Source organism: Bos taurus, chromosome 5, assembly GCF_002263795.3.
Source record: "Bos taurus isolate L1 Dominette 01449 registration number 42190680 breed Hereford chromosome 5, ARS-UCD2.0, whole genome shotgun sequence".
Classification (NCBI taxonomy): Eukaryota; Metazoa; Chordata; class Mammalia; order Artiodactyla; family Bovidae; genus Bos; species Bos taurus.
Window position 1 is genome coordinate 93,475,116 of NC_037332.1, and position 72,089 is coordinate 93,547,204.

At 40.1% G+C, this 72,089-nt stretch overlaps 1 protein-coding gene across 2 annotated transcripts; it reads right to left on the reverse strand.

The window, feature by feature from the left end:
* Positions 1 to 21,953: 21,953 nt before the first annotated feature.
* On the reverse strand, positions 21,954 to 45,340 carry MGST1 (microsomal glutathione S-transferase 1). Of its 2 annotated transcripts, XM_005206974.4 has the most exons (4): positions 45,260 to 45,340; positions 37,223 to 37,363; positions 34,318 to 34,412; positions 21,954 to 22,564 (listed from the first exon to the last, which is right to left on the reverse strand). In XM_005206974.4, exons 2-4 carry the CDS (start codon positions 37,346 to 37,348, stop codon positions 22,318 to 22,320), a joined length of 468 nt encoding a protein of 155 aa, XP_005207031.1. In that variant the 5' UTR covers positions 37,349 to 37,363; positions 45,260 to 45,340; the 3' UTR covers positions 21,954 to 22,317.
* Between the last annotated feature and the right edge of the window lie 26,749 nt (positions 45,341 to 72,089).

Here is a 72,089-nt window from a genome sequence, read left to right on the forward strand (position 1 = left end):
AAACAGTTTGTGACAGTGAGTCAGTGGAGAGCTGAAGCTCTAATTTCTGGACCTCTCCTGAACCACGTGACACTGATGTTACTACTCCTTGAGCCAATCTGGTCACTATGGAGCACCCTGTGGGGTGCACTCCTCCCATAGTTCCCTATGAGAAGCAGGGTGTTTTCATTTGATACAGCTGCAGTAGCACATTGTCACAAATGCAGCAGCTTAAAACAATGGTAAATAAATTGATTCTTTTCCAGCTCTAGAGGTCAGAGTCTGAAATCAAGTGGTCAGCAGGGTGGGTTCTGTCTAGAGGCTCTGAAAGAGAATCTGCTCTATGCCTCTCTCCTAGCTCCTGGCAGCTACTGGCAATCTTGTCATTCCTTGGCATTCCTGGACTTCATAACTCCGGTCTCTGCTTCCATCTTCCCATTACCTGCTTCTCTTTCTACGGTAAGTCCCCTATCTATGAACAAGTTCTGTTCTGAGAGTGCATTTGGTAAGTCCATCAAAGTTAGTCTAGGTACCCAACTAACACAATCGACTATACACTATTGTCCTGTAATAGGTTTATAATACTTTTTATGCAAATAATACATAAAAAACAAACACAAAAAATAAAGAAAATATTTTAAATCTCACACTGTAGTGCCTTGGAAAGTACAGTACTACAGTACAACTGCTGGCATATGCGGGCTGACATCAAGTGAACAGACAAGAAGAGACTGGAGGAGGGAGAGGTTATGAGAGATGGTAGAGCTGAAGGATTGTCAGCCGTAGGAGACGGAGTGTAAGCTACAATGTCACTCACACCTGACATTGATGGAATGCATGTTCATATCTTTGAAAGTTTGTAGCATGAAGTTTGTATGTAGAGGAGGTACTGTGTCTGTGTCTCTTTTCCCTTCTCATCTCTGATGAGGTTTTGCCATTGGTTTTAAATCTCATCCTAATCCAGAATAATCTCATTTTGAGATCATTAATTTAATTATACCTGCAACAACCCTTTGTCCACATAAGGTCATATTTATAAGTTCCAGGGGTTAAAACATCTCAAGGTTGTGAGGGCACTATTAAACCAATGACATAGGCCTTCTCATAAAGTCCAGAGGTGTGTAGTCCCCTCAGGGGATCCCAGTAGCACCCCAATCCCACATCCAGTCTCTCTGAACTCCTTCCTTTTTGCACCAGAAGCATTTCTGTCTCCTGCCCCTCTTCCAGGAGGAATTCCCCTGTCAGATCCGCCCTCTTCCTACTTCTGAGCCTCTGCTTTCTAGTAGGTACCTACTTTCTTCTTTCTGGGAGTGATAAAAACTCAGACATACAGTAATGGCAAAAAAAAAAAAGCATGGTTTAAAAGAGAGATTGTATTATTTGTGAACGTATTTCAAAAACATTATCTCCATTGTATATATACAGACATACACAGAGTCTATTACATCAAAACATTGGCCCCACATGGCAACATCTTAACCAAAACTGTAAAGGAGAAATTCCTGGTGGCTCAGATGGTAAAGATTCTGCCTGCAATGTGGGAAAGCTGGATTCAATCCCTGGGAAGATCCCCTGGAGAAGGGAATGGCTACCAACTCAGTATTCTTGCCTAGAGAATTCCATGGACAGCTACACCCCATGGGGTCCCAAGAGTCAGACATGACTGAGCGACTAACACTTTCACTACTCCACACTTGGAAAATAATCTAAAGTTTGGGGACTTCCCTGGTGATCCAGGGATTAAGACTGTGTTTCCAATGCTGAGGACATGGGTTCCAGCTTTCATTGAGGAACTAAAATCCTGCAAGCTGTGCAGCATGACCAAAAAATAAATACATAAAACACACATTAAAATAAATGCAAAATGAAAAGTTTTATTTATAAAAATGATAATCACAAGTACCCACTAATACAATTCAGCTTATATATATTTTCCTCTCTGCTGCTGCGGCTCCTAAATCGCTTCAGTCGTGTCCGACTTTATGCAACCCCATAGACGGCAGCCCACCAGGCTCCCGAGTCCCTGGGATTCTCCAGGCAAGAACACTGGAGTGGGTTGCCATTTCCTTATCCAATGCATGAAAGTGAAAAGTGAAAGTGAAGTCGCTCACTCGTGTCCAACTCTTCGCAACCCCATGGACTGCAGCCTACCAGACTCCTCCGTCCATGGGATTTTCCAGGCAAGAGTACTGGAGTGGGGTGCCATCGCCTTCTCCAATTTTCCTCTCTAGAGGACAAAATATTGTTAAAGTATTAGTTCAACAGGCAACTGCAACTCATTTAGGTTTTGATAAGCCATAGTTCTAGGTCTTAGAAGAATTTGCTCGCTGCTATCCCGTTTACTATTTTATTTTAGTACATTTTAAATATAAATAAAAGCAGAGAAAACAGTATAATAATTCTCTATGTACCTGCCACTCAGCTTCAACAGTCCACAACTCATGACCAAACTTGCTTCCTTGATACTTGATACCTTCGTGTCTCTCTCTAACCCATCCCTGAGTTTTGAAGCTATCACATCATCTTTAAATATTTTTCTAAAAGATGGAGACTCTTTTTTTGTACATTCAATAACATAATAATCCTTCAACTTTCTAAAACAGCTCTTTTATAATTTTTTTATTTTTTTAACACTGGAAACATTTTGTATTGGAGTATAGCTGATAAGCAATGTTGTAATAGTTTCGGGTGAGCAGTGAAGGCACTCAGCCATACACATATATGTATCCATTCTTCCCCAAGCCCCTCTTCCTTCCAGGCTGGCACACAACATTGAGCAGAGTTTATCAAATATTCAACCATGCTTCAATTTCCCCATTTTTTTATATCATTTTCACTTTGTTTTTGAATTAGAATCCAAATGACATCCATACATAGAGAGATGATAAACCTCTCAAGTTTCTTTAAATCTTTAGGTTGTCTCCATATGTCTGTCTGTCTCTCTTTTTCTTTTCTCTCTCTTCAAGGTTTTGTTGAAGAAATGTATGGTTCATCCTATGAGGTTTTCCTCAGTCTAAATTTTTCTGGATTTATCCTCATGGTGATTTTTGTCCTTTATATTTAATGTAAATTTGTTTTCAAAAAGACAATCCCTGGTTGTCTTTGTGTGTGTGTGTGTGTGTGTGTGTGTGTGTGTGTGTGTGTATAATGTTAGCAGTCATTGATAATAGTTACTTAGATCCAGTAATTCTTAATGTGTTAAAAAGATAAATTATTTCTTTAATTCTTAGCTGGTAGGCTTTTAAGAGCTATTTTTCCCTCATAAGCAATTGTTTATGCTGAGGTACAGTTTGCGTAGGAGAGGCAAGATAAGTGCTTGGTTATTTTATATGTATATGTGACCTCCTATGTATATTGTATATGCATGTGCATGCATGTTAAAGCACTTCAGTCGTGTCCAACTCTTTATGACTCTATGGACTGTAGTCTGCCAGGCCTCCATGGGGATTCTCCAGGCAAAAATACTGGGATGGGTTGCCATGACCTCCTCCAGGGGATCTTCCCAACTCAAAGACTGAACCTACGTCTCGTACATCTCCTGCATTGGCAAGCAGATTCTTTACCACTAGCACCACCTGGGAAGACCATACATAGGTACACATCTGTGTGCAAATGTGTATATATGTATTTTATTAGCACGTTAAGAAATCTTTGATGTCTTACAATTTATTGCCATTATTACACTTACTAATACTTAAGTCATCCTCCTTTTGTTAAGGGAGTCAATGCACGTAGGCCCCCAAGTCCTTTAGAGATGATGTTAATAGTCTTGAATAGTATTCTTATTTTCTGATGTGACAAGATTCATTTTGCGTTTCCTACATATGGCTGCTAGTCCTTTTTAGTGGCGAGAGATAGAAAATACCATCTTAGTTTTGTTTCAGATAAAATACATCACAACTTCAAACTAATACTTCCAATTCAAATTTAGGAATACAGGGTTTTTACCTAACCCAGCTGATTTCATATCTATTTCACTCTCTGCCATGCCCCAAACCCTGATTTCAATGACATAAATATAATTATTTCTTTCCTTTATCCATACTATTATATGATGGTCTCAGAATAAAACAAACACTACCACCAATTATATCATTACTGAAGAGAGTCTTTCCTTTTTTTAAACTTATTTTGTCCCACTGGGGATGCACAATTCAACTGTGATGTCTTAAAGTCACCTGGAATAATTTCTCTCTGAAAGGTTGTAACATCAATAGGATACACTTTGAAATTTCTTTTCTTTTTGCTTTCAATATTTAGGAATTCCATTTTGTTTCTAATTTTTTTACTATGTAAAACATTTACATTTCAAAAGATGCATCTTCAAAATAAAGAAAGTTAAAAGATTGAAGGAAATTAAAAGAACAGTTTCTATCCCTCTCTCTTCCATCTATTCCCTCCTCTTCTTATATTTAGCTATTAATATACTTTTTAAACTTTATGCTTTGTCTTTGTCTTTTCGTTGGTTTATAATCACACACACTTTCTTATGTCCTGGAGATTATTCCATAGTAACACTAAATTTTTCTCATTCATTTTATGCCTGCATAATAATCCATTGTGTGCATACATTATAGTTTATTCAACCATTCCTTATTGGTATTTGAATTATTTGCAGTACTTTACCATTACAAATGGTGCTTCAGTGACTAGGTTTGTTCACAAGTACGCTTTTAAGTATTTTTTTGTTGTAAAAAAATGTTTATTATGCTTTTGCTATTTTGTTTATCTTTAATGAGAATACTAGATCTCTTAAATATTTAAACCTTTTGCAGATGATATTTAATTGAGTAGTTTTAATATTAGTTACAGTGCTGTGATGTGGGTATGTGAAATCAGTTAATACCTCAATTTTTTAGAAATGAAAATGTTGATTCTAAACCCAATCAATTTGAATTATTTGCAGTACTTTGCTATTACAAATGGTACTTCAATGAACAGGCTTGTTCACAAGTACTTTTTAAAATATTTATTTACTGATAGATGATTTTTGGCTGCACTGGGCCTTCGTTTCTGTGCATGGGCTTTCTGTAGTTGTGGGGCTTGGGGTCGACGCTTTAGTTGTGGTGAATGGGTTTCTCGTTGTGGGGGCTTCTCTTGCTGCGGAGCACAGGCTCTGGAGCGCACAGGCTTCCACAGTTATGGCTCATGGGCTCAGTGGTTGTGGTGCACAGGCTTATTTGTCCCTCGACATGTGGAATCTTCCCAGATCAGGGACTGAACCCATATGCCCTGCACTGACAGGCAGATTCTTAACCCCTGGACCCCAGAGAAGTCCCATAAGTACTTTTATATTTTTGATCTATGTATCTTTGGAATAGACTCCTAAAAATGGAAATCTGTGTAATTTTTCTCACTCATATTTTGAAACATACTTTAAAATGTTAACTCAGAATTCTAAACATAATGGTCGTTGGTTTTGATAAAGAGTTTGGGGTAATTTTTTAATTAGAAAATTTCACATTTGTGTGGCAGAGCAGTCATGCTTTTCCTAGAGGAGCAGTATACTACTTCTCCATGAAATAGTGATAAATTTAAATCCATCAAAGATACTAGGAGCAATTCTAAAAGCAATAACTGTGACTATGTTATATGTATGCAATATAAAATCACTACCATGAGCATAAATGTCCCAGGAAAAAACAAAGATGTTAAATTAGACCTCATCAACTGTTTCTGAGTTTTCTGTTCAGTTTCATTTGGCCATAGCTTATTCTGCTCTGTTAGTGTAAATTCCTTGGCATTGGGTATGAAATGATGAAACATTAATGATTTTAACTACCATTTTTGAGAAGTGAGTGATGTAATGGAGTTACATTGGAAGCGTCATAATTTCTATATATCTGTGTGCGTTATGCTAAGTCACTTCAGTCATGTCTGACTCTTTGAAGTCCTATAGACTGTAGCCCACCAGGCTCCTCTGTCCACAGGGATTCTCTAGGCCAGAATACTGGAATGGGTTGCCAGGCCCTCCTCTTCAATTTATCTATTCCAAGCAAAAGTAGACTCTTCCAGCCAAAGGGGCTTTAAAACTTCAATATCCATCAGAGTAACATCAAGAACACTGATCTCAGAAGACAAATACCATATGATATCACCTATATGTTATCACTCATTCCACTTATGTGACATCTAAATTACAACACAAAGGAACATATCTACTAAACAAAAACAGACTTACAGACATAGAGAACAAATTTGTGGTTGCCAAGGGGGAGGAGGGAAGGGAGGGAAGGACTGAGATTAACAGAGGGATTAACAGATACAAACTATTATGAAAAGGATGTAGAGACAACAAGGTCCTACTGTATAGCACAGGGAACTATATTCAGTATCCTGTGATAAACCATAATGGAAAAGACTATGAAAAGGAATATAAATAACTGAAGTCAACCCATTCCAGTATGCTTGTCTGGAAAATTCTATGGACAGAGGATCCTGGCAGGCTACAGTCCGTGAGGTTGCAAATATTTGGACAAGACTGAGAGACAGAGCACAACATAACTGAGTCACTTTGCTGTACAGATGAAGTCAAGCACAACCTTGTCTATTACTTCAACAGAATTTTTTTAAAAAGGCTCTTACCTCAGAGAGAAAATTCCACTACCAAGGATAGCACATACAGACTCAAAACATGCTGGTAATAGCTGTTTTTTGGTTGTTGTTTTGTTTTTGGTGTTTAATTTTTATTTTATATTAGAGAATAGTTTATTTACAATGTTGTGTTAGTTTCAGGTGTACAGCAAAGTGATTCAGTTCTACATGTACATATATCCATTCTTCTTCAGATGGAAAAGAATTTATCCCTGGACATCACCAGATGGTCAACACCGAAATCAGATTGATTATATTCTTTGCAGCCAACGATGGAGAAGCTCTATACAGTCAGCAAAAACAAGACTGGGAGCTGGCTGTGGCTCAGATCATGAACTCCTTATTGCCAAATTCAGACTGAAATTGAAGAAAGTAGGGAAAACCACTAGACCATTCAGTTCAGTTCAGTCACTCAGTCATGTCCGATTCCTTGCACCCTATGAATTGCAGCACACCAGGCCTCCCTGTCCATCACCAACTCCCGGAGTTCACTCAAGCTCATGTCCATCGAGTCAGTGATGCCATCCAGCCATCTCATCCTCTGTCGTCCCCTTCTCCTCTTGCCCCCAATCCCTCCCAGCATCAGAGTCTTTTCCAATGAGTCAACACTTCGAATGAGGTAGCCAAAGTATTGGAATTTCAACTTTAGCATCATTCCTTCCACAGAACACTCAGGACTGATCTCCTTTAGAATGGACTGCTTGGATCTCCTTACAGTCCAAGGGACTCTCAAGAGTCTTCTCCAACACCACAGTTCAAAAGCATCAATTCTTCGGCGCACAGCTTTCTTCACAGTCCAACTCTCACATCCATACATGACCACTGGAAAAACCATAGCCTTGACTAGATGAACCTTTGTTGGCAAAGTAATATCTCTGCTTATTAATATGCTATCTAGGTTGGTCATAACTTTCCTTCCAAGGAGTAAACGTCTTTTAATTTCATGGCTACAATCACTATTTGCAGTGATTTTGCAGCTCAGAAAAATAAAGTCTGACACTGTTTCCCCATCTATTTCCCATGAAGTGATGGGACCAGATGCCATGATCTTTGTTTTCTGAATGTTGAGCTTTAAGCCAACTTTTTTCACTCTCTTCTTTCACTTTCATCAAGAGGATTTTTAGTTCCTCTTCACTTTCTGCCATAAGGGTGGTGTCATCTGCATATCTGAGCTTATTGATATTTCTCCTGGAAATCTTGATTCCAGCTTGTACTTCTTCCAGAACAGTGTTTCTCATGATGTACTCTGCATAGAAGTTAGATAAGCAGGGTGACAATATACAGCCTTGACGTACTCCTTTTCCTATTTGGAACCAGTCTGTTGTTCCATGTCCAATTCTAACTGTTGATTCCTGACGTGCATACAGGTTTCTCAAGGGGTAGGTCAGGTTGTCTGGTATTCCCATCTCTTTCAGAATTTTCCACAGTTTATTGTGATCCACACAGTCAAAGGCTTTGGCATAGTCAATACAGCAGAAATAGATGTTTTTCTGAAATTCTCTTCCTTTTTCCATGATGCAGCAGATGTTGGCAATTTGATCTCTGGTTCCTCTGCCTTTTCTAAAACCAGCTTGAACATCTGGAAGGTCACGGTTCACGTATTGCTGAAGCCTCGCTTGGAGAATTTTGAGCATTACTTTACTAGCGTGTGAGATGAGTGCAATTGTGCAGTAGTTTGAGCATTCTTTGGCATTGCCTTTCTTTGGGATTGGAATGAAAACTGACCTTTTCCAGTCTTGTGGCCACTGCTGAGTTTTCTAGATTTGCTGGCATATTGAATGCAGCACTTTCACAGCAGCATCTTTCAGGATTTGAAATAGCTCAACTGGAATTCCATCACCTCCACTAGCTTTGTTTGTAGTGATGCTTTCTAAGGCCCACTTGACTTCACATTCCAGGATGTCTGGCTCTAGGTGAGTGATCACACCATCATGATTATCTGGGTCGTGAAGATCTTTTTTGTACAGTTCTTCTGTGTATTCTTGCCACCTCTTCTTAATATCTTCTGCTTCTCTTAGGTCCATACCATTTCTATCCTTTATCGAGCCCATCTTTGCATGACCATTCAGGTATGACCTAAATCAAATCCCTTATCACTATACAGTAGAAGTGACAAATAGATTTAAGGGACTAGATCTGATAGTGTGCCTGATGTACTATGGATGGAGGTTTGTGACATTGTACTGGAGACAGGAATCAAGACCATCCCCAAGAAAAAGAAATGCAAAATAGCAAAATGGCTGTCTGAGGAGGCCTTACAAATAGCTGTGAAAAGAATGGGAAGCTAAAAGCAAAGGAGAAAAGGAAAGATATTCCTATCTGAATGCAGAGTTCTGAAGAATAGCAAGGAGAGATAAGAAAGCCTTTGTCAGTGATCAATGCAAAAAAATAGCGGAAAGCAATAGAATGGGAAAGACTAGAGATCTCTTCAGGAAAATTAGAGATACCAAGGGAGCATTTCATGCAAAGATGGGCTCAATAAAGGAGAGAAATGGTAGGGACCTAACAGAAGCAGAAGATATTAAGAAGAGGTGGCAAGAATACACAGAAGAACTGTACAAAAAAGATCTTCACGACCCAGATAATCACAATGGTGTGATCACTCACCTAGAGCCAGACATCCTGGAATGTGAAGTCAAGTAGGCCTTAGGAAGCATCACTATGAACAAAGCTAGTGGAGGTGATGGAATTCCAGTTGAGCTATTCCAAATCCTGAAAGATGATGCTGTGAAAGTGCTGCACTCAATATGCCAGCAAATCTGGAAAACTCAGCAGTGGCCACAGGACTGGAAAAGGTCAGTTTTCATTCCAATCCCAAAGAAAGGCAATGCCAAAGAATGCTCAAACTACTGCACAATTGCACTCATCTCACATGCTAGTAAAGTAATGCTTAAAATTCTCCAAGTGAGGCTTCAGCAATATGTGAAGCATGAACTTCCAGATGGTCATGCTGGTTTTAGAAAAGGCAGAGGAACCAGCAATCAAATTACCAACATCTGCTGGATCATGGAAAAAGGAAGAGAGTTCTAGAAAAACATCTATTTCTGCTGTATTGACTATGCCAAAGCTTTTGACTGTGTGGATCACAATAAACTGTGGAAAATTCTGAAAGAGATGGGAATACCAGACCACCTGGTCTGCCTCTTGAGAAATTTGTATGCAGGTCAGGAAGCAACAGTTAGAACTGGACGGGGAACAACAGACTGGTTCCAAATAGGAAAAGGAGTATGTCAAGGCTGTATATTGTCACCTGCTTATTTAACTTATATGCAGAGTACATCATGAGAAACACTGGGCTGGAGGAAGCACAAGCTGGAATCAAGATTTCTGGGGGAAATATCAATAAGCTCAGATATGCAGATGACACCACCCTTATGGCAGAAAGTGAAGAACTAAAGAGCCGCTTGATGAAAGTGAAAGAGGAGAGTGAAAAAGTTGGCTTAAAGCTCAACATTCAGAAAATGAAGATCATGGCATCTGGTCCAATCACTTCATGGGAAATAGATGGGGAAACAGTGGAAACAGGGTCAGACTTTATTTTTCTGAGCTCCAAAATCACTGCAAATGATGATTGCAGCCATGAAATTAAAAGACTCCTGGGAAGGAAAGTTATGACCAACCTAGACAGCATATAAAAAAGCAGAGACATTACTTTACCAACAAAGGTCCGTCTAGTCAAGGCTATGGTTTTTCCAGTGATCATTTGTGGATGTGAGAGTTGGACTATAAAGAAACTGAGCACCAAAGAATTGATGCTTTTGAACTGTGGTGTTGGAGAAGACTCTTGAGAGTCCCTTGGACTGCAAGGAGATCCAACCAGTCCATCCTAAAGGAGATCAGTCCTGGGTGTTCACTGGAAGGACTGATGTTGAAGCTGAAACTCCAGTATTTTGGCCACTGATACGAAGAGCTGACTCATTGGAAAAGACTCTGATGCTGGGAAAGATTGAGGGCAGGAGGAGAAGCGGACGACAGAGGATGAAATGGTTAAATAGCATCATCGACTCAATGGACGTGAGTTTGGGTGGACTCCGGGAGTTGATGGACAGGGAGGCCTGGTGTGCTGCATTTCATGGGGTCACAATTTATCCCTTCCCCTACCTTTCCCCTTTGGCAACCACAAGGTTGTTTTCAAAGTAGATGAATCTGTTTCTGTTTTATAAATAAGTTCATTTGTATCATTTTTTTAGATACCACATGTAAGTGATATCAGATGACATCTGTTTTTTCTCTGATATACTTCACTTAGTATGATAATCTCTAGGTCTGTCCATGTTGCTACAAATGGCATTATTTCATTCTTTTTTGTTACTGAGTAATATTCCTTTATATGTATGTATCACATCTTCCTTATTCATTTCTCTGTTGGTGGACATTTAGGTTGCTTCTATATCTTGGCTATTGTAAATAGTGCTGCAATGAAAACTGGAGTACATGTATCTTTTCAAATTGTGGTTTTCTTCAGATATATGCCCAGGAGTGAGATTGCTGGATCATATATTTTCAATTTTTTAAAGAACTGTTCTCCACAGTGACTGTACACTTTTCATTTCCACCAATGATGTGGGAGGTTTCTGTTTCCCCATACCTTCTGCAGCATTTACCATTTGTAGACTTTTTGGTGATGGCCATTCCAACTGGTGTGAGATGATACCTCATTGTAGTTTTGATTTGCATGTCTCTAATAATTAGCAATGTTGTGCATCTTTTCATGTGCTTTTTGGTAATCTATATGTCTTCTTTTCATACTATTCATGGGGTTCTCGGTCCCATAACTTCATGGGAAATAGATGGGGAAACAGTGGAAACAGGGTCAGACTTTATTTTTCTGGGCTCCAAAATCACTACAGATGGTGACTCCAGCCATGAAATTAAAAGACGCTTACTCCTGGGAAGGAAAGTTATGACCAACCTAGATAGCATATTCAAAAGCAGAGACATTACTTTGCCAACAAAGGTTCGTCTAGTCAAGGCTATGGTTTTTCCTGTGGTCATGTATGGATGTGAGAGTTGGACTGTGAAGAAGGCTGAGTGCCAAAGAATTGATGCTTTTGAACCGTGGTGTTGGAGAAGACTCTTGGGAGTCCCTTGGACTGCAAGGAGATCCAACCAGTCCATTCTGAAGGAGATCAGCTCTGGGATTTCTTTGGAAGGAATGATGCTAAAGCTGAAACTCCAGTACTTTGGCCACCTCATGCGAAGAGTTGACTCATTGGAAAAGACTTGGATGCTGGGAGGGATTGGGGGCAAGAGGAGAAGGGGATGACAGAGGATGAGATGGCTGGATGGCATCACTGACTCGATGGACGTGAGTCTGAGTGAACTCCGGGAGTTGGTGATGGACAGGGAGGCCTGGCGTGCTGTGATTCATGGGGTTGCAAAGAGTTGGACACAACTGAATGACTGATCTGATCTGATCTGATGGGGTTTTCAAGGCAAGAATATAGGAGTGGTTTGCCATTCCCTATTCACTGGAAGGACTGATGCTGAAGCTGAAGCTCCAATACTTTGGTCACTTGATGCAAAGAGCTGACTCACTGGAAATGACCCTGATGCTGGGAAAGATCGAGGGTGGAGGAGAAGGGGATGACAGAGGATGAGATGTGTGGATAGCATCCCTGATTCAGTGGACATGAGTTTGAACAAACTCCAGGAGATACTGAAGGACAGGGAAGATTGGTGTGCTGTAGTCCATGGGGTTGCAAAGAGTTAGATAACAACTTAGCGACTGAACAACAACAACAAATGTCTTCTTTGAAGAAATGTCTATTTAGATCTGCCCATCAGAGAAGGCAATGGCACCCCACTCCAGTACTCTTACCTGGAGAATCCCAGGGATAGGGGAGCCTGCCTGGCTTCCATCTATGGGATCGCACAGAGTCAGACATGACTGAAGCAACTTAGCAGCAGCATTTTTTGATTGGTTTGATTTTAGTATTGAGCTATATGAGATGTTCTTTATTTTGGAGATTAATCCCTTGTCAGTCACTTCATTTATACATATTTTCTGCTGTTCTGTGGGTTGTCTTTTTGTTTGTTTGTTTGTTTTTTAATAGATTAAAGACCTAAATGTAAGAATAGATACTATAAAACTCTTAGAAGGAAATGTAGGCAGAACACTCTTTGACATAAATCACAGCAGTATCTTTTTGGATCCACCTCCTAGAGTAATGAAGATTAAAGGAAAAATAAACAAGTGGGACTGAAACTTAAAAGCTTTGGACAGCAAAGGAAACCATATACCAAATGAAAAGCTTCGTTTTCACAGAGGTCAATTAACAATATCTCAATCCTTTAACAAATGAGAAAACAATTGCTTATAACATTACCAAATACTCCAGCATGTACCATACCATATAAGACATAATAATTTGAACAAAGATAGATAATAATTTAAATATAAAATAATGCTGAAATAAAGTTTTTAAGTTGTTTTGATTAAATTCAGTTATTTAGTGAAAGAGAACTAGAAAAATTCCTGTATCCATTTATATTCTTTGTATTCAATTGTATAGATCAGGCATTGAGAAACTTTTTCTGTAAAAGGCCAGATAGTAAATACTAGACTTTCTGAGCTAAAAGGCAAAATCAATCATGCTATGTAGGAACTTAGGAACTTATATAACAAATAAGAAAATAAATTTCCACATCTTTTATTCAAAAAATAAAAATGAAGTTAAAAAAATAATGATAAAGAACAACTTTGTTTTTGTAATTCAGATTTACTAGTGAGAAGGAAATTTTATTCAGAGGATAACATTTTGCCAAAGTGGAATTCAAGGTTAATGTTCCCTATCATCAGATTTATTGCAAATGTTCATTAGGAAAAAAAAAAAATTTAGCTCGGAAGCCAAAAAAAACAAGTAGAAGATCAGATTGGGCCCACAGGCCCTAGTGGACTACCACTGGCATAGAAAATTCTTATGATAATATGGGTTCAATCAGTTCAACAAATCCTTTTGCTTTCTTTACAATCCCTAAATTAAAGACTTCCCACTAGAAGGCAAACTGTGTGTCTATTCACCGATGCATAGCAAATGCCTAGAACAGAACCTGGCACATAGGAGGCCCTCAGTATAGATTTCTTTCACAAAAAAATTAAGTAATATACATAAAATATCTATTTTGCATATAAATATTTGGACTAAGTAGAAAGTAACTCTTAGAGTCAAGATTCTGGGAGCCTAGGGTGAAAAAGACCAAGGAACTCTACTTCACTTTCTTCTTGCATTCTATTTGTTTGTTCACTAGTAATAGTGACTGATCTACTTAAGTGATAGCACATTCAATGTCTGAAGAAAACTTAATGGAAGGAAATCTTAAAGAAAGGATGTGTGTGTATGTGTGTTAGTCTCTCAGCATGTCCAACTCTTTGCGAGCCCAAAGACTGTAGCCCACCAGGCTCCTCTGTCCATGGGATTCTCAAGGCAAAAATATTGGAGTGGGTTGCCATTTCCTTCTCCAGGGGATCTTCCTGACCCAGAGATTGAAGCCAGGTCTCCCACATTGCAGTCAGATTCTTTACCATCTGAGCCAGCAGGGAAGCCCTAAAGTGGGGGTAACTCAGTGCATTTCTTTATTTCTGAAATTAACACACAACCCTTTGAATTTGGTAGCATCACAATCGTGATTCAGAGAAAATTAATTTAAAGATTATTATGCTAAGACACTAACCACAAAATGCTATTTAACACACAAATCTAGCTTTGACCCCATTAATAGAGGCTACAAGCTTCCTATCATAATTATTCCCACAACTTTCTATTCATATTTTATCAATGGAAAAGGAGGAGACCAACACATGCCTCAAGAACAAACAGAATTTCTAGAGTCAGAGACAGTTTTAATTATTTTTCTAACTTAATCCCTTGATTTTAAATGTGACAACATGGAGAGAGAAAGAGTAGGTGATTTGCCAGTGTCTCATGCAAATCAATGGGAAGCTATGATTAGAACCAGTTCTTGGTTCTCAACACTGTATTGTCATGAAAGATGAGCTATCAAGTTATAGACATAGTTCATACAAGGATTTAGTACAGGCCTTATTTTCATGATTAATTCAATCCATAGAAAGATAAAATACAATGATTCCAGCAAATACTAACACAAAAATTTGTGCCAGTAGTGTTGTCTGTGCTACACTCAATGCACTAATAATCAGAACTTGATTAATTTTGATGAAACACTTGGTTGGGAGCATGGTGCAGATGATAATTTCAAGAGAACAGACTGGGCAGCATTCGGGAACCAACTTGATTATAGAGGCGATAAGGCTATCCAAATATTTGTTCCTTGTCCCATCTGTCCCCTCAAGGAGTACATTGCAAATGAGAGCAAGAAGGCCAAGTTCACATACCACATAGTTAGTTATAACTATTCCTATCACACCAAGTATATAACAGGTTATAACCACTAATATGATAAAATTAGGATGCATTAGAATGAATGCTGTTTAATCACATAGTTTTGTAGAGTTAATATGTTTTACATGTGTCTGACTTGAACCCCTCATAATAATATCCTAAAGTGGGCAGGTGTGGTAGATTGGTTGCATAAATAGACTAAATTCCTCATCTCTTCAGGCATCCAGGTCCCTGGGCCACACGATGTTGCTATTCTTCTAATAGACTGAGTCTGTGTCCTAGCACTTTAATTCTGCAGTCACACATATGACTTTCTTTGGCCAATAGCATTTTAGCTAATCTGATATTTGCAGAATCTTGAAAAGGTGTTTACACATTTCCATTTTATTTTTTACTCTGCCATGGCCATGATGGCACATCTAGGCTAGCCTACAAGAGCAAGAGTCAGCACACTTTTTCTGTAAAAGACCAGATAAGTAAATCTTTTTGGTTTTGTTGGCCACATGGCCTCTAGTGTCACTATTCAACTACTCAAAGCTGCCATTGTGGCCTAAAAGTAGCTACAAAAAAATATGGAAATGAATGAGCACAATTGCATTCCAATGAACACATTTATGGAAATATTTATAATAATGTTTGTTATTTATAGAAACAACCCATGGACTGGATTTGGCCAATGAGCCATAGTTTGCTGACCCCCACACTAGAAGATGAGATACATACAGTAGAGTTCAGTAACCCTAGTTGAGATCATTTAGAATCAGCCAAGCTCCAGCCAATACCTCTCTCCAGCCAGGTAAACGAGAGAGTCAGACACATGGCCAGGAAAACTACTCAGCCAACCTGTAGCTCACAGAAGACACAAGAGCAAACTCGGCCAACGTCAGTCGAACCCTGCAAAATCATTTGCAAAGCCCCTGAGTCATGGATGATTTGTTATGCAGAATTATTATGGCCAAAGATTATTAATACCATAGGTAAAGGCTTAATTATGCCATTTTAGAATTAAAGATGGGATTTAAGGAAGTTAAATACCTTGGTCATTATCTCAGGCAGCCAGAAAGTGTCAGAGTCAAGATTCAAATATAAGTGCTTTCAAATCCAATGTTCTATTCACTATATAAAACTGCTTCAATTCTTTACTTTTCTCTTTATTTTAGATGGTTTTGTTTATATAGCAATGCAGATATAGATGGGCTTTCCCTGGTGTCTCAGTGGCAAAGAATCCGCCTGCCAATACAGGAGACGTAGGAGACACCAGTTTGATTCCTGGGTTGGGAAGATCCCCTGGAGGAGGAAATGGCAACCCACTCCAGTATTCTTGCCTGGAAAATTCCATAGACAAAGGAGCCTGGCAGGCTACAATCCATGGGGTTGCAAAAGAGTCAGACACAACTGAGTGACTAAACAAAAGCAACAAATAGATATAGATATGTAATGTGAGTGAAACTCGCTCAGCCGTGTCTGACACTTTGCGACCCCATGAATTGCAGCCCGCCACGCTCCTCTGTCCACGGAATTCTCCAGGCAAGAATACTGGAGTCGGTTGCCATTTCTTTCTCCGCAGATATGTATAATTTAGGGTAAAAGATGAAGGATTTTAGACAGCTCTGACTCCACTAACTCCCCTTTTAGCTATAAAAAATCATGTCACCCAGGCTTAACATTTAGACAATTTTCTTTAAATTGCTAACGCAGATCTCTTCATGATGTACCCTAGTCTATTTCATCCTGGTTCTTATTTTCCGGAACTCCAGTAAGGAGGAAATAACTTAGATGGCTCCTCTTGCACGCAGCTCCTACCTCTCCATTTTACTGCTTCCGTTTTATGCAGGGCTGTCAGGGCTTTCTGAATTAAATGTGACTTAGGGCCTGCGCTTGCTGACTGAGGAGGCTCATAGGTCCTATAGCTCATCCACAATCTTGTACTTGAGCTGTCAAGCATGAGAGATTGGTGCCAAATTCAAGCCAACATAGCCCCTTCCCAGTAGTCTGCCTTTGACAACCCCTCCTTGTCAAATCCAACAGTTTACATAGGATGTATGGTGAATAAAGTGCTCTGAAAGATACGAATGTAGAGGTGGTGCTTCCACTGATCGCGGGAACACCTATCAGCTTCCCACAGGGCTGACATTTCAGGCTGGCAGGGGGGAGATGATCATAGGATTTTTGTGCTGCTGTTTCTAAATGGATTGTAGAGACTTTCAAGGCAAATTGCCTACTTCTCACCACCTGCCTCCAAGAAGACTCAGTGTGAAGCAACTTTGCAACTCAAAAAAAAAAAAAAAAATTGGGGGGCAGGGGCGAGGGTAGTTATAAAGGAGAAGCCTCAGGTGAATGGTTTCTAGAACTTAGGTTATCCTGGATTCCCTAGGCTTGACATGAAAGTTGAATGCTTTGGGCACCAGAATTGCTATTCCCTTCTTCTCAATGTCTAGAGAAATATCTGGCCTTGGAATCACTGAATGTTACACCGAGATGTTAGCAGTGCTTAGGTGTTGCTTGCAGGAATGTGCCATCGCTCAGTTGTGTCCAACTCTTTGTACAGCCCACCAGACTCCTCTGTCCATGGGACTTCTCAGGCAAGAATACTAGAGTGGACTGCCATTTCCTACTTCAAGGGTTCTTCCCAACCCAGAAACTGAACCCACATTTCCTTCATTGGCAGGCAGACTCTTTGCCACTGAACCACCTATGTGTTTCTTGAGGTTCCCCTAAAAAATAGGAATCAGAAGTTGTACATTTGACCTCTGATGATTAACCACTTAGGCCAGCACAGCATAGATAAGGGCAGTTGCTCACTTTCAGGTCAAGAAGACCCAAGAGGTAGACTCTGACTTTTAGTGTGGTGCAAAGAGAACTATTTCACTCGGAAGAAGGATTAGACAGCCAAGGAAACAGACAAAAAGAAGAATGCAAAGATAAGTGTTGACTGTACTTAAGTGCACACAATGGTGAGGAATTTGTGTCTTTAGACTTGGTCTTTCAATCCCACTCACAAGACTGGCCCAGGTGTGGAGATGAATGTGTGGTACTGTAGCCAATGGACTGTGAATATTTTTAGTACCACTCATGACATCATCTTTATGAAATGGATCTATGTATGAGAAGATCCATTTGAAATGGATGTATCAGATTGCCTAATCTTATGCCATTGAATATTTGACTCATCCAACTTTGGTCTAAATCCATACTCACCAGACCACACAAACCTTTTTTTTTTTGCCACATAAGCCTACTTACAATATGCAGAGCACTGGGTCATGGAGTAACTTCGGTACCTTTGGCAATGCTCCCCCAGAAAAATTCAACAGGTTATTTCTGATCATAATTTAGTTTCCAAAGCAGCTTAACCACAATGCCAGAATGGACTAATCCCTGGGTTTCAGACCACTTGATCATGAGGAAGTTACAAGACTGAGTTTCTATGAATTCTTTGCTTTTATGACTTACACTCAAGTTTCATTTATGAGCCTACCTCTCAGGGCCTAGTCACATTGATACCCTGATAGAGTAATGAGTTTTCAAAACAGAGGGACTCACCCACTTGGCGTTGATTAGATAAGGTTTGCTCAGTCTTTTGAAACCAGAGAGCCCTTTAATATGTATAAAATTCTGATGTCCCACAACCTGCTTTCAACATGTCCAAACCAAAGAAGAACGTCATAGAGGTAGATGTCCCCACCTGCTAAGAAGATTCTACTCTATATACTACATGAAATAACCATAGGGAATATGTCCTAAACAACATAGATTATATATATCTTGTGTGTGTAGATGCTAGCTGTAGAGATTCTGATAAAACCTGCCCCATCCTCCAGCCCCATTTGAGAGTCACTCACCCTCTCCCTTAAAACTCCCATCACTATAACAATTACAGATAAATACCTTCTGATTTCTGCAGAAAGATCTTCACTTACTTATTGCAGAGTTTGTTTAGGGTCTGTAACAAGACACCAAGGTGTGAGTGAAGGGATTGGTGAAATTTGAAAAAGTAACTTGTTACCTAATTACTAAGTATATCCATAATGGTTAATTTAATACTGGTGATGGTGGTGGTATAATATTAACTGTGTGTGTCTGTGTGGAGTCCAAGAATGGGGTATGTAAATACAGATGTGTATGTCCATGTACATGAATCAAAATATATATACAAAGATAAAGAAACACAATTGTTGCTTTCAAAGAGTTCTAATTAAGTGGTAGAAACGTGAGCATGTTCATCACATCCCTCACAGGTTAACAGTGTTAATACAGCTGTGCAATCTCTTCTCCACCTCTGTCCCATCACAAGGCAAAGCCATTTATGGCACAGACTCCACTAACCGCACCCCCCCCCCCCCCCCCCCGCCACAGAGCCCAGTGTGTCGTATGATCAGGTAGGGATTCTTTGGTGCAGGGATCACTGAACCAGTAAATATTCTTACCTTTCATCCACTCTCTCCCATTATAAGTTTCACTAATAAATTCTCCAACACCTACAGCTTCTCTTCTGAGTGAATATACAGTTAGAAACCACTTTAAATTCAGACTTGGTAATGGAAGTTAGTAATCTCTAGACATTTTCATTTCTTCTTAGGCATGTTCTGGACATATACATAGTTCTTATATCTCTCCGAATATGTAACTTAAATGTCCTTTCTTTTCCTGATAGTCATTAAGTAATGGCTATCAAATATTAGCAGCTGAGTGCGTACCCATTATAATAACCACAGCGCATTCTGATGCTACTCTGAGAAGCAATATCAGGGAAGCAGAAAATTTATTAAAACAATTGTAGAAGTGATGATGGTTAAACAAGTAACTCACATAGAACTCGCTAACTGAATCTTTGTGCTTGATAGATTACCCAAAAATTTACATATGGAGGACACTTTATTGTTTAGAATATCCTTTCTTCATATGTTTCATGTACATAGATCATTTCATCTTAAAAACTCTCAAAAGTGTAAGGGAACTATATATTGGACAGGGTAATAGGTTACCCAGATCCAGAGGGTTGGGTTGTGTGCATGTGTGTGTGTTTATGCAGGTAGAGATAATCCTTAAATTTTGAACTTTTCACTTCTGAATTCATGGTCTTTCCCATTATTTACAGCACAAAGCTTTCCTGATATGCAAAGCTGCTTTTAACATTAGGAAAAGAAGTAAAATGAAACTTGTACCGAACGCTCATGGTCAATTGTCCAAAGCATTTTATGAACTTAAGAGCTGCTCAAATTATGAAACTTATAATACAACACAGTAACTTTTCTTTTGTGTGGTAAACCTAAATGAACAATTATGAGAGCCACTATAAGCACTATTTAAGAAATATGTATTTAGAATTAAGGTCAATCAAGAGATATAAAAACTAATAATATAAATGTCAAGTATAATAAAAATATAATTTTAAATGCTCATCATTTATTAAAAAGGTTTAAGTACACATAATTCTGTTTAAGATGAAAAAATCTAAATGTGTATAGATGTATACAGTGTTTTATAGGCTTGTAAACATTCATGTTTTATGATTATATATTTTTATACAGAAACAAAACTGAGCATTTTTGATGCTAAATCCATTGGGTAAAAGTTTATAGGAAGACAGGATTTGCACAGTCTCAATTTATCACCCAAATATGATTATAAAGTTAAAAAGATAGCTTTACAATGGATAAATCTGGTCAATACTACCTAAGTAAATTGATCACCACTAATGGGACAAACTGACATATGTCTATTAATGTACTGTAATCTGAAGAACACATTACCAAAAATGTTTAATCTGAATCCAAGAATGAGAAAATAATAGACAAAATCAAATCAGATTAAGGATCACTCTGTAAAACCAGCCTCAAACTCATCAAAAATGCTAGTGTCATAAAAGACAAAAAAAAAGAAAAAAAAAAAAAAAAGAACTCATCCATTTTATTGAAAAGTAAATAGAAATGATAACAAAAAGCAGTGTAAGGTCCTTGTCTGATTCCTAGATCAAAAATAAAACTTATAAAGGACATGATTGGGAAAATTAGGGAAACTTTAAATATGAACTATGTATGTTAAATATATATGTTAAAATGGGCTTCCCTGGTGGCTCAGCCGATAAACAATCTGCCTGCAATGTGGGAGACCTGGGTTTGATCCCTGGGTTGGGAAGATCCCCTGGAGAAGGGAACGGCTATCCACTCTAGTATTCTCGCCTAGAGAATTTCATGGACTATATAGTCCACGGGGTCACAGAGTCAGACACGACTGAGCAACTTTCACTACTCACCATATATGTTAAATAATACTATTGTATTAGAGTTATATTTCTTTTTTTAAATTGGAGTTTAATTGCTTTAAAGTGTCTCATTAGTTTCTGCTGTTCAGAGTGAATCAGCTATATGTATACATAAATATCCCCTTCCTCTTGGACCTCCCTCCCACCCCCATCCCATCCATCTAGGTCATCACAGAGCACCAAGTGAGATCTCTATTTCTTCCCTGCAAATGGGTTCATCTATACCATCTTAGTTAAATTTCTTTGGTGTGATGATATGGTTATTTGGAGACTGTTTTGTACATAGAAGATACATGTTAAAGTATTTAGAGTGAAGTGTCTTACAAGCAGCTCACTTTCAAAATGGTTGGATGGCATCACTGACTCAGTGGACAGGAGTCTGAGCAAACTCCCAGAGATAGTGAAAGACAGGAAAGCCTGATGTGCTACAGTCCATGGGGCCAAAAAGAGTCAGACACAACTTAGCAATTGAACTCAATGGACAGGAATTTGAGCAAACTCCCAGAGATAGTGAAGGACAGGGAAGCCTGGTGTGCTACAGTCCATGGGGCCAAAGAGAGTCAGACATGACTTAGCAATTGAACAACTTTCAAATTGTTCAGAAAAAACATTGAATGATGGAACTAAAGCAAATATGGCGAAACGTTAATAAGTGGTAAATCTAGGTGAAACATATATAAAAGTTCATGGTACTACTTTTCTGTAGCTTGAAACTTTTGTAAATATTTTGAGAAAAATAAAACTAAATGAAATTATCCTCTGAATTCTTTATTTCATATACCCATTTCATCAACACTGAAATACAGGTTTAACATACCTGTACTTACTCTTTTTAAAGATTTAAAATATGATATGTTGAACAAATGTTACAAATTATAATCAAAATTTATGACAAAGTACTTTATGAATAAGACAAAGGAATTAAAAATTATGTTAAATGTCCTGTGTAAATACAAAATAAGAATAAAGGCTATTGGTGGCATTAATATGCAGATTGGGTTTTCTCTATCTTAATTTCTCTGCTTCCCTCCCGCTTAAAATCATAAAAGGATTCATTATAAATTGGAAGTACAGAATTTTTAGAAAATCATTGGATGATGGGTTGTATGATTCTCTTTACAGGTACAGTTTACTCTTCAGCAATCTGTAAGCCATTGAAAGTGTAACTCCATAGCCAATGAAAAAAGCCAAAGCGCGATTTGGCTGGGGAAGGGGTGTCAAATACGCAATCGTGTGGTAGATTCGTGCTCCGACAAAGAGTCTGAAGTGCAGGATGGCTGTAGAGAGGTCTGGACCACTCAAGGAATACAGAAGGCCAATACCAAGAAATGGCACGATGTTTTCAAGGTCATTCAAGTGGGCTCTGTGGAAAAAAAGATGACTTGTAAAACCCTAATTTCAAAATCAGCAGAAATATATTCACTTTCCCCTCTCTTCTGAAACTAAATAGAAGTGTTAATGGATCTTCAACATGCAAAGTAAGATTCATTTTATTTCTCTCAAATTCCCTTGCTTCCCTATCCACTTGGCTGTTATTTAGAATGACTCATTATTTTGTTTCTTTTATTTTCAGTGTATCTCAATATATAAGAAAGAAGGCTTTTTGCACTTCCAAGAATATCAAAAGTGCGTCTACATAATAAAACTCCCATCATTTTTATACATATAAAATATTTTTTTCTTCTGAGGTCTGTACAACAGCAATTCAAGATTCCTCTTATAAAAATTCTTCCCAAAAGCAGAAAATCCTTTGGGTTAGTATCGTTCTTAAGACTCCCCTCACTTGTGCTAGGATGCAAAATGGTCACTGATACCACCCTTGCCCATTCACCCAAGCCACTAGGTTACCAGAAATCAATTTACCAATCTTAATATCAAGAATTCCATTTTCTCTACATACAGATTACAGAATATATAACTAGCCTTTCAAACATGGGAAAAATGTCAGCCAACCTATCCTAAAATTACAAAAGGAATTAGTTAGTAGTGATGGGGCAAAATATACACAAACATGATAGACAATAATAAAGGGAAAGGCATACATCCTAGATCTGAATTTCATACCACAGCTAGAAAACAGAAAGCATGGCTTAGACACAGCTTTTTCTCCAATTCATGGCACCTCTGGCTACGATGGTGAACACAAGACACGTCAATTACTGACAGGATTTTTTTTTAATATAAAGTGTGTATTTGTAAAAAATATATATATTTATAAATATATTTATAAAGTACTTAATTCTCAAATCTGGTAACCCTGTTCTAGTTTCCACAGTTAAAAACTTCTTAAGAATCTAGACTATAAATTGAGATTTTGATAGAACTTGTAAGCTTTTGATCAGATCAGATCAGTCGCTCAGTCATGTCCGACTCTTTGCAACCCCATGAATCGCAGCACGCCAGGCCTCCCTGTCCATCACCAACTCCCGGAGTTCACTCAGACTCACGTCCATCGAGTCAGTGATGCCATCCAGCCATCTCATCCTCTGTCGTCCCCTTCTCCTCTTGCCCCCAATCCCTCCCAGCATCAGAGTCTTTTTCAATGAGTCAACTCTTCACATGAGGTGGCCAAAGTACTGGACTTTCAGCTTTAGCATCAGTCCTTCCAAAGAAATCCCAGGGCTGATCTCCTTCAGAATGGACTGGTTGGATCTCCTTGCAGTCCAAGGGACTCTCAAGAGTCTTCTCCAACACCACAGTTCAAAGCATCAATTCTTCGGCGCTCAGCCTTCTTTCACAGTCCAACTCTCACATCCATACATGACCACAGGAAAAACCATAGCCTTGACTAGATGAAACTTTGTTGGCAAAGTAATGTCTCTGCTTTTCAATATGCTATCTAGGTTGGTCATAATTTTCCTTCCAAGGAGTAAGCGTCTTTTAATTTCATGGCTGGAGTCACCATCTGTAGTGATTTTGGAGCCCAGAAAAATAAAATCTGACACTGTTTCCACTGTTTCCCCATCTATTTCCCATGAAGTGGTGGGACCGGATGCCATGATCTTCGTTTTCTGAATGTTGAGCTTTAAGCCAACTTTTTCACTCTCCACTTTCACCTTCATCAAGAGGCTTTTGAGTTCCTCTTCACTCTCTGCCATAAGGGGTGGTGTCATCTGCATATCTAAATTTATTGATATTCCTCCTGGCAACCTTGATTCCAGTTTGTGTTTCTTCCAGTCCAGCGTTTCTCATGATGTACTCTGCATATAAGTTAAATAAACAGGGTGACAATATACAGCCTTGATGAACTCCTTTTCCTATTTGGAACCAATCTGTTGTTCCCCGTCCAGTTCTAACTGTTGCTTCCTGACCTGCATACAAATTTCTCAAGAGGCAGGTCAGGTGGTCTGGTATTCCCATCTCTTTCAGAATTTTCCACAGTTTATTGTGATCCACACAGTCAAAGGCTTTGGCATAGTCAATACAGCAGAAATAGATGTTTTTCTGGAACTCTCTTGCTTTTTCTATGATCCAGCAGATGTTGGCAATTTGATCTCTGGTTCCTCTGCCTTTTCTAAAACCAGCTTGAACATCTGGAAGTTCACGGTTCACATATTGCTGAAGCCTGGCTTGGAGAATTTTGAGCATTACTTTACTAGCGTGTGAGATGAGTGCAACTGTGTGGTAGTTTGAGCATTCTTTGGCATTGCCTTTCTTTGGGATTGGAATGAAAACTGACCTTTTCCAGTCCTGTAGCCACTGCTGAGTTTTCCAAATTTGCTGGCATATTGAGTGCAGCACTTTCACAGCATCATCTTTCAGGATTTGGAATATCCCAGCGGCAGCCGGGAGGAGAAACCCACGCCCGAGGCCAGGGGCAGCGACCAGAGGAGTTACCCCGCGTCCAAGGTCAAAAGCGGCCGCCGGGAGGAGATACCCCACGCCCCAAGCCTGAGGCCAGGGGTGACGGGCGGGAGGAGCTACCCAACGCCCCTAAGCCCGAGGCCAAGGGCCACGGCGGAGAGGAGCAACCGCACGACAGAGGCCAGGGGCGGTGGCCGGGAGGACCAACCCCACGTCCAAGGAGCCGTGGCTGCGCGGGCGCAGGAGGGCCTTGAGGAGCTATCCCACATTGAAGGTCAGGAAGGGCGGCGGTGAGGAGATACCCTTAGTCCAAGGTAAGGAGCAATGGCTGCGCTTTGCTGGAGCAGCCGTGAAGATACCCCACGCCCGAGGTAAGAAAAACCCAAGTTATTGATACATATTTCAAAATGAAAGATAGAGACCTGGGTTCAATCCCTGGGTTGGGAAGATCCCCTGGAGAAGGGAAAGGCTACCCATTCTAGTATTCTGGCCTGGAGAATTCCATAGACTATGCAGTGCATGGGGTGGCAAAGAGTCCATTGACTGGACTGAAATTCGACTGAGCGAATTTCACTTTTTTCGATTCATGGGGTTGCAAAGAGTCGGACAGGACTGAGCGACTGATCTGATCTGATCTGATCTGAAAGATCACCATTATCATCTCCTTTCCTTTCTCTTGTAGATTATCTCTAAGTTCTCCTGACAAACAGAATAACAACATAAAGGCATGCAGAAGGTAACAGTAACTTAGATACATAACAATTTTGAAAGATTTAAATAAACAACCACATGTTCCTAAATAAAGCCAAGACAGAAAGGGTATGAGTATTCTTGTTCCCTCTGTTTTATGGAACAACCCAAGGGTTACTGAAAGCGAGGTGGGCAAGAAAGGGCAGAAACACTATTTTCTACTAAAGATGAGCTCACATCACCAATTACATCAAGGGTATTTGTTTGGATCCTTTGAATTCTCCTGCCGGACCACAGATATTTCTTCACCTCCCATCTAGGCCATGTTACTTTTCTCCTTTACCACATTCTAAAAGGACAGACATTTTTAAAGTTGAGAAAGAACCTATAATGATGAGACCATGTAGAAATCTGTTTGCGCTCAGTTGCTCAGTTGTGTCCAACTCTTTGTGACCCCATGGACTGCAGCCTGTCCATGGATCCTCTGTCCATGGGATTCTCCAGGCAAGAATGCAGGAGTGGGTTGCCATTTCCTCCTCCAAGGGATCTTCCTGACCCAGGGATCGAACCTGTGTCTCTTATGTCTCCTGCACTGGCAGGCAGATTCTTTACCACTGCACTGCCTGGGAAGCCCCAAGTCTATATTAAGCAATTGACAAATAGAATACAGTGTGAAAACAGAGAAGAAAGTCAAGGAAAATTAGGGGTAAATAGCTCCAGTGGTGGGGGTTTGGGGAAGGAAATTCAAGGGCAGGGGTTCCTTGGAACTTACTGGCCTCTCCATTTTTTCTGGCCTCCCTCTATTTTTTTCATTCAGTTCTTTTCCTTGTCCTCAACCCTCAAAATGGTCTCACAGTATTCCTCACTGTTCTAGTAAGGCCAGTTTTCAATGGAGCCTCACACTGTGTTCATTTATGCCATCTTATATGCTTTTCTTTTTTAATTTTATTTTTTAACTTTTTATTTTATATCGGAGTATAGCCGATTTACAATGTTGTGATAGTTTCAGGTGGACAGCAAAGAGACTCAGCCATACATATACATGTATTCATTCTCCCCCAGACTCCCCTCCCATCCAGGCTGCCACATAATATCGAGCAGAGTTCCCTGTGCTCTACAGCAGGTCCTTGCTGGTTATCCTTTCTAAATATAACAGTGTGTACCTGTCGATCACTCTTCCTTTTAGACCCCACCGCAGACACACCCTCTCCTGGTGAGCATCTGCTGTAGTTCAGTATCACCTTCCCACTGTAACCCTTTCTCTACTCAAACAACAGAAAGCATCCTAAAGGGGAAGCTTCCTTCATTTCTGTGTCATTCCTAGATGGCTACCAAATCTAGTAGCAGATGGACATCCACCTTTATGAGCCTTTCTACCAGGGTCTGTTACTTCCTCTCCATCATCCCATGTTCCCATGTCCTTTCTCTTTTGGGCAGATGCCCCTTGGTGCAAGCTTGTTCTGGACTGACCTTAACTCCAGCCCTGCTCTGTGCTCAAGATGCTTCAGTCAGATCAGAACCACTCGGATCTCAGCATCGCCCTGACCTAAACCAGAGTTGCTATACATCATTGAGAACTGTCAGGGGGTGGCCAACCGCAAAAGGAGCTTCACACCAGACCAGCTGACTCCTTTCTCTTACCCAAAGCTCTTTATGCTCAGCATGTAGCAGTATGTTCAAGTTCCTGCAAAGAAATTTTTCCAAACTCCCATGTTCTCTCATCTCCTTTTTTCCTTCCAAATCCTAACATTCTTCAACTTCTTCCCTTATGAAATATTCCCAAAGACCCTAGGAAGTTATATTTGTATCCTACTACTTAACATCTAATGAGAGATAGCTTTATATCATTCTTTAAGTACCACATGCACGTTAGTCTGCTTTTCAGTGGAAAAGTTATAGACCCCTCAAGGGCAGGGAGTCAGTCTTAAAGCCATTTTATAGCATTCCAATAAAAGGAGTGACAGTGAGACACACAGTAATCCCTCAATAAATGCTTCATTCATGCATTGGAGCCAGAAAGGAATCATCTAGCTTTAAGTTTTATCCCATCCTCCACTTCCTTCAAGAATTCCCAGTGAGTGTCAACTGGACCCCACTGAAAAGTCTCAATAAAGAGGTATTCTCTATTGAGAGACAGAAGTAGGGGCTGAGAAGGGAGAGTGGAAGGCATCTAAAATCCCCAAATTAAACTTCACTGAAGGTAGCTTATTCGAAACATCTCTTCCTAAGTACTAAAACCCTTTTTTTTTCTCTTTTAAATGTTTCACCTTATTTCTTCAGCTGCCCTGGTTTTTATCTTGTTGTAAGGAATGTACATGGGACTTCCCAGGTAGCTCAGTGGTAAAGAATTCACCTGTCAATGCAGGAGATGCAAAAGACATGGGTTTGATCCCTCGGTCAGGAAGATCCCCAGGAGTAGAAAATGGCAACCCGCTCCAGTATTCTTGCCTGGAAAAACCCATGGACAGAGGACCCTGACAGGCTGCAGCCCATGGGGCTGCAAAGAGTTGACATGACAGAGCGACTAAGTGTGCGTGTGTGTGCACGCATGCACACGCATGCACACACACACACATGGGCAATGTATATAGTCTTGAATTCTTTCTAGAACAATATGGGATAGGATTAAATAAATGCATAACGTAAAAGGCTTTCTAATCATTATTGATTTCCATATGCCCAAAATATAAATAACTTACTTTAGGCTACTTATCTTGACATTTCAACACATATTACTTTATATTTTTAATTAAGGGTCCCATATGTGTAGTGTATATTTTCTCAATATTGCATGCCTAAAAGCATAACTTTCATGCCCTTTGTAGCCAAATTCAGTCCCTGTCACCAAAATATGCTAATAGAAACAACTTGATAATTACAAATAGAAGTAATGAAAAAGAAAAATTCTAGGTTAAAAATGGAGAGGGGAGATTGTGGGAACTTTTATTCTGAAAAGTATCTCCAAAAGTGATTTAGTAAATCACTTTGTTAACAGAACTGATCTGATCTCAAAAAATACACCTGGAAACTAGAAGCTTCTCTTTCCTGGAGATTCTTTCTTGCCACATTGAAAAGCCAGTGTCTGATCACCAGGGGGTGCTGTACACACAGTCCCTGCACCTCCTCAAGGGCACTCACTCCTTTCACAACTAAGGGCAATTGTTGTCACTAAATTTTATACGTTGTTCACAATCTGATGAGAAGGTCAGCTTGGATAATGGCTTTCTCCTCTAGAAATACCATCCCATGGGCAAGGAGAGACAGAAGTAGGGGCTGAGAAGGGAGAGTGGAAGGCATCTAAAATCCCCAAATACTATTTCTTTAGCTAAGCTTTCATGGGCATACTGTGGTCCATGGAGTCGCAAAGTCAGACACATCTGACTTAGCCACCGAACTTAGCCACCGAACAATCTGAACAACAACACGAGTGTAAAGAGAGAAGTTCAGGAGCCCCCTGTGCCACCATCTTGACTGACCTCCCCACTGAAGAATTTCCTCTACTGAGATTCTATTGCCAATCCATCTTTCTAACACGAGAAACACTGAAGTTATGTGCCATCTTCATTTAGTGTTTTCTACTGCACACTTACACTGTGGTGTAATTCTAGACACATTTCACAGGATAAGCAAAATTATATAAAATTAAAGAAGCGGTGAGGAGTTTTCACAGCCATACTTAAACATTTAGATATTTAGTTTTCTGATGAATAGTTAAGATAGGAAACACCATGAATATATTTGACTACACTTCTAAAATTTGGTGAGTATAAATAGATAATGAAATGGAGACTGAAAAAAAAATTTACTTCTCTAATTCAGGTATCAGCTGCAGCATCTAATCCCTTTAGAATCAAGATCATATTTGCCTTTTCACTTTTGATTTTTCGGAAAGTCTGAAGCCCCTCCAAAGATTTCTGCAGATTCCCTTATGGTATATAGTCTCAAGATTAACTTAGTCTTCAATCCTGCATTTGTGCACATCTTTATATTCTTCCTTTTGATATAAACTTGGCTCTTTCCTCAACTTTCTCAATAAATCAGTTAGAAAATGTGGATTAAGATTTGTTGTTGTTTAGTCATTAAGTCACTTGCATGCATTAAAAGCTAAGTTGTTATCAACTTAAAATAGACTATTACTAATATAAAACAAGATGTTTTACATAAGACTCAGGGTAACCACCAAGTAAAAACTCATAGTAGATACACAAAAGATAAAAGGAAAGCAATCAAAGCTTACCCTTAGAGAAAAATCACCAAATCACAATGAAAGAGAAAGGAACAAAGGAATTCCAAAACAACGAAGAAAAAAATTAACAAAATGGCAATAAGTACAAGAAGTGAAGTGAAAGTGTTAGTCACTCAGTCATGTCTGAATCTTGGTGACCCCATGGACTGTAGCCCGCCAGGCCCCTCTGTCCTGGGAATTCTGCAGGCAAGAACACTGGAGTGGGTAGCCATTGTCTTCTCCAGGGGATCTTCCCAACTTAGGGATCAAACTCAGGACCCCTGCATTGCATTCAGATTCTTTACCATCTGGGCCACCAGGGAAGCATCAGAAATTACTTTAAATCAAAATGGGCTAACTTCTCCAATCAAATAAGAATGAGTGAACAGACAAAAATAAGGCAAGACCTAACAATATGCTGCCTATGAAGAGCTAAAGTCATACGTAGACACAAGGTGAAGGAGTAGAAAAAGATATTCCATGCAAAAGGAAGCCAAAAGAAAGCTGAAAAATCTATACTTATATCAAAACAAACTGTAACAAGAGACAAAAAAGTTCATTATATAATGATAAAGGGGATCAAGGCATTAAGAGGACATAACATTGGTAAATATATATGCACCCAACATAGGAAACTTTAATATATAAAGCAAACAGTAACGGATCTGAAGGAGAAATAACAATACCATAATTATAGAGGACTTCAATATCTCATTTTCAACAATGGATAGATCATCTAGAAAGATCACTTAGCTCAGATGGACCTAAAAGACATTTATAGAACTTTACATCCAACAGCAACAGAATATACATTCTTCCCAGGCACACACAGAACATTCTCCAATATAGATCATATCTTAAGCCAAAAAGCAAGTCTTAATAAATTTAAGAAGTGCAAAATCAAGCATTTATTCCAACCACAACAATATGAAACTAGAAATCAATTACAAAAAGAAAACTGGAAAATTCACAAACAAGTCAAAGAAAAAAGAGAAATCAATACTATCTTGAGACAGATAAAGATAGAAACAGAACATACCAAACTCAAGAGGACTCAGCAAAGGAAATCTAAGAATGAAGTTTATAGTGATAAACGCCCACATTTAAGAAAAAAATCTCAAATGAACAACCTAACCTGACGTATCAAGAAACTAAAAAAAGAAAAGCAAACTGAGCCCAAAATTAGTAAAGGAAAGAAATAACAAAGATCAGAATAGACATAAAGGAAATAGAAACTAAAAATACAATAGAAAAAATCAATGAAACGAAGAGCTGATTTTTTGGAAGGATAAAATAGACTAACTTTATTGCTGTTGCTGTTTAGTCACTAAGCTGTACCCGACCCTTTGAGTCCCCATGGACTGTAGCCCAGCAGGCTCCTCTGTCCATGGGATCTCCAAGGGAAGAATACTGGAGTGGGTTGCCATTTCCTTCTCCAGGGGATCTTCCCGACCCAGGGATTGAACCTGTCTTCTGCTTGGCAACTGGATTCTTTTCCACTAAGTCACCTGGGGAAGACAAACTTTAAAATAGCATCAAAAAGAATAAAATGCTTAGGAATAAACTTAACCAAAGAGGGGAAGAGCTATATACTAAAAACCATAACATACTGATGAAAGAAATAGAAGAAATATAAATAAATGGAAAGATATTCTCTCGTCATGGACTGGAAAAATTGTTAACATTGTTAAAATGTCCACACAACCCAGAGTAATCTACAGATTCAATGTACTCCCTCTCAAAATCCCAACGGCATTTTTTGAGAATTTTTTTTAAAAGTCCGCAAATTTGTGTGAAACCACAAATGACCCTGAATATCCAAGCAATCTTGAGCAATAAAAATAAAGCTGGAGACTTCACACTTCCCGATTTCAAACTACATTACAAAGCTATAGACAACAAGTCAGTATTTTTTTGGCATAAAAGCAGACTCACAGATCAATGGAACAGAATAGAGAACCCAAAAATAAACTCAGGCATGTATACTCAATTTTTTACACAGAAGCCAAGAATACACAGCAGGAAAGGGCAGCCTCTGCAGTAAATTGTGTCAGGAAAACTAGATTTCCACATGCAAAAGAAACTGAAGCCTATCTTATACCATACACAAAAATCAACTCAAAATGAATTAAAGACTTGAACATAAGACCTGAAACCATAAAATTTCTAGAGGCAATATAAAGGTTATAAGCTCTTTGACACTGGTCTTGGCAATGATATCTTTGAATTTGACACCAAAAGCAAAAAAAAAAAATAAAATAAACAAGTGGGACTACATCAAATCAAAAAGCTCCTGCTCAGCAAAAGAAGCCAATAACAAAATTGAAAGGCAAGTTATGTAATGGGAAAAAATATTTGCAAACCTCATATCTGATAAGCAGTTAATATTAAAAATATATAAGGAACTCACAATTTCATAGCCCCAAACTAATAGATAAATAAAATAATCCAATTAAGAAAGGGAGACCCAAATAGCCATTTTTCCAAAGAAGACATCCAAATGGCCAAGAGGTACATGAAAAGGTACTCACCATCACTAATCAGCTGGGTAAATGCAAATCAAAACTAAAATGAGTTATCACATTACACCTATTAAGATGGCTACTGTGAAAAAGGCAAGAGGTAGCAAATACTTGCCAGAATATGGAGAAAAGAGAACTCTTCTACATTGCTGCCAGGAATGTAAACCAGTACAGCCACTATGGAGAACAGTTTGGAAGGTCCTCCCTGGTGACTTAGATGTTAAAAGAATCTGCCTGCAATGCGAGAGACTTGTGTTCGATCCCTGGGTTGGGAAGATACCTGGAGGAGAGCATGGCAGCCCACTCCAGTATTCTTGACTGGAGAATCCTCATAGACAGAGGTGCCTCATGGGCTACAGTCCATGGGGTCACAAAGAGTTGGACACAACTGAGCAACTAAGCACAGCACAGCATAGCACAGAACTTACCTACCATTATCCCAAAAAGATCAGAATATTATTCGGTCTTAAAAAAAAAAAAAAAAGGAAATCTTGTCATTTGGATGAACCTGGAGGACATTATGGTGAATGAAATCACTAAGACAGAGAAAGACAAATATTGTATGGTATCATTTATAAATGGAATCTACCAAAAGGAAAAAAGGCTGAACTCATAAGAACAGAAAGTAGTCGTTGCCAGGGGATAGGGGTTGGGGGAAATCTGGAGAGGTTGAGAAAATAGTACTAAGTGTCAGTTATAAGATGAACAAGGTCTGAGGATCTAAAGGATAACACACTGACTACAGCAGATAACACTGTTATTGTGTAACTGTGTAACTGAAAGGTGGGGCTTCCCAGGCGCCACTGTGGTAAAGAAACGGCCTGCCAATGCAGGAGATGCGAGAGATGCGAGTGCAATACCTGGGTCGGGAAGATCCCATGGAGTAGGAAATGGCAACCCTCTCCAGTATTCTTGACTGGAAAATTCCATGGACAGAGGAGGCTGGCGGGTTAAGAGTCCAGGGGGCCACAAAAGAGTCAGACATTACTGAGCAACTGAGCACATAGCACATATAACTGAAAGTTGCTATGAGAGCAGAATTTAAATGTTCTCACCAAAAGAGAGGGGAGGAGAGATGAAATCTGAGAGGTGATGGAAGTGTTAATTAATGAAATTCATTAATTAATGTCAACTAATTCAATGGAAGGACTCCTTAGAAACATATATGTGTATCAAATGACATTGTACACTGCAAATTGTACACTTACAATTTTGTCAATTAAGCTTCAGTAAAGATGAAAGAAAAAGTTTGTAATTTACATCACTTTATGACAAGGATTAAGAAATATACCTTCAGAACTAGAATTGAATGTGCTTTTAAAATAAGTTTATTAGTGGTATCACTAGGAAGCTGGGTAGATGGTATCTTGGCTTTTTGCTTTTCATTGTTCACTGAATTCTCTGTATTCTCTGAAATTCACTGAATTCTCTGTACATTAAATATAATATCTACAAAGGAGGGAGAGAGATGATAGGTAGAGATTTCCCAAGTTCATACTTTCCATTTTATACAAAAATACCTAGTTCTTCAAACTTTTACCCAAGCTGACAGTCTCACCTCTGGAGAAAGAGGACAAAAACTGCAAGTATCTACAAGTATCAAGTCCTCATTTCACCTCCTACCTGTCATTACTTTTGATAAATCCCTACACAGAACAAAGTCATTACCCCTAACAAAGTGCACAGAAAAGCTAAATTGGAAATACATGCAATCACAGTGATAGTTGGAAACTTCTAGATTGCTAATTTTCTATAATTATACACAGTAGGTAAAATGATTGACTTTTCTTTTTCTTCAAGACCCCAATATCCTCACTTGACTCTGAGACCAACATCCTGTGATCAAATGAGTCATTTCAGGAGACACTGGTTTACCTTCGAACACGTTCCACCCTGTCATCTGTCCGAAGATACTTCTTGGCATTTTCTCCTTTGCCGAAGCCCGCGCAGTCTTCTGGGTTGGCAAAAACCTATTCCAAATACCAAGAAAAAAACAAACCTATTTCAAATACCAAATAACATGGGGCGGGGGGGGTACTCTACCTGATATTCATATTTTATCAGAAGAAATACAGGCATCCAAGTTGGTCATTGTGGAAAAAAAAATTGGGGAGCTATAGATCAAACCCAGTGTTAGGAGAAAGAATGTGGATTCTCATGTAGCTTAGTGGTAAAGAATCTGCCTGCCAACATAAGAGACACAGAAAATGCAGGTTTGATCCCTGGGTCCGGAAGATCCCCTGGAGGAGGAAATGGCAACCCACTCCAGTATTCTTGCCTGGGAAATCCCATGAACAGAGGAGCCTGGCAAGCTACAGTCCATAAGGTAGCAGAAAGTTGGACACAACTGAGCACATACACACAGGAGAAAGCATCTCTCTTAAAACCTGAATTTTTAATAACAGTGTAAAAAATTTTTAAAGAGAAGCATAAATAAGAACTTAAATAAAAACCAATAAATAAAAACAGTGAAAAGGCAGCAAAACCAGAAAAAAGTATAATTCTGAGTCCTCATTAAAATAATAAAAAGTTATTATTGTGGTGAACTGGCATTTAATAGTAATGTTGATGCACTTTTCCTGAAGAACGTTATTTCCAACTGATTGGGTCATATGAAAGTCATAAGTTTATTTGCCAAAGATACCAGAGAACAGGCATGCAGCATAAAAGAGTGGGGAGAGGTAAAGTGTTTTGTACTTTGTTAGGATATGTGTGCCTCTTTTTCCTCTGAATTAACTAAAACTTTAGGTTGAACAATCCAGTGAAATATAAGAAGCTGAATTGCATTCCGATAAACACCAAGCACATGTTCCAGGGCATATTTGTACATAGTCCTTCCTGTCATTATTATGCTCTTTGAAATGATTTCCCTATTCCCTGAAACTTGAAACATGCATTTAAAAATACTTATGTTCCACTATTTAATGATTTATAATAAAGAAAAACACGAACTATAAAATTAGCCTTAATTTAAGCTGAGAAACTTCATAAATATTATAGTATTTTTCTTAATACGACATGAGCATTTATTTCAGATAAAGATGTTGAGGAGAACTGATCAGCTCTTGAGGGCAGATCTGTCTGTCTGGTTCTGAAATAAATGCATGGCACATACTGGATGTTCAATAAAGAGATTTTGAGTAAGTAAATAATGTATTACAACGGAAAGTGCTTGAAATAGGAGTTTAAACCAATCTGAATTTGAATCTCAGCCTCAGCCTTGGTTGGTGTGCAATCTTGGGAAAACTACTGAACCACTCTGATTTTGATTTCCTCATCCATAAAATGGGAAGAGTAATGCTCATCTCACAGGATAATGCTAACAATTATGTAAAATGCTTCCATGACCTGGCACACACAGTGTCACGGTGCCTAGCATAGATCACTAGCATAGATCCAATTCGAATTCCCTTCCCCTTTTCTTCTAAGACAAGCAACATTTCTGCTGTCCTTGACATCACAGTTTTCTAGAGGATAGTGAGGATCTGGTGGTTGCTCGTTTAGTCTCTCAGCTGTGTCTGACTCTTTTGAGACCACCATGGACCATAGTCCACCAGGCTCCTCTGTCCATGGGATTTCCCAGGCAAGAATACTGGAGTGGGTTGCCATTTCCTGCTCCAGGGGACTTCCTGACTCAGGGATCAAATCCTCATTTCTTATGTCTCCTGCACTGGCAGGTGGATTCTTTACCACTGAGTTAAGACCCGGTAGTAGCAGCCACTTTATAGCCAAGAGGTTTACCTGTGTGGATATGTGCCCCATTAAAATGCAAACATCATTGGGAAGGAATGATACCTCAAGACAGTAATAAGGAAATACCTTAGGGAGGACTATGACTTCTAAATAAAGCAAGACTCTGGAGGACAGAAACTCAGGACCGGGACCAAGAGAGAGAAATGATGTTTTCCAGAAAGAAGCTGGTGAACGGGCACAGGAGTCACACCAGTAAAAACCATCTAACTTTGTAGCTTTGCTTTACCCATGTCACTGTTGTCACAAAACCAACTTGCATACAGGTTGCGTGCTCAGTCACTCAGTCGTGTCCGACTTTTTCGAGACCCCATGGACTGCAGCCTGCCAGGTTCCTCTGTCCATGGGATTCTGTAGGCTAGAATACTGGAGTGGGTTGCTATTTTCTCCTCCAGGGATCTGCCTAGACCACGGGCTGAATCCATGTCTCTTGCATCTCCTGCACTGCAGGTGGATTCTTTTCTACTGAGCCATCAGGGAAGCTCTACCCCTCTATATGGGTTATGTGTTTCAAAACTTTCTACCACCTTCCCCAAGCCTCCATTTAAAAAAAAATTGTTATAATGCTGGGTAGAAATACTATTCACTTAAGAAATCATAACCACACAGAATTCAAATGCCTTGTCCCAATCATAGAGACTCTCTTGATAACAATAAGAACTTAATTCTGTGCCCTAAGGCATATCCCTGATCTGTAATAGAGCTGAAAACATCAATTCACTGTCTAGAAAGTGACTATTTTCTAAGCTCTAGTTAGCAAAATTAACTTCAATATCACAAAGTTTCCTTGAAAAATCTGATACTTCAGAAATCTCATATGCTAACTGAACAATAAAAACAAACAACCATTTACTGATTTCTGGGAGAAACTACCTATTCTGTAAATATATCAGAACCACTTGAACTAAATGACTGCATATTCATTTACAGTATTAAACAATATGCCATTGGGTTTCACAAAAAAAAAAAATAAATAAGAAAATTGCTTTCCAGAATCCCAACTGTTAAAATACTGCCTCCCATGTCTTACCTTTCTTGTCAGTCTATAGAATGCAGTTGCAGTGCTCATAAACATCATTTTTGAAAGCACAATCGTCGTGTAGGAGGCAAAGGCCATGAATACTTCATTCTCCATTAGCTGTGAAAGGTTGGCCATTTTTTTGATTTTGGTCTGGAATGTTAAAAAGATTTTAGATAAGATAGGAAAAAACAGATATAAATACCCCCAAATAACTTGATGGTCACTTGGTGTCCTTATACTACAGTGTTAACCACATTGTTCTTGAAAATATTTTGAGTTATTTGAAGAAAAAATAATCATTTAGATTTTTTTAATGAATAGTATCATGTTTTTTTTTTAGTTCTTTTTTTTCCATTTTAATCATTTATTTAAGTTACTCTTTTTATGTAAGTCAAGAAATACAAATAGTCTTTGCTCTTATCCATGGTGTTCTTTTTTTTTAATTTGTTTTTATTAGAGTATAGCTGCTTTACTCTTGCCTGGAAAATCCCATGGAAGGAGGAGCCTGGTAGGCTTCAGTCCATGGGGTTGCTAAGAGTTGGACGTGACTGAGCGACTTCACTTTCACTTTTCACTTTCATGCATTGGAGAAGGAAATGGCAACCCACTCCAGTGTTCTTGCTTGGAGAATCCCAGGGACAGGGGAACCTGGTGGGCTGCCATCTGTGGGGTCGCACAGAGTCGGACACAACTGAAGCGATTTAGCAGCAGCAGCAGCAGCAGCAGCTGCTTTACAATGTCGTATTAATTTCTGCTGCTGCTGCTGCTAAAGCGCTTCAGTCGTGTCCAACTCTGTGCGACCCCATAGAGGGCAGCCCACCAGGCTCCCCCATCCCTGGGATTCTCCAGGCAAGAGTACTGGAATGGGTTTCCATTGCCTTCTCCGGTATTAATTTCTAGTGTACAGCAAAGTGAATCAGCTATACCTATTCATACAGCCACTCTTTTTTTGGATTCCCTTCCCATTTAGGTCACAACTAAGCACTAAGTAGAGTTCCCTGTGCTGTAGAGTAGGCTCTCATTCATTAGTCATCTATTTTATACATAGTATCAATAGCGTATATATGTCAGTCCTAATCTCCCAATTCATCTCACCCCCTCCCTGGTTTTTTCTGGTTCTATATTATTAAGCTTGAACATATCAAATAAGTACTGTGTGAAAATGAAAATATAGGGGTTATCACAAGCAAATATACATAGATTAACTTCACTAAAGCTAGAATAAAATCATATTTTGCATCAAGATGAGCCACAAATTGGACACAAACCAGAATCCATGAATCTCTTTCAAAACATCAGACTATGTACATAGTAGTACCATTAATGTTTGAGTAGAAATGCCTAAGTTCTCATACATGCCCTTCTTTATAAATCCAGTTCACAACCTTTTGTCATTTCAGTGGTAATCAAGATCTCAGACTCCAGGATTTGAATTCCAGTCACATCATTTGGTTATTGTCTTTGCTTGAGAGATTTAGCCTCTGTGAACTGGATTTGTTCATTGGTAAGATAGGAATAGTTGTTGTTCAGCAGTTACTAACTCGTGTCCAACTCTGCAACCCCACGGACTGCAGCACGCCAGGCTTCCCTGTCCTTCACCATCTCCGGGAGTTTGCTCAAACTGAGGTACATTGCATCGGTGATGCTATCCAATCATCTCATCCTCTGTCCCCGCCATTTTCCTCCTGCCCTCAGTCTGTCCCAGCATCAGGGTCTTTTCCAATGAGTTGGCATCTCCCAACGTAGTGGGTTATTGTCAAGATTTAAGTGAGATAACATGTGGAACATACCTAGCATAGTGCCAGGTCCATGAAAACCCTCAATAAAGCTTATTATCTCCTTATCACGATCATCACGATCACCATGACCAGGGTCCTCATTCACACCAACACAAGTGAAGAGGGTGAAACAGGATAATGGAAACATAAAATAAAAGGCTTGCAAATGTGGGGGGAGAAATAAGCATTTATGATACTTTCATAGAAGGGACAAGGGGAGGAGGATTAGCTTTACAAAACTCTTCAAGTCACTTCATATTCTATATTTACTCCCATCGAAAAGCTGTCAAGAGTAAATGGAATGTAACTCCCTGAATCTAGAGTTGGAAGAGTAACTGGGGAAGTGCTCAGGAGGAGGAAGAAGGGGTGCACAGATGATACTCAAATCCAAGTGGGTAAGAATTTCGGAAAAAGCTCCAAGTCTGCACTATCTGACATTCTTTTTAACCTCCTCTCTTCTATGATCAGCCCCACTACTACACCTTCTCTTTCTTCCACATAAACACACATCTTTTATCATGAGTGCATATGTGCATGCATGCTAAGTCGCTTCAGTCATGTCCAGTTCTCTGCAACCCTATGGACTGTAGCCCGCCAGGCTCCACTGTTCATGGGATTCTCCAGGCAAGAATACTGGAGTGGGTTGTTGTGCCCTTCTCCAGGGGATCTTCCCGACCCAGGGATCAAACCCGCGTCTCTTACGTCTCCTGCGTTGGCAGGTGGGTTCTTTGCTACTAGTGCCACCTGGGAAGCCCATCTTTTCTCATACCCAAGCTTAAACACCATTTTACTGGCTTAGCATGGAGTGTTGCCTCTTGCAGACATATCTGTTCCTGCCTTTAAAACTCAACCCCTGCATGCAACCTATTTAGAGAAATTATTCTAATCATTTTATCCATCTACCAAAAATCTATAAACCTATATATCTTTCCAGACTCTGCTACTGGTCATCCAGTTGTCTGTATGTTACTGTTGAATGTGACAAGTCTATATATATGTCTATATATATATAATACATATATATTTAACTTTATAAGACTTGGCTATATTATACCATGTACTTTATGTGCATTACCTTACATCATTTCTATAAGACTATAATCCTCATGAGTATATCTATTCTACAGATGAAAAAAAATGGAAATTAGAGATATTGAGCAGCCACACTGGGAGAAGAACCCAAGTCTCTGATCTCACATCTCATAAACCAACCACACTGCACTGTCTCCTTCAAGAGACTGCAAACTGCTTAATTCTGATTCAGCTAACATTGAGTGAATGCCTATCCTGCCCCTACCCTACACCTGCCCCAGTGCCAGCACCCATTCTACCAGTTATCTTCCTTCTTCTTCCAATTATACTACAAGGTAAGTATTAGTCCCATTTTGGAAATAAAAACCCAAAGCTTCCTAAGCAATCTCTAGTTTGAAAGGTAGGCTAAAAATAGCCTCCTTGGGTTCAGGCAAATAGAAATGTACAGTTAACCCTTGAACAACACAGATCTGAATCATGTGGATCTACTTATATTTGGATTTTTTTCGATACTAAATACCAGAGTGTTACACAATCAGTAGTTGGTTGAATCTGCAGATGCAGAGCCATGGATATAGAGGAACTGTGTATAAGGAGGGGGTGACTATAAGTTATACGTGGATTCTCACCTACCCATAGGATAGGTCCCCAACCCCCATGATGTTCAAGGATCAGCTGCATTTAGCTTAAACACTCACACACACACACACACACACACACACACAGTAGCAAATTAATCCACCTCCACAGGTCAGTAGTCTTGAAAGCAAGTATGATAGATTCTGCCAGCTAAAGACTGTCACTTGCCATCTGATTCTATGAGAATCTTTATCATGCCCTGAAAGGAGTTCAGAGTTTATCTGAAAGAAGTCACCCTGTGTTCCAGGAAAACTGGCAAAACTGGCTTTCAGATAGTTAGACATTTTCCGGGAGAAACTTTTATGAGCCAGATTTATTGTATCTTCTCATACCTAGAAAAGCACTAAAATCATTAATGGAGACATCTATTCCTCATAACCAGCAGCAACCTTCTACCAAGATCTGGGTTTGACTGCACATACCCCCTTTACCAAATCATTTATATACTGACTTCTCCATCTACCTCTTTAGAGAAGTTCCTCAGCTTTAGAGAAGCTAGCTGAGGGGCTGTCTCCTGGACTACAGTCCTCAGTAAGCCTCAACAAAAACTGAACTCATAGCTCTCACATTATGTTTTATTCAGTCCACATTTCTCAGTGCAAGATAATATTATACTTTTAGTAACATTTTTAAAGATTTTTTTTTTTTTTTTTTTTTGCTGTGGATTTTCTTCCCAACTGTTGCTGGGCAAAGAACCAGTTGTTAAAACACTGGTTCTGTTTTATGGGGCCTTTTTTTTTTTTTTTTGGCCACCAAGGCATGTGAGATCTTAGTGCCCCACCCCCGACAGGGATCAAACCCACATCCGCCTACATGGCAAAGTCTCAACCTCTAGACTGCCAGGAAGCCTTCACCCCTTGCTTTTTGCAACATTTAATGTATCTACTATTGTTCTAGTATGGGGGTGGGGAGGAGTCACCAATAAACTGCATTCTTCTTCACAGTACTGCTACTGCTAAATCACTTCAGTCGTGTCCGACTCTGTGCGACCCCATAGACGGCAGCCCACCAGGCTCCCTCGTCCCTGGGATTCTCCAGGCAAGAACATTGGAGTGGGTCGCCATTTCCTTCTCCAATGCATGAAAGTGAAAAGTGAAACTGAAGTCGCTCAGTAGTGTCCAACCCTCAGCGACCCCATGGACTGCAGCCTTCCAGGCTCCTCCGTCCATGGGATTTCCGAGGCAAGAGTACTGGAGTGGGGTGCCATTGCCTTCTCCGACTTCACAGTGCACTTGGAGTAATTAGCTTAATAAGGAATCCCTAAATCCTATGTCTCTGGACAGACACAGCAGGGAGGTTAATTTAAAAAAAAAAAACAAACAAACAAGAAAAGTTTATCAAGTAGGAGGTGCTACCATCCAACCCTAGTTTTAAAAGTCAACAGGTTTTGGTAGGTCTTCACCAATGTTCTCAGAATGAAATGCATTTAGCAGTGAAAGAAAAGTTGAGAAGATGGTTTTCTCTCAGTAAACATGGGTATTGAAAGAGGAAAGAAAAGGTGGAAGACTTTCAGACTGTTGCTGGGAAAAGAACACAAAATCTTGAGCAGTTGGGGACAAAGGTCAACGGCAGGATTTTTTTTTTTTTTTTTTTTCCCTCTAAATGTGAACAATGCACAAAGTGTACTTCACAGAGAGAATTTCTCAATCCCCAAGAATGTGGCTTAGCTCCTCCAGTCTGTGGTTTTGGGAGATGGCCAATACTGAGCTCCTGACACTGCACTCTGTGGGCCCACAAATCGCCTCTGAGGATGGACGTGATCCACTCCCAGCACATCTGAGGGTGGGGTAAGCAGAGCTAAAGGTAAGACATTAAGAAATAGGAGTAATTTATAGCATAAAATTAGGTGGTGCTAATCTAGACTTTTTTTTTCAAGGTTTATTTGTTGATAGCTGCCTTGAACTTGCACCATGCCATTGCACTGCACTCCAAAAAGAAGTTACTAGAAACTTTGTTCATGAAAGATCATCGAGAGAGGAGAGCGGTAGAGCAGTAATAATAATAATTCAGAAGTTAAAGTGTTCAGTGGTTTGAGTGGTCAAGGAATGCAGTAGAAATTTTCTAAGAAAAGTAAGCAGAGCAAAACATGAAACTTGGTGATGAGTTACAGAAATTATTCCAGTGATGAATTCTATTTGGACAGTGTGTTGTCCCTTTCATTGGTTGGCATAATAGAGAATATATGTACCCATCTCACCAGAAAAGGGGACTCAGTCACCTAATGTGGAGGGGGTGCCTTTACAAAGGACAAAGACAGGCTCCAGAACTAGATGTAGTGGATCCAATTCTGTCATTTACCAGCTGTGATTAATGAATCTTCCCTGCAACATGAGGTTAATAAAACCTCCTACCTCACAAAACTCTTGGGAGGATTAAGTGAATAGAGCATAAAGTGGGGAGTCTGGGAAAGAGTGGATGTGTGCCTATGAGTGGCTGGGTCCCTTCCCTGTTTGCCTGGAACTGTCACAGCATTGTTAATTGGCTATGCCTCGGTACAAAATAAAAAGTTTGAAATAAAAAAATGAAAAAAGAAAGGCAGAGGGATCTGGTAAGTGCTAGGTAAGTATTTGGTGAATAAATAAGCCCTTACCTTGGCACTGTTCTAAGCATTGAGGATACAATTTCAGAGTTTTCAAAGGCCATAGCATTATCTCTCTTGAGAACTTGGAGAAATTCAAGTAGTCAGAGCAAATATTCATCTCTACCTTGAACATATAACGAAACTGAGACCCAGAGAGGTAGAATTAGTAATCTGACCCAAATTCACAGTGGAGGGCCCAAGACTGGAACCCAGTTTTCTCTAATATTGGACCTGTAGGCTATCCCCCATCAAGGAGAATTCTGGACTACCCTGGTCTTCTGGGGAATTCTTTCTGTCAAATCCCCTTCCTGTTTTATCCCCCTCACTCTCCCCCTAGAATCCCACCCCCACCCCTTATTGTCTATCACAGTTTAGTGACAGATACTATTAACTGAGAAATAGCCCGCTTCTCTTTATAGACTCTTGGCCAAAAAGAGCAAAGTTCTCTTATTTATGGCGGCCTTTCTCCATCAATATTGTGCAACACATAGAAAATGTGAGCACACATTCCCATGGTCAGGACTCTGCGATTTCAGACCTTCTTAAAGCAACAGAACACTGCCCGTGAGATAAAGAGAAAAGACAGTTCAGTGGTCTCCTTGCTGTTTGTGAGTTGTAGAATTTATGGAAAAGACTGAGTGACTGCAGACATGGCCCCCTATGCTTCAGGGCCCAGGTGTTCGGGGTCAGGGTGCGGGGAATGCTGCTGGGCTGTGGGGGGAGGGGGACTATGCTCAGGAAACTATGCTGACCTCCTTTTCTAGTCTCAGCATCAAAGAAACTCCACTCTCAAACCCTCAGAAAAACCGCCCCTGCCACAGAAAGTAATATGCAAATTTGGACTGATTTGCTATTTTTCAAAGATGGTCAACACACACACACACACAGGCCTCTTACTTTGGAAACTTCAGAAGACAGCAAAACTCAATACCAGCCTAATTCCCCAAGAACTCAAAAGGTGTGTCTTCTTTGGTATTCACAGCAGGCTAGGGCTCTGAGAACACTGGGCTGGCCTGGTTTAAAGCCTGTTAGCTGGGGGTCTGGACAAGTTTCCAAAGGCTATTCAATAATGTTTGATGACAGCCCACTTGGCACTTTCTTAGAGAGTAAACAGCAGAGGGAAAAGGAGAAAATAAAAAGTGGTGTCAGGACTACCAAAAGGGCTTGTGACTATTTCAAAGAACGCCGCAGCAGGGAGATAGAATCTGCAGGCACCCTGGCCCCCACCGCCCAAGTGCAGCAATGGCAGTCACAGATGAGGCCTTAACTCCCAGGGAAGGGCTCCTCTCTCCTCTACTCCTTCCACATGGCTTCCACCTCCAGACTGGGCTCCCCCCACCCACCCCCACAGTTGAGAACCTTCCCAAGGGGTTTGATCCTTAGCTTTCCAGTCAACTGACTGCTGCTGCTGCTGCTGCCAAGTTGCTTCAGTCATGTCTGACTCTGTGGTATCTAATTCATCTAATAGGATCTGATTCAGGTCATGCTGCACTTTGTTCATTATTACTATTATTTTTACCTTGCTGATGTTTCTCTGGCCTGTCAAAGTGAACCAAGAAAAGCAAGTTCTATCTTTCAGGCGATGCAAAGGCCAGTTTGTCCTGGATCTCAGAAGTTCTGCAGGATTTTACCCCCTTAGGATGAACAGAAGTTTCTTAAACTGCAGCCATTCCTCGATTGTTGTTACATGAGCTCACGTTTTACTCCCCCAAAGCTCAACTGGCGCCCTTTCCAAGTGGATGCTCCCTTGGCTTGAGAATTCAAAGTAGGTAAATCATCACTTAAACACAAAAAGAATTATTCTCTCAAGTTTTAATCCTGGAGTTTGACAGTTTATCTACGGGGTTGGGGGGTAAAGGAACGAAACTCCCTTTTAAAAGTAGTGGATTGAAAAGCAAACTTTTAGCAGTTACTCTGTGCAAACAAGTTTCAGGTCGGCAGAGATACCCCAAGCCTGCACCTGCCACCCCGGCCCCCTTCCCGGCGCCACCCTCTCTCTTCTCACCCTCTACTTACACACCACTCCCGAGCAGGTGCTGTGAATCTGAGCAGGAGAAAGACCACGAGCCGGTCCCAGAAGCGCGTCGCGCGGGAGCTGTGGGACTTTTCACTGCGCGGGGCTGGCGGGACACAGAGGCCACGCCCCCTCTGGTTAATTTCCTCTGCTTTTGGCTCCGGGTGGCTGAAAGCACTCGGGTCGACCTCGCCCAAACTCCTCCCCTAAGTCGCCTGATTTTTCTCTCTCGGAGTAACCGCCGCCCATCGGTTGCGCTTTCGGAACTCTTTCTTTTCCCCGCGGGCGAAAGCTCTCAACTCCAAAGGCCACTTGCTCGCTGCAGCGCCTGGGGACCTTTCAAGTTTATGCAGTTGCAATTTTTAAAGGTTTCAGTGTTGAAACCACTGAAAGCTTTAGAGAAGGTTTAAATCTAGGGGGCGGGGCAAGGAAGGAACCTGATTAGAAGCCGCTGATACTTCTGTTGAACTTTGCTTTCCCTGCTTCGAAAGGCTGGCACTGACAACGATGTAACCTTTGGTGTAGATTACCTAAAAGTCTTCCAAATCAGTGATCCTGGACAATTTGCTTCCCCACTCTGAACAGAAAGGGTTCAGAGGAAGAAATTAAACTGGGTCAGCTCTTACACAATCAGCTTAGTATAGCTTTTGTAAAGACTTAAGGGGAGTGTTTAAGAAAGGTGTAGTTATTCCAATACCAGTATCTAGGCTGCAAGGAGATCAAATCAGTCAATCCTAAAGCAGATCACAGTCCTGAATATTCATTGGAAGGACTGATGCTAAAGCTGAAGCTCTAATACTTTGGCCACCTGATGTAAAGAGCCCACTCATTGGAAAAGACCCTGATGCTGGGAAAGATTGAGGGCAAGAGTAGAAGGGGACAACATAGGGTGAGACGGCTAGATGGCATCACTGACTCAAAGGACATGAATTTGAGCTAACTCCAGGAGAGAGTGGAGGACAGAGGAGCCTGGCGTGCTGCAGTCCATGGGGTTGCAAAAAGTCTGACACAACTTAGCAACTGAATGACAACAACATCTCAAGCCTCCTTGTCCCACAACAGTATTTATGGATGTAACTTCAGTCAACTACAAATTGGCACTTGCCATTGGCACTTAATAAACTGTGGAAAATTCTGAAAGAGATGGGAATACCAGACCACCTGACCTGCCTCTTGAGAAATCTGTATGCAGATCAGGAAGCAACAGTTAGAACTGGACATGGAACAACAGACTGGTTCCAAATAGAAAAAGGAGTACGTGAAGGCTGTATATTGTCACCCTGTTTATTTAACTTATATGCAGAGTACATCATGAGAAACGCTGGACTGGAAGAAACACAAGCTGGAATCAAGATTGCCAGGAGAAATATCAATAACCTCAGATATGCAGATGACACCACCCTTGTGGCAGAAAGTGAAGAGGAACTAAAAAGCCTCTTGATGAAGGTGAAAGTGGAGAGTGAAAAGGTTGGCTTAAAGCTCAACATTCAGAAAATGAAGATCATGGCATCCGGTCCCATCACTTCATGGGAAATAGATGGGGAAACAGTGGAAACAGTGTCAGACTTTATTTTTGGGGGCTCCAAAATCACTACAGATGGTGACTCCAGCCATGAAATTAAAAGACGCTTACTCCTTGGAAGGAAAGTTATGACCAACCTAGACAGCATATTCAAAAGCAGAGACGTTACTTTGCCAATAAAGGTTCGTCTAGTCAAGGCTATGGTTTTTCCAGTGGTCACGTATGGATGTGAGAGTTGGACTGTGAAGAAGGCTGAGTGCCAAAGAATTGATGCTTTTGAACTGTGATGTTGGAGAAGACTCTTGAGAGTCCCTTGGACTGCAAGGAGATCCAACCAGTCCATTCTGAAGGAGATCAGCCCTGGGATTTCTTTGGAAGGACTGATGCTAAAGCTGAAAGTCCAGTACTTTGGCCACCTCATGTGAAGAGTTGACTCATTGGAAAAGACTCTGATGCTGGGAGGGATTGGGGGCAAGAGGAGAAGGGGACGACAGAGGATGAGATGGCTGGATGGCATCACTGACTCGATGGACGTGAGTCTGAGTGAACTCCGGGAGTTGGCGATGGACAGGAAGGCCTGGCGTGCTGCGATTCATGGGGTGGAAAAGAGTCGGACACGACTGAGCGACTGATCTGATCTGATCTGATCTGAATTGGCACTTATCCTCTATCTCTATAAGAATTAAATATGTGCTACTGCAGCTGCTGATTTTCAACACCTGCCAAGAAGAGTTCAGAGTGGAGCAGAAATGAGGCACTCTGGCTGGATGTGGGGACAGGTCAAGGTAGGGCAGGAAGTACTGGCAGAACAGGTCTTCAGATGTATTTTCAGGAGGTGATTTTAGGAGCCCAATTCTTGTATCTTCTCATATCTAGAAAAACACGAAAATCCTTCATGGTGACATCTGCTCCTTGTGACTAAGGAAATTTCTGCAAAAAAAAAATATGTGATTGATTGCATGTACTCCCGCTTCACCAAATCACGTATATATTGACCTTTTCCCCTGCTTCTTTACAACAGTTTCTTAGAGCTATCTGAGGTGATGTTTTCCCAGGCTGCAGTCCTCATTTTTCCCCAGATAAAACATAACTCACAACTCTCACATTCTGCATTTTTTTTTAAAGTCAGCACTTCCATGGCTTTATTGAAACATGTTTAAGGATTTATGTTTTCCATCTATGTTACTTCTCATGTGCTCCTACCTCTTACACATTTACCACCTGCTGTGTGTAGCGTACTTCCTTTTTTTGACATCATTTTACCTCTTTTTGGCTTTAAAAGGTGCCTCCAGGACTAGCTGTCTAAGATTTGATGGACAAATCCATATTCTATCAAAAAAGGAAGTAAGATTTACCAGTTTGCTCTAGGAAGCAGAAATTAATCACAGGCCCGGGAACACTTTCTACAGAAGCATATCAGGAGAAGAATCAGAAAGTCTAGCATGAGCAGACATGAGTGCTTCACTTGCGTTGTCTGAGTCTTTTGAAAACTACATATATTTATTCTATCTCGGTCAAGTACACTGGAACTTGGCTGTGACACTCACTGGAATAAGAATTTGAGATAATTCTGAATTCTTGTCAGGGGACTTTAATACTACAAGTATTTAGAAGACTCTTTTCATTTATTATGAGGTAAAATGGCTTTAATCTTATGGATAACATTACAGAAAAAGGTACAGAGAGCTATTATTTAAATAATTCGATATGCAGAATTCCAGTTGAGCGGTTCTAACAAGTTTTTGAAATGATCACCAGACTCATCTGGTGCTCTAATTATAAAATGAATTCAAACTATTAATCAATCAGTGAATAAGTACTGAGTTCCTGTTATCAATAAATCATGTACAATTATTGCCTATCTGTTATATATATGACATTGTCTATAATAATCAGCTACTTACTGTAAAGAATTTAATAAATAGTTACGAAGTGAATACAGGGCACTTGGTTTGATGCTAAGATTTGAAACTAAGATGTGTGTATTAGTTGCTCAGTCATGTCCAACTCTTTGTGAGCCCATGGACCATAGCCTGCCAGATTCCTTTGTCCATGGAATTCTCCAGGCAAGAATACTGGAGTGGGTAGCCATTCTCTTCTCCAGGGCATCTTCCTGACCCAAGCATCAAACTTGGATCTCCTGCATTACAGGAAGATTCTTTACCATCTGAGCTACCAGGGAAGGCCCATGAAACTAAGATAAATGACATCAAATAATTGTGCTCCAGGAGTTTGCAATCGAGTAAAAACAGTAGCCAAAAGTAAGAAGCTGCTACTAAACCAAAGGAAGAGGAATTTCAATTTAAAAATGAGAATGAGAATTGGGGCATGATCTAGGGTAGTAATAGCTTCCCTTGTGGCTCAGCTCATAAAGAATCCGCCTACAATGCAGGAGATCTGGGTTCCATCCCTGGGTTGGGAAGATCCCCTGGAAAAGGAAAAGACTACCCACTCCAGTATTCTGGCCTGGAGAATTCCATGGACTGTATAGTTCATGGTGTCACAAAGAGTCGGACACGACTGAACGACTTTCACTCACTCACTCACTAGGGTAGTAATAGGAAAAAGGTTATGAAAGAATTTACACTTCTACTCATCTCTGTTGCATGCCCTTAGATGAGTGAGGAAGAGAAAGAGTTATTTTTCAGCTTGTTTTAGTTTAGGTAAAGGGAAGGGTTCAAACTCTGAACCCTTCTGCTCACCACCATTTTAAGCCTATAATGAGATCTTTCAGGGAAACTCAATCCAAGGTTCAGGACAAGTAATTCCACAGTAAATATTAAAACAGTTTAAAAGGTCACTGATGTGGGGTGGGGAGAGCAAAGGTCATTCAGCAAAGAGTAGCTGCTACAACAAAGAAAAGGGATATCAAATCAGAACAATCTGGAAGAATAAAGCATTAGAAATCTAATAGTTCTTGCCTTGAGAAAAAAAAAACACAGACAAATGAAAAATGTCAGAAGGTATTGCTATCACTGCTAGACTAGGTTTCGCATAAGTGGGAAGGAATCAGGTGCCCATCACTCTTTTTGATTCTCTTGGAACTTTGTTTATTCTCTAATCCATGCAGTACCTGCCTCTGCAAATCTGAAACTAAGGATATAGACCGTTCTTGGATATTTCAGTAAACATACGTGAGAACATGTCTTAAGATCATGTGAAGCAAAAAGTGAAAGAAAAACAATCAGCATTCTAATCTTACAAAGATTATTGTGGAATTATGATACACTTTTTAAAGGTATTGTGTTGTTGTTGTTTAATCACTAAGTCATGTCCAACTCTTTTAAGACCCCATGAACTGTAGCCCACCAGACTCCTCTGTCCCTGGCATTTCCCAGGAAGGAATACTGGAGTGAGTTGCCATTTCCTTTTACAGGGGCTCTTCCCTACCCAGGGATGGAACCCACATCTCCTGCATTGGCAGGCATGTTCTCTACCACTGAGCCACCAGGAAAGCCCCTTTTAAAGGTACACTAGATTGTTCACCTCTCCTGGCAACCCTATAAGAGAGTTTTTATTTTTCCTGTTTTACTGTCACTGAGGTCCAGAGGAGTTTGAAAATTGTGTTAACTTTTAAAATAAAATCTGAACCTAATACCTGCTGGAGTTAAAAGTAGCCACAAAAACAGAAGTAAAAAATGATAAAACTCATGAAGGTAATCAAGAGAATACGGTAAAGGTTTAGGATAAACAAGTGGGTCAAAAGAGCAGAAAGGAATCTAGAAATAGAATCACACTTAGTTGGTCAGTTGACTTTCAGGACATTGTGCACTGTGCCAAGTTCTTCAGTCGAGTCTGACTCTTTGTGATCCTATGGACTGTAGCTCTCCAGGCTCCTCTGTCCATGGGATTCTCCAGGCAAGAATACTGAAGTGGGTTGTCATGTCCTCCTCCAGAGTATCTGCCCAACCCAAGAATGGAACCCACGTCTCTTGAGACTCCTGCATTGGCAGGTGGGTTCTTTACTACTAGTGCTAGATTTTCAGCAAAGCAATGCAATAGAAAAAGGAAAGTTTTCAATAAATGGAGCTGGAACAACGGGATAGCCATATGGAAAAAAAGGAACTTCAACCCCAGCTCACACCATACATATAAAAATAATTCAAGATGGATCATAGACTTAAAAGCTAATACTATACTATAAAACTTCTAGAATAAGACATAGGAAAATATCTTCATGACGTAGGAGTTGACAAAGATTTCTTACGCTAGACACAAAAAGCATTATTTGTAAGAGAAAAAAATTGATACACTGGAGTTCATCAAAATTAAGAATTCTGCTCATCAAATGATATCATTAAGGAAATGAATAGGGGACTTACCTGGCGATCCAGTGGTTAAGACTTCACCTTCCAATGTAGGGGACTTGAATTTGATCCCTGGTCAGGGAGCTAAGATCCCACATGACTTGCAGCCAAAAAACCAAGACATAAAACAGAAGCAGTATTGTAACAAATTCAATAAAGACTTAAAAAAAAAATGAGTAGACAAGCCACAGTCTGGGAGAAAATAGTCTCAATACATTTATCTAACAAAGAACATGTATGCAAAATATGTAAAGACTATCTCTAGCAGTAATTAGGAGATAAAATATATAATTAAAAACAGAGAAATTGCAAAAGTTTTGGACAGACACTTCACAAAAGAAGATATATGAATGGTTAAGACACGTATGCAACAGTGTCCAATGGCATTAGTCTTAAGAGATATGCAGTCAAACCACAGTGAGATATTTCTTCCCAAATATTAGAATGGCAACAGTTAAAGAGACAGATAACATACTAATGAGGGTGTGAAGCTACTGGGATTCTCACATGTTGCCTGTGAGTGTAAAAATGGGGTATCCACACTAGGAAAACCATCTTGTAGGTTCCTATAAACAAAAACATAGGCTTAGGCTATGGTCCTAATCCAGGAGGGAGACCTGGGATTGATCCCTGGGTCAGGAAGATCCCCTGGAGAAGGAAATGGCAGCCCACTCCAGTATTCTTGCCTGGAGAACTCCATGGACAGAGGAGCCTGGCAGGCTACAGTCCATGGGGTCCAAAGACTTGGACATTACTGAGCAACTAACATGCACACACATGTATAGGATTGAATTTTGTGACTGGAGTTGTTGGGATTCTTTCTTTGGACCTATAGTAGGACCTAATGCAATATTTCCACTCTAAGGTATCACTCAAGAGAAATGAGAACATTTAGACACAAAAGGGATTGCTCGAGAATGTCTTCACTGTTTTATTTGTAATTGCCCCAAACTGGAAAAACCTAAATGCCCATCAGCAGAAGAATGGGAAAACAAATTGTGTTATGTGTGGACAAAAACTCTGTGCTAAGTCACTTTAGTCATGTCCGACTCTTTGCGACCCTATGGACTGCAGCCTGCCAGGCTCCTCTGTCCATGGGATTATCCAGGCAAGAATACTGGAATGGACTACCATTTCCTTCTCCAGGGGATCTTCCCAACCCAGGCCTCCCACATTGCAGGCAGATTCTTACTGTCTGAGTCACCAGGGCCAACCCAAAATTTGCTAGTTCAACATTCCATATGTGTGTTAGTAATCATATACATACTTAGGTTAATTAAATCAAGCCCTTCAGGGTAGATAATATGTTGGATATAGATATTAAAATAAAACAAAAACCTGAATTCACAGAAGCAAACCTGAAAATAGTCTCAAGTTTAGAGACCAAGCAATGGGCACCACTTGCTATGTCCATAATTGCTTTTATCTCTTTGACATCATAGAAGTTCTGTGATAACAATTACCAGGACATGCTAATAAAAGTTACCGTCATTTCTTATCATGGAGGCCCTTTTAAAAATATTAGAAGCTTCCATTGTGTTGAGAAAAGGCACTTGGCAAATCTTGTAGAAGCTTTTTTTCCTTCTGCCAAGCCCATTTAAAATTCTTCTTTTTCTCAGTTTTGATTTAGTAACTTTAGATCTCTGCATTATGTTGTGTTTTGCACAGAGCTATTGACTTCAGCTAAGGAACCGTGAACAGTAATTATTTTGCATGAATGAGCGCTGGTACACCATTGTCAGACAGGCACTTTACAGTACCACTGGTTTCAAAATTTAGGACAGAACTGTCAAACAAGCAAATGCCTACACCAAAGACTTCTATTTTCAAGCTACAAGCATGAGTTCTATGATGTGCAATAATAGAGTGAATCTTTGCGTTCTCGTGAAAGCTCCTGATTTGACAGTCCTGGAAACGACAGCCTGTTCCTTTCTAGAACAGATAGATCAATGGTAGCAAGAGTACAAATTTTCAAGCAGGGCTGAGGAATGGCATGAGTGCAAGAAAAGGGAGACTTCAGCACTGAGATTATTCAATGTTATTAAGAAGTATTAGTTTTATGGTGAGCAGAGAACAATTTATCCTGAATTGAGAATATCTGATTTGGTTCGCTTCAGTGGACATCTTTCTAATCATTCCAGGAAAACTTTTATGGACTTATCAATGTAAACCCACTAAAACTTTTTATCCTCGAAAATAATATGCATAATTCAAATATTTCTTGACATTTTACAAACCCCAGGAATGTAGTAAAGAATCTGCCTGCAATGCAGGAGACCTGGGTTCAATCCCTGGGTTTAGAAGATCCCCTGGAGAAGGGAATAGCAACCCATTCCAGTATTCTTACTTGGAGAATCCCATGGACAGAGGAGCCTGAGGGCTGCAGTCCATGGGGTTGCAAAGAGTCAGACATGACTGAGAGACTTGTCACTTTCAAGAATTAAGCTTGTGACAGTAAATATTCATAGACTAGGGCATACATTTTATATAAATTAACGTATTTTGAGTTGGGCTATAAAGAAGGCTGAGAGCTGAAGAATTGATGGTTTTGAACTGTGGTGTTGGAGAAGATTCTTCAGAGTCTCTTGGACTGCAAGGAGACAAACCCAGTCAATCCTAAAGGAAATCAGTCCTGATTATTCATTGGAAAGACATGCTGAGGCTGAAGCTCCAGTACTTTGGCCACCTGATGAAAACAGCTGACTTGTTAGAAAAGATCCTGATGCTAGGAAAGATTGAGGGCAGGAGGAGAAGGGGATGACAGAGGGTGAGATGGTTGGATGGCGTCACTGACTCAATGGTCTTGAGTTTGAGTAAGCTCCAGGAGATGGTGAAGCATAGGGAAACCTGGCATGCTGCAGTCTATGGGGTCACAAAGAGTTGGAAACAACTGAGCGACTAAACAACAACAACCACCCTTTCAGTACAGCTAGGTATGACTGATAGGAGCATAAGGCCAAACAATTTCCTGTCATAAATTTAATTTTAATCACTTTACATTTTTATAACACCTCATTTTTTTTCCTACTGTCTTTTCTTCTACTGATAATTTGATTCTTCTTTTTCCTTTTTTTAATTAAAAAATTTAATTGGAGATTAGTTGCTTTACAATATTGTGTTAGTTTTTGCCATACATCAACAGGAATTCACTATAGATATCCATTTATCCCCTCCCTGTTGAACTTCCCTCCCACCTCCCACCCCACCCTACCCCTCTGGGCTGTCACAGATCTCTGGGTTTGAGCTCCCAGCATCATACAGCAAATTCTCACTGGCTGTCTATTTTACATATGGTAATGTGGATGTCTCAATGTTACTCTTTCAATTTGTCCCTCCCTCTGCTTCTCCCACTCTGTCCACAAGTCTGTTCTCTATGTCTGTGTCTCCATTGCTGCCCTGCAAACACGTTCATCAGTACCATCTTCCTTGATTCCATATATATGCATTAATATATGATACTTGTGTTTCTCTTTCTGACTTACTTCCCTCCGTGTAGTAGGTTCTAGGTTCATTGACCTCATTAGAACTGACTCAAATGTGTTCGTTTTTATGGCTGAGTAATACTGATCTGCCTCTTGAGAAATTTGTATGTAGGTCAGAAAGCAACAGTTAGACTGGTTCCAAATAGGAAAAGGAGTACATCAAGGCTGTATGTTGTCACCCTGTTTATTTAACTTATATGCAGAGTACATCATGAGAAATGCTGGACTGGAAGAAACACAAACTGGAATCAAGATTGCTGGGAGAGATATCAATAACCTCAGATATGCAGATGACACCACCCTTAGGGCAGAAAGTGAAGAGGAACTCAAAAGCCTCTTGATGAAGGTGAAAGTGGAGAGTGAAAAAGTTGGCTTAAAGCTCAACATTCAGAAAACAAAGATCATGGCATCTGGTCCCATCACTTCATGGAAAATAGATGGGGAAGCAGTGTCAGACTTTATTTTGGGGGGCTCCAAAATCACTGCAGATGGTGACTGCAGCCATGAAATTAAAAGATGCTTACTCCTTGGAAGGAAAGTTATGACCAACCTAGATAGCATATTCAAAAGCAGAGATATTACTTTGCCAACAAAGGTTCGTCTAGTCAAGGCTATGGTTTTTCCTGTGGTCATGTATGGATGTGAGAGTTGGACTGTGAAGAAGGCTGAGCGCCAAAGAATTGATGCTTTTGAACCGTGGTGTTGGAGAAGACTCTTGAGAGTCCCTTGGACTGCAAGGAGATCCAACCAGTCCATTCTGAAGGAGATCAGCCCTGGGATTTCTTTGGAAGGAATGATGCTAAAGCTGAAACTCCAGTACTTTGGCCACCTCATGCGAAGAGTTGACTCATTGGAAAAGACTCTGATGCTGGGAGGGATTGGGGGCAAGAGGAGAAGGGGACGACAGAGGATGAGATGGCTGGATGGCATCACTGACTCGATGGACGTGAGTCTGAGTGAACTCCAGGAGTTGGTGATGGACAGGGAGGCCTGGCATGCTGCGATTCATGGGGTCACAAAGAGTCGGACACGACTGATCGACTGAACTGAACTGAATATTCCATTGTATGGTAATTTGATTCTTAAAAGAACACTTTAGAAAAAGTATTATCTTCCTTACCTATATTAGGAAACTGAAGAACAGATATAAATGACCTTGAAATGAAATACATCAATTAGAAAGTAAAGGGGAAAGTGGGGACAAAACTGACTAAGATGTCACACAGATTCCTCTGTCTTACTATTTTACATATAAGTATTTAATTTAATATTAAAATATTTGAAATATTTCCCTTTTATTGGCCCAGATGAGAATTCAGTCTCTCCAAAATGAATTCATACTTGCATATTTAGTATTGCTGATTTATTAAACTAGAATTTTATTAGGTTAAAAAATAGGTTAAAAAGCCTTTCCACTGACCAGATTAGTCAAATCTTCTTTACAAAGTACTCCTTTCCTAGGTGGAAAAGCAAATGGGAAATAATAAATTGTCCAGAACAAAAAGATACCTCACCTAGCCTATAAGCAGAACTTGGAGAATTATCTTAGGTTCCCTTCAGGGGACACCTTTCCAGCGGCCACAGAAATAACAGAATTTTTAAACTGGATTCTCCAATTTTAGCCTCTTTCCCCACCAATATGGCCTACCCAGCATTGCTACAGCACCAATTAAGCCACTCTTCTAGAAACTTGCAGTAGAATTTAAGCAACAATGATTTCAACTGATCTGTCTTGCCATTCTCATCAGTGGGATGAATCGGAGGGCAGAAAAGGTAAAGTACTTGGGACATGGGATGGTCTTATTATCTGGTTCAGTCAACTCCTGGGACATTAAAACCTTGACGCTGATAGTGAGGTCAACTGGACATGCAACCAGTTATAATAGTACCCAAAAGAGTGCTTATGTGTAACTCAAAATTCTTCCTGTTGAAAGAGTGTGAAAGATCTGTTGAAAACTACTAAACAGACATTCAGAAAATGGACAATACATGTTAGTACACATATAAATTGTGAAATTCAAAGTAGAGAAAGTTTGCAACTTTACAATTTTCTGGCACCTTCCAAAGAAGTTGGCAAACAATAAAGTAATATGAAAAAAATTTTAGGTAATTTTTTAAAAACTGAGAAAAAAAAAAAAGACAAGTTTTAAATAGCTCTGTATAAGATAGAAGAGAGAGAAGGATAGAGGGTTACTCGAGCAGATACCTGACAAACCAGGGCCAGTAGATCAACAGGAGCAGCTAAGGGAAGTATTGAAAAAGAGATGAAGTGGCTGGTGAAAAAGAGGAACTTCAGAGGGGGGAGAGATATAGCTAAAGAGGATTTTCATGAGGATTTCAAGCATAGTATGTAATATAACCCTCCTCTTCTTTTCCCATTAGTCTTCAATAAAGAATCCAACTCTCTAAAGACTTAGGGAGTTGGTTTTTCTTTAAGGACTCATGAGAGGTGCTGAGCTGGGCTCTACTAAACAGGTTCAGAATGTAAATGCCCTTGAAGCATAGCTATGTCTTAGTCAAACAACTAATACACAATGAACTCTCAGCAGGCTCTGATCCCAGTGTCAGTTCTTCCTTGGAAAGAAACTGGCAGTCACCGGATTCAATGGTTCAGTAACCAGCAATAACTTGATTCAGATTGAATTTTCCGCCTACATGTTCTACTGTTTTGTCCAGCAAAACCTATGCAGCATCAGTCTTTACTTGGGTGAAGTATCAGTCTTTACTTGGTTACTTGCTCATAGCACAGTATATATATATGAAAGTCTGTATGTGACATCTGTGGAAATTGCTGACTGACTACAGACAAGGATGATCTTCATGTTGCCGTCTCTGTAAGATCAATGATGTTCTATTCTGGTACTCACATGGCTTAAGAAAGATAGGGATGGAGTTTATACCCCCTATTATGATAAAAAATAGTTGCTTCTTACTTCACATGGTATCTGAAAATAGATTGCTCTACACTGACATTCAATTCAGTTCAGTTCAGTTGCTCAGTCATGTCCCCAACCCCATGGGCTGGCTGCAGCACGCCAGGCTTCCCTGTCCATCACCAACTCCCAGAGTTTGCTCAAACTCATGTCCATTGAGTTGGTGATGCCATCCAACCATCTCATCCTCTGTCATCTCCTTCTCCTCCCACCTTCAATCTTTCCCAGCATCAGGGTCTTTTCAAATGAGTCGGCTCTTCACATCAAGTGGCCAGAGTATTGGAGTTTCAGCTTCAACACCAGTACTTCCAAAGAATATTCAGGACTGATTTCCTTTCGGATGGACTAGTTGAATCTCCTTGCAGTCCAAGGGACTCTCAAGAGCCTTCTCCAATACCACAGTTCAAAAGCATCAATTCTTCGGCACTCAGCTTTCTTTATAGTCCAACTCTCACATCTGTACATGACTACTGGAAAAACCATAGCCTTAACTAGATGGACCTTTATTGACAAAGTAATGTCTCTGCTTTTTAATATGCTGTCTAGGTTGGTCATAACTTTTCTTCCAAGGAGTAAGTGTCTTTTAATTTCATGGCTGCAGTTACCATCAGCAGTGATGTTGGAGCCCAAAAAAATAAAGTCTGACACTGTTTCCACTATTTCACCATCTATTTCCCATGAGTAATGGGACCAGATGCCATGATCCTAGTTTTCTGAATGCGGAGCTTTAAGCCAGCTTTTTCACTCTCTTCTTTCACTTTCATCAAGAGGCTCTGTAATTCTTCATCATTTTCTGCCATAGGGTGGTGTCATCTGCATATCTGAGGTTATTAATACTTCTCCCGGCAATCTTGATTCCAGCTTGTACTTCATCTAATCCAGCATTTCTCATGATGTACTCCATATAAGTTAAATAAGCAGGATGACAATATACAGCCTTGACATACTCCTTTCCCAATTTGGAACCAGTCTGTTGTTCCATGTCCAGTTCTAACTGTTACCTCCTGACCTGCATACAGGTTTCTCAGGAGGCAGGTCAGGTGGTCTGATATTCCCGTCTCTTTCAGAATTTTCCAGTTTATTGTGATTCACAATCAAAGGCTTTGGCATAGTCAATAAAGCAGAAGGAGATGTTTTTCTACTCTCTTGCTTTTTCGATGATCCGGAGGATGTTAGCAATTTGATCTCTGGTTCCTCTGCCTTTTCTAAATTCAACTTGAATATCTGGAAGTTCACAGTTCACATATTGTTGAAGCCTGGCTTGGAGAATTTTGGGCATTACTTTACTAGCATGTGAGATGAGTACAATTGTGCGGTAGTTTGAGCATTCTTTGGCATTGCCTTTCTTTGGGATTCAAATGAAAACTGACCTTTTCCAGTCCTGTGGCCATTGCTGAGTTTTCCAAATTTGCTGGCATATTGAGTGCAGCACTTTCACAGCATCATCTTTTAGGATATGAAATAGCTCTACTGGAATTCCATCACCTCCGCTAGCTTTGTTCGTAGTGATGCTTCCTAATGCCCACTTGACTTCACAAACAGGATGTCTGGCTCTAGGTGAGTGATCACACCATCATGATTATCTGTGTTGTGAAGATCTTTTTTGTATAGTTCTGTGTATTCTTGCCACCTCTTCTTAATATCTTCTGCTTCTGTTAAGTCCATACCATTTCTGTCCTTAATTGTGCCTATCTTTGCATGAAATGTTCCCTTGGTATCTCTAATTTTCTTGAAGAGATTTCTAGTCTTTCCCATTCTGTTGTTTTCCTCTATTTCTTTGCACTGATCACTGAGAAAGGCTTTCTTACCTCTCCTTGCTGTTCTTTGGAACTCTGCATCAAATGGGTATATCTTTCCTTTTCTTCTTTGCTTTTTGCTTTTCTTCTTTTCACAGCTATTTGTAAAGCCTCCTCAGACAGCCATTTTGCCTTTTTGCATTTCTTTTTCTTGGGGATAGTCTTGATCCCTGTCTCCTGTACAATGTCACAAACCTCCATCCATAGTTCATCAGGCACTCTGTCAGATCTGGTCCCTTAAATCTATTTCTCACTTCCACTATATAATCATTAAGGATTTGATTTAGACCATACCTGAATGATATAGTGGTTTTCTCTACTTTGTTCAATTTAAGTCTGAATTTGGCAATAAAGGGTACATGATCTGAGCCACAGTCAGCTCCTGGTCTTATTTTTGCTGACAGTATAGAACTTTTCCATCTTTGGCTTCAAAGATATAATCAGTCTGATTTCAGTGCTGACCATCTGGTGATGTCCATGTGCAGAGTCTTCTCTTGTGTTGTTGGAAGAGAGTGTTTGCTATGACCAGTGGCAAAACTCTTGGCAAAACTCTATTACCCTTTGCCCTACTTCATTCTGTACTCCAAAGCCAAATTTGCCTGGTGTTTCTTGATTTCCCACTTTTGCATTCCAGCTGAAACTCCAGTACTTTGGCCACCTCATTCGAAGAGTTGACTCATTGGAAAAGACTCTGATGCTGGAAGGGATTGGGGGCAGGAGGAGAAGGGGACGACAGAGGATGAGATGGCTGGATGGCATCGCTGACTCGATGGACGTGAGTCTGAGTGAACTCCGGGAGTTGGTGATGGACAGGGAGGCCTGGCGTGCTGTGATTCATGGGGTCGCAAAGAGTCGGACATGACTGAGTGACTAATCTGATCTGACAGTGAAAAGGACATCTTTTCTGGGTGTTAGTTCTAGAAGGTCTTGTAAGTCTTCATAGAACCATTCTACTTCAGCTTCTTCAGCATTACTAGTTGGGGCATAGACTTGGATAACCATGATATTGAATGCTGCGTGGTGCTGGAGCGGTGAGAAGAGATACCTCACGTCCAAGGTCAGGAGGGGCAACTGCACTTTGCTGGAGCAGCTGTGAAGAGGTACCCAGCATTGATATTGATAGGGCCCTTTGTGTCAACTCTGAATCTTCTATCCTATGTCAGCAATGGCTTAAGAAAGCCAGAATATGTTAATAGTTTATGGGACCAGTATACAAATTATTTCTCATTGAGATATAGTTGATGTGCAATATTATATGTTTCAGGTGTACAACATAATGATCCACAATTTTAAAGGTTATATTGCATTTATAGTTATTATAAAATATTAACTCTATTCCTTGTGTTGTCTGTATATCCTTATAGATTATTTATTTTATACATAGTAGTTTCTACTTCTTAATGCCCTGTCCCTCTTATGCCCCTCCCCTCTTCCCACTCACCACTGGTAACCACTAGTTAGTTCTCTGAGTCTGTTTCTTTCTTGTTATATTCACTAGTTTGTCTTGTTTGTTAAGTTCCACATATCATATAGTATTTGTCTTTGTCTGATGTATTTCACTTAGCATAATACCCTCTGAGTCCATCCATGTAGTTGCAAATGGCAAAACTTCATTATTTTTTATGGCTGAGTAATATTCCATTGTGTATATTATATGCATATGTTGTATATATACAGTACATGTATTGTATATATATTGTATATCTTTATCCATTCGTCTATTAATGGACACCTAGGTTGCTTCCATATGTTGGCAATTATAAATAATGCTGCTATTTTAGCTATAGAGATATAATTTGGAGATATTGAAGGTTCAGTTCCAGACTTCCACTATCAACTGAATATCACAATAAAGCAAGTCTCAGGAATATTTTGGTTTCTCAGTGCATATAAAAGTTATATTTGGATTATATGCAGTCTCTTCAATGTGCAATAGCATTATGTCTAGAAAAAATAATGTACACACCTCAAGTAAAAAGCACTTTATTGCTAAAAATTCTAACCATCATATGAGCCTTCAATGAATTGTAATCTTTTTGCTGGTGGAGGCTTTAAAATTTTGTGAGAATTATCAAATTGTGACACAAAGACATGAAATGAGTAAATGCTGATGGAAAATTGAGCTGATAGACTTGCTCAGTGCAGGGTTGCCACAAACCTTTAATTTGTAAAAAGTGCAGTATCTGTGAAGCACAATAAGACAAGGCCTGCCTGTGTGTGAAATGCCAAGTCAGGAACAGAAAGCAGAGACTAGGGAGATAGCCTAGATGGATTTCTCACTCTGGAACTGATCAATCAACACATGTTCCCCTCATTTCCATTTCGATAACCTCTCCTCTTATCTGATAATATCTCCTCTCTCACATCAGTCTATCTAAAACCCATTGGACTTCTTTTCCCTTAATTCTGAAACTTCTACCCAGTTAAACGTGATCTCAGGGACTTCCCTGGTGGTCCAGTAGGTAAGACTCCACGCTTCCAATGCAGGGGGCATGGGTTCAACTCCTGGATAAGGAGGAAGTTCTGCATGCCTTATGTTGCAGCCAAAAAATAAAAATATTGCTTTTGTTTAAAGTGATCTCATTTCTGCTGAGTTTAAAAAAAAAAGGTTTATTATTTTTATTTTTTGGTTATAGTGGGTCTTCACTGCAGCACTTGGGCTTTCTCTAGGTTTAGCGAGTGGGGGTTACTCTTCATTGCAGTGTGCAGGCTTCTCATTGCAATGGCTTCTCTTGTTGCAGAGCACAGGCTCTAGGGCACCTGGGTTTCAGTTGTAACTCGTGGTCTCAGCAGTTATGGCTTAAGGGCTCTAAAGTGTGGTTATAGCTTAAGGGCTCAGTAGTTGTGATGCTTAGGCTCAGTTGCTCCTCAACATGGAGGACCTTTGCTCTCTAGTCTTCCCAGATCAGGGATCAAACCTGTGTCCCCTGCGTTACAAGGCAGATTCTTAACCACTGGACTACCAGAGAAGCCTTCTGCTTAACTTTTGTAGCAGATTGTATTTATTTCTTTTATAGCATGTTTACATGGTCTTGTAATCTGGTTACTTTTGTAATATTTTAACACTGCTGCTAAGTCACTTCAGTCATGTCTGACTCTGTGCGACCCCAGAGATGGCAGCCCACCAGGCTCCCCCGTGCCTGGGATTCTCCAGGCAAGAACACTGGAGTGGGTTGCCATTTCCTTCTCCAATGCATGAAAGTGAAAAGTGAAAGTGAAGTCGCTCAGTCAGACCACACTATTCCTACTCACCTTAAAAGGTACAGAATATAAATAAAGGGCCTTAAGTTTGTTGAAAAACCTTGTGGTGTGGGCATGCACACACACAAACACAAAAAAGACAGGAAGAAAATAAAGGAAATGGTGATGATTATTTTCTCCAGCTTAAAGGCATCCATATGCCTTCCACCTTCTTCCTTATACTTCTCTTTACTGTTAAAATAAAGTGTATTATATGTAATACATCAGAACGTGTACTACTTTTTAATGTAAAATACGATTGTAAATATATTTGATCAGAAATCCAAATATCTGATTTCTTCCTTTGCCAAAGGTACTTTAGGCCCTTTTCTTCACAAGACACTCTCAACTGATATCAATAAAACACAAATCACTTATCATCTAGGGCTATTTGGTGGAAGGATAAATAATTCTAGCTTATAGCATAAAATCAGACTCTAGTAGCATCTGTTCAAGTAGTTTTCCAACTTTTTTTTTTCAGTAGAGTTCTATTTTCAAACGAACTCTTACACAGAACCTTAATATTTAAAATAATTTTCAGCAAGGTGCAGGATTCTCAGATGGTCTAAAATCTTTAGTGATTGGAGCAAATATGAACCCTGAATCACCGCCTTAGAACCTTGGGTTCCTTTGGCCCAACCCTCTCATTTTACCAGAGAGGAAACTGAGTCACAGAGAGGTTATAATGCCTGTTCAAGATCACTCAGCTGGAAAATAGAACCTACATTTTCTAAGGCTAAGTTTCCAGCTCTTATGTTGTGCAGTCATGATACTTGTTTGGGATTATTTTATTTTATTTGGGGGGGGCGGATTATTTTAGAGCATTCTATTTGTCTGACCTAATTCCAGATTAAGACCTATATCAAATTTAAATCAGAGAGTCTTTACCCTGTGCTTACGCCCCTAATCTCAATGCCTAAAGTCTTGGTTTCATTTCATACTCCAAGTAAAGCTTCCTTGCCCAAAATTTCTGTCACTCTGGCTATTTCCTGACTTCTGGGCTTGTTCTCAATGCCTGATTTGTTGATTTGTTATCATGTGTTCATCACTACATTGCTCCTCCTTTGAGAGACTGATGATACATTTGAACCTGAAGGTACTGACATCCTTTTTGCCTAATATGGTCTGATTTTGCAATTGAAAGCATTCCAGTCTCCAAGTGCCTATCTCTAAGTTAAGGTTAAGCAATACATCTAGATCTTTCCTTGTTCTGTTTTCTTTCTTGCCCAACCTATAGGGCAAATCCTTGAGTGCATTCTAATTTGGTCTTCTAAGAATAAATTGGAGTGGTTCACCTCTCTTTTTCTTTCATGGACACGAGCCTACAAAGTAATCATACAAGACATGACTAAGTGCTCAGATGAGTAGAAAAGGCAATACCAACCTTGATGGTTTTAGAAAAAGATCAATTTGAGTGAAAACAAACAGGAAAATTCTCTTGAAGAGGACAGCACTTTTTGGTACCATCAGATAGACAGTTAGCAGGGAGACAATGTGAGCAAAAGAAAAGTCTGAAATACAGTGAGATTGACCAGGATTGAGAAAAAAGGGAAAATGTTTGTACAAGGGACTTGTGAAAGATTATTTTTGCTGGAGCTTAAGATGAATTATTTTCTAGAGTACATTAAAGTAATTTTAGTCACCAAGCCTTCAAAAAATTCTGGTTTTATTTTATTGATGTGTGGCCACATCCTTCTCTTTATTTGTTGTCATTAAGCGAGTTTTAGGTGAAACCATGAAGCAGGCAGAAAAGGTCAGCCTGGCTTTTCCTTGAACCTAGAAATACACAAAAATGCCTGCAGTGTTTTCTTGGACCTGTCTGATAGCTGCCACAGTCTTTTTGATGGTGTGTGTGTGTGGAGGCGGGGGTGGGTGGTATGTTCAGTCATTCAGTCATGTCCAACACTTTGGGACCCCATGGACTATTGCCCTCCAGGCTCCTCTTTCCATGGAATTTTCCAGGCAAGAATACTGGAGTGGAGTGCCATTTCCTCCTCCAAGGGATCTTCCCAACACAGGGATTGAACTTGCGTCTCTTACATCTCCTGGCAGATTCTTTACCTCTACACCATCTGGGAAGCCCAATAAATCATAGTAGCTGCCTATAACCTGAAGTTGATCTCAAAACCTTTGGGATCATTCCATGCCAAACTTCTCTATATATATTTGTTAGAACTTTTTATGTTGCAAGTATCAGAATGCTCAACTCAAATTCAATTAGAAAAGATTCATCAAGTCTCATAATTGGATAGTCCACAGGTATATCTAGCTTCCACAATGCTTGGATCAAGTTTCATAAGATAAAATTGGGATGTCTCTCTGCCACTCTGCTCTGCTTCCTTGGTGTTGGCTGCACTCCAGGCAACCTCTTCCCTCATATTTGCAAGAGAGTCCTGTCTCTGGAAACACATTAAATCACAGAGATAAGCTTTCTTGGCTCTAATTGGTTTTAATCAGGTCAAGAATCCATCTCAGAAATAGTGTAGATGAAATACACTGAATGGCTTACACTGATGAGGTGGTTAGATCAACTTGGAAGATATTTTTGAATGAGTTTAATTTGTAAATTGGTGAACACTGAATAAACATATTGTCCTCCATAATATGGGTGGGCTGCATCCAATCAGTTGAAGACCTAAATAGAACAAAAAAAGTTGGCCTCCCAGAGCAAGAAGGACTTTTCAGCCAATTGCTTTTGGTCTTCGTCTGCAGCATTGGTCTCCCAGGTCTTCAAGCTACCAGCCCACACTGAAGATTACTGACTTCTCAGCTTATATCATCACATGAACCAGGTTTTTTATAATAACTCTATCATCTATCTATCTGTCTACTTATCTACCCTTTTCTGTCTTAGAAAACTCTGACTAATACAATCACTGAGTTGCTCGTAATAAGACAATGAAGAAACATCCACTAATATTTCGCAATTTTCTACAACCTTTGGTCTCATTTCTGAGACCCAGAGACTGGCTTTGAATCTCAGTTCAGCTTTTTATTAGATATACAATCAATAAAGATACCTGACTTCTCTGTTCCTCATTTCCGTCTTCTCCATTCCCTATTTAAAGGCAATAGCTCCTACCTCGTAGTGTTGTGGTGGTGATTACAAAAATAAATATTTGTAAAATGACTTAGGGCCAAAACATAGAAAGTATACTACTGTGTTGTTATTATCATCATCATCTCCTCCCATCTCTTCTTCTTCCTCACCATTTATTGGGTTTCCAGTTTTTCTACATTGCATTGCCCAGGGCTTTCAACTGAGCATTCTTGGACTAGTTTTTTCAGTTGCTTCTGCCCCTTCAATCATAATTTACTCATGCCAAGAAGATTTTCATCAATGTATTCTTTCTATAATTTACAAAGCTGAATGGACAGCCTGGAATCGTAGATTTTGAAAGCTGGTGGAGATCATTGAGTCCTGTAGTTTACAAAGTAGGGTGCATATGATCTTGATATCTTGATTCAGTCCTGAGGGGAAAATACAAAGATTTATATTTTTAATGTAAAATTAAGAAAGCCATAAGCTCATTAATTAATGAATGGATTCACAATACTATACGTGTGACTTACTGTAAATACATATTCATCAATAAATGCTCCAAGATTTTTTATTAATTAATAAGATAGTATAATCAAAAAAGTTGAGAGACTGGTGATCTTAGCTATTCCTGTTACTTCACCGAGGAGGCTGCTGCTGCTGCTAAGTCGCTTCAGTCGTGTCCGACTCTATGCGACCCCATAGACGACAGCCCACCAGGCTCCCCCATCCCTGGGATTATCCAGGCAAGAACACTGGAGTGAGTTGCCATTTCCTTCTCCAATGCATGAAAATGAAAAGTGAAAGTGAAGTCGCTCAGTCCTGTCTGACTCTTAGCGACCCCCTGGACTGCAGCCCACCAGGCTCCTCTGTCCCTGGGATTTTCCAGGCAAGAGTACTGGAGTGGGGTGCCATTGCCTTCTCCGACCGAGGAGGCAAGTGACCCCAAAGAAAGGAATGACTTACCCAAGATCTCAACTGTGAGTAGAAAAATCTGGTAATCAGTGGAAGAGTATGAAATGCCCCGAGCTAAATTATTTAACCCCACTGGGTCTCAGTTTCCTCATCTTTAAAGGCGAAATTAAGAACCTTAAAAAGAAAATTGTAATGAGTTTTAAATTAAATGAGAGAATATTTAAAGAGGGTAGTACAGTGTTTACGCCAATTTTTGGCCTAAACACCTAAAAACACCTAAACACCTAAGAACGGTGTGGACTGTTTTTAAAGTCTTTGTGGAATTTGTTACAATATTGCTTCTGTTTTATGTTTTTTGGTGTTTTGGCCCCAATATATGTGGGACCCTAGCTCCCTGACCAGGGGTCAAATCTGTACCCCCTGCATTGGAAGATGAAGTCCTAACCACTGGACTGCCAGGAAAGTTCCAGCTTGGTCCCATTTAAGGGCTGATTAATGTTCCTTCTCTTCCTTTAGTATCTGTGTGTGAGTGTTAACCACTCAGTCCTGTCTGACTTTTTGTGACTCCAGGGAATGTAGCCCACCACTGGTTGCCTCCAGTGGTTCCCTTCTCCAGGGTTTAGTGTCTAAGGAGGTCTTTCTGTTAAACAATAGCCTTTCAAAAAGTGGAATAAATAGCTCTGCATTATTTAGGGCTAAGTAAAAACTGTCACTGGAGAAGGCAATGGCAACCCACTTCAGTACACTTGCCTGGAAAATCCCATGGACAGAGGAGCCTGGTGGGCTGCAGTCCATGGGATCGCTAAGAGTCGGACACGACTGAGTGACTTCACTTTGGCTTTTCACTTTCATGCACTGGAGAAGGAAATGGCAACACACTCCAGTGTTCTTGCCTTGAGAATCCCAGGGATGGGGGAGCCTGGTGGGCTGCCGTCTATGGGATTGCACAGAGTTGGACACAACTGAAGCGACTTCGCAGCAGCAGCAAAAAATGTCACTAAGTAAAATTTTTCCAATTCAAAATATTCTTAGAGGATGGAAAGACTATAATAATAATAATAAACCCAAGTACCACAGTATCCTGGTGGCTCAGGGATGCAGGGGGAAGGGATTCCTTTGCTACCCTCCATATCAACCCTCACGGGTCAACACTAGTTGGTACCAGGATTCTCTGTTGAGGAGTTAGGATCAGTACTCTGTTTGGAAAGGGAAACCAAGGACTTGTCTTAAAGTTGGTATATATAGAAACACACTGATTACTTAATGAATATTCATTTGGGATCATATTTTTAGGGGGTCGTTCTATTTGAATAGGGTTGTTCTATTGCTCACTCCAACCCCCCAGCCATCACTACACTGAGGCCACTTATTGTCACACATGCCTGTATTCTTAGCTTGGCAGTCCTTCCATTCCTTCTCAAAATCCTATGCAAATAAGAGTAAATCTCCTTCATATTCCTATGTGCTCTAAATAGCCACTATACTGTGCGAACTCTCCACTTTCAACTTAATAAGTCTTCCCATCCCTAAATCAAAACTAATTAGCTTTGTTTTTCAAATTGCTGACACTGGGGGTCTTCGCTATAACCAACCTGTGTGTGATTAGTGATATAACGGCTGGTGCTGAGCTTGGGCAAATATTTATAGAGTAATCATATTGGATAGGGTTGAATAACCTCTTGGATTAAGTGTGAGCTTCTGCCAGACGGTGCTGCAAAATTGTGCTAATTTAATGGTACAGTCCATTGTTCTGTCTGCTGATACAACCTCTATGACACTGATACAAATATAATCAGGGATATTAGGGCATAGTATGATTCCTTTATCGGCGCTCTTGGCAATAATGTGCCAGAAGAATCCAAATATCACTTTGCAAATATAAATTATGTGGTTGGTAAATGGAAGCTCATACAGAGAGACAATTAACTACAGACCTAGCACAGAGATGAGCTTAAGGTAAGTCATCACTGAATAAATACTTGTTATGTTATTAGTATATTCGATACCAGAGGAACAATTTTGCTTTTACTTACTTCCAGGAACAGTGAACAAATCCTAATGAGGCAAGCCGGTTTGAGTGTTAAAGGGGGATTTCTTCTATATCAAGCTGATTGATATGAACTCCAAGTTCTCACAAAGACGCAGCAAGTGAATCTGAAAATACACAGTCCATTCTTAATATGTAGTCCTTAACCTGCAGTCTGAAAGGAGACTCAGACCTTGGGAAGGAAGAGTTGAAGGCAGTAGTTTATAAAGGTCACGCAGTTAAGCAGTGACCAAACAGAGACTAGAAATCTCATCTTCACATACCCTGCCCCAGTGCTTTTCCAACCTGGGTATAAGGACCTAGTAAAACAATATACTGTAATATTGACGTCCAAACGACTTTAGGAAACTGGGTCATTTTCTTACTTATATTCCTTACTCATATTGTTATTTGGTTTTTAGCTTAACAAAGATTATATATTTGCTATACATAGGTAATAAGACATTGAGCTTTTTATTTGTGTAGATTAATTGCGATTGTACCATTTTAAAAATACAGCTTAGCTATCTGCCTTAGACACTCCAACCAGTTGGTTATATTTAGATGTGAGGAGGAGGCAGAGTAATTCTTAAAGAGTTCTATGTTTCTTACAACTGACTTGACTGACAGTCCTTAAGTGCTATTTCTTTCAAAGCAGATATGACTCACAGCCCTTAGGTAGAGTGTGCACAGGCTAGAAATATTGATCTGTTCACATCCCAGAAACATTAAGACACAATAAAAAGAATTCTTAACTTAATTCTGAATAATGCAATAGGAAAAACATAGGAAGAGTACACAATCGACAATGGTAATGGATCTGTAATGTTTCATAATGTCAAGGTTTAATTTAAACTCCAGAGAAAGAAACTGTCTTTCCAGCCTGAACTCACCCCCTTCAGCTTAACTGTGACAGTTCTGAGAATAGGAGGTATCTAAAGAAACTTATTTAAAGATATAAATAAATATGCATTATTTAAGTTCTGGAAGACCAGATACCCATCTTGGAAATCACTCTAAGTCAACAGTGTCAACATTTAGAAATGAGAGCAACCAAGAAGGAATTTGGTAACTCTTCGCTTTGGGGTTTGCTAATGTTCCCAATGGCTCCACATCAACACTGGCCAGAGGTAAATGGAGGAAGAGGTGGTTGCGAAAGGCAGCAGGAGAACCAGAAGTCCCACTTGGTAGCGCTTCCTCTCTGGTGCTTCTTGAACTACTCAGAAACCTGTTTTTCTATTTGCCCCCAGCCAGCCTTCTTGCTAAAATCATTTCTGATTCCCACAGAAGGCAGCAGAGAATAATCAATACTGCTGTGGGTTACAAAACATGAAGTTTTCTCAATTTGGGCTTCTCCCAGCCCCACAGAAGTGCCAACAGCTGGGTTCTTCCTTCCAGCAGTGGCTCAATGACAGGGTTGCAGACTGCACTGTGGTCACTACCTGAAGAGTAGTAGTTTCATTCTTTTTTTTAAAGTTAAACTCTCTACAAATAGCTCTGTTTCCATTTAATAAATGTGTATAATGCTTTCCTAGGGCAATAGAGATTGGCTTCCACAATTACATTATTTGGGGAACAAATGTCAATGGATGAGAGGAAAACGGTCTAAAGGCAGAGACAGCCGGTGAGTGTGGAAGGAAAAATACTGGCAGGTCTCTGAAGGACATCTCCTTGCCTGCTGAGCTCTCCTCTTTTCTCATTCCCTGCCCCCACCTCTGCAAATCACAGCCATCCTCTTTCACCCACTCCGTTCTCAGTCTCTCGCTGGAATTTGCAACACTGGGCTTCTCCATCATCACATAGATCAGAGTTATTGCTTGGATAATTGTCCACTTAGCCTTCCTCTGTAGGCTGCAATTTGACCCATAGGGCAAAATCAACCCAGTCCTTAGGCAGAGGACTAAGTGTTCATATTTAAGAAGCTTTATCACCACAATGGCAATGCACTCCAGTACTCTTGCCTGGAAAATCCCATGGACAGAGGAGCCTGGTAGACTGCAGTCCATGGGGTCGCTAGGAGTCAGACACGACTGAGCGACTTCACTTTCACTTTTCACTTTCATGCGTTGGAGACGGAAATGGCGACCCACTCCATTGTTCTTGCCTGGAGAATCCCAGGGACGGGGGAGCCTGGTGGGCTGCCGTCTCTGGGGTCGCACAGAGTCGGACACGACTGAAGCGACTTAGCAGCAGCAGCAGCAGCATCACCACATTTCATCTTTTTTTTTTTTGCTATTCTTACCCTGTGCAGCCAAGTCTCCTCAAGGCTGGATTCTAGTTGCTGCGTCATCTTTACCACCTAGTCTTTCACCTAATTTGCACCATATCCCTGCAACTAGGCTCTTGGCATCCACTGCTGAGTATCTGAATACATGTCTCTTTAGATTCTTGATAGCTCTCTCTACAGGGTTGGAGTCTCAGTGGACCCTGTAACTATATGCTCTGTCTCTGCTTAAGGTGACACATGAGGTTCCCTCTAACCCTCATTCATATCTTAGCTGTTTTTCCATACTTGGAATCATTTCCCAATTTCAGATCCCCTTTCTGTACTCACATCCATGCCCTTCCAAGGCTAGATCAATAACTTGATTATAATCCTATTCTAGAGACTCTGGGAGTGTCTATGGATTCTTGGACCTGATCTTCTCTGGTCTGATTCAGTTCCACAATAATATATGTAATAAGTAATAAAAAGCATGAATGCTAATAGTAACTTTTACTTTTTGAATACCTACAGGATTCTAGGCACTGCAATTTTAAACATTATTTTAATATTCCCAACCATCTGAATTTATTGAGAGCTGCTAGCCTGCTGATAGGTATAAGGACATCGCCTTCCCAATTATGGAAATACTGTAATACTTTCTCATGGGTTAGTAAATACCCACGGCCTTAGTCTTCCAAGTGCTCCCCACCTGATCCTCAACTCCCAGGCTCTCCTGCAATCAACTGCTCTCCCCATGAATGGGAACTAAAAAGTTGATGCCTGGGGACTTCTCTGATGGTCCAGTGGTTAAGACTACATCTTCCAGTTCAGGGGGTGCGGTTTGATCCCTATTCAGGGAGCTATGATTCAACATACATCCTGGCCAAAAACCAAAACAGAAAACAGAAACAGTTGTAACAAATTCATTTCAGTTCAGTTCAGTCGCTCAGTGGTGTCTGACTCTTTGCGACCCCATGAATCCCAGCATACCTGGCCTCCCTGTCCATCACCAACTCCCAGAGTTTACTCAAAGTCATGGCCATCGAGCCGGTGATGCCATCCAGCCATCTCATCCTCTGTCATCCCCTTCTCCTCCTGCCCCCAATCCTTCCCAGCATTAGGGTCTTTTCCAATAAGTCAACTTTTCTCATGAGGTGGCCAAAGTATTGGAGTTTCAGCTTCAACATCAGTCCTTCCAATGAACACCCAGGACTGATCTCCTTTAGGATGGACTGGTTGGTTCTTTATTGGACCCTTGGACTTGCAATAAAGTCCAAGTCTTGATTGAACAAATTCAATAAAGACTTAAAAAAAGAAATCAATGCCTGGCACAGAGCTCTGGATAGTATTGATTCTAATTGGTGG

What these genes read in the sequence shown, in the direction of transcription:
- MGST1 (XM_005206974.4), bottom strand. Translation starts at nt 37,348, where the DNA reads ATGGCCAACCTTTCACAGCTAATGGAGAATGAAGTATTCATGGCCTTT. An exon ending in TCTATAGACTGACAAGAAAG is followed by an intron (nt 34,413 to 37,222) that starts GTAAGACATGGG and finishes TATTTGGAATAG; the next exon opens with GTTTTTGCCAACCCAGAAGA. An exon ending in AGGGTGGAACGTGTTCGAAG is followed by an intron (nt 22,565 to 34,317) that starts GTAAACCAGTGT and finishes TTTTTTCCACAG; the next exon opens with AGCCCACTTGAATGACCTTG.